Source organism: Amblyomma mixtum, chromosome 10, assembly GCF_055824585.1.
Source record: "Amblyomma mixtum isolate Tamu chromosome 10, ASM5582458v1, whole genome shotgun sequence".
Taxonomy (NCBI): Eukaryota; Metazoa; Arthropoda; class Arachnida; order Ixodida; family Ixodidae; genus Amblyomma; species Amblyomma mixtum.
In genome coordinates this window covers 181,232,690-181,304,778 of record NC_143021.1, presented here as the reverse complement: position 1 = coordinate 181,304,778, position 72,089 = coordinate 181,232,690, and the positions used below count along the sequence as shown (strand labels likewise).

The 72,089-nt window shown below is 47.4% G+C and overlaps 1 protein-coding gene across 1 annotated transcript; it reads left to right on the top strand.

The window, feature by feature from the left end:
- The first annotated feature begins 33,443 nt into the window (after window positions 1–33,443).
- LOC149327897 (endothelin-converting enzyme 1-like) lies at window positions 33,444–55,812 on the top strand. The gene is made up of 5 exons (XM_089563938.1): window positions 33,444–34,163; window positions 43,706–44,841; window positions 50,647–50,849; window positions 53,803–54,170; window positions 55,452–55,812. The coding sequence occupies exons 1-5, from the start codon at window positions 33,444–33,446 to the stop codon at window positions 55,749–55,751; spliced, it is 2,727 nt and encodes a 908-aa protein (XP_089420064.1). The 3' UTR covers window positions 55,752–55,812.
- Window positions 55,813–72,089: the final 16,277 nt, after the last annotated feature.

The window sequence follows — 72,089 nt, the reverse complement described above, 5'->3', positions numbered from 1 at the left end:
GTTAAAATATATTCATAATTCTAGAAACCGTGAGAAGCCGTTTGTTGGCGGTTCTTGAGCGACAATCAATTGGCTCAGAATGCTTGAAAATATCTAAGAAGTTTGGAAGCTTCGGAAGGGAGGACGTCCTGCTAGCACTGTAATATCACAAGGTAATCATCCACGAATCTAAAGATTTTTTTCAAATTGCTGCCCTGAAGGGACCTGTGCAGCGCTGTCTTGCACGGCTAAGTAAAGATCATTCAGGATAGGTGCAATTGATGAACCGATACAAATGTCATTGTTTTGAATTGAAAGCAAACCGTTCCTTTTCGCGGATGTCGATCTTAAGTACTACACAGTAGCTCGAGGAAGCCGGCAGTTGAGAGCCAACTCGACTTCTGAAATTTTTTAGCTCCATGCTGGTCTATACAGATCTTGATGCAATTGAACAAGTCCTCATGAGAGATGGCATAATATAAGTCCTTTATGTCGATCGAAAATCCTATCACTGTCTTTTCGGAGTTATCTTTTAGAAAATCAACCACAGGTCCTACATTTTTCACCAGAAATGGGTCGTCGACTGTCAGCAACTGAAGTTGTTTTTGTGAAACTGATGCAACTGACTTCTGCAACATAAATCCTGCAACCACAAACTGTATGGTAACATTTTAGCCGAGACGTGCCGATTACGGAAGGCTGCTTACGCGCAGACCCAGTTATCCTGAGTGGCTGAGGCCTTGTTAAAAGCCAAATAAGAAAAAAGAATAAGATATTAGGATAAGAACGCAGTCATTCCCTGCGCACACAGGGTTTCACACAACTTAAGAAAGTTAGGAAAAGAGTAGGAATAGATGTTTTGTTTTCAGCTCCGGATCGTTTGCCAAGCCACTGCAAGCGCATTAATCAAACGGGTCGGTAAGGTCTCCTCCGGCTCAACCTGTTGTCATCCTAACTGATTCAAAATCTGCCCTTCAGAAGCTAGAGCGTGGGCTCCCTACTGACACCTTGTCTATAAGCTCTCTACGCTTGTTAGAGAATCTGCACAAAAGAGGCTTTACTCTATATTTCCGAAGGTTGCCCTCTCACATAGGAGTCAGAGGCAGTGAGATGGCAGACAGTCTCGCCCATAAAGCACTGTCACGAAATTCATGAAACAAGTCCGTCCAGCTGCAAAACGTTTCTTCATAAAAAGGGTGCTCGATTATTTCAGTACCCTGTGGAGTGCGCCCCACAAACCATGTGTGACCATTATTGATTGGATAACGTTTATTGTCAGCACTGAGCCCTAGTGGGCATTATACTAGGTGGCTTCGAGCCCATGGCTCTTGGCGACCTTGTGAGCCAACTCAGTGGCCCGGACTTGCGTCAACGGGTCTGAGCTGGCCAGTATAGCCTCCCACCGCTCTAGAGAAGGGACTGGTAGTAGGTCCGCCGGTGGCGGCGCCTTTTCGCAGCTCCATAAAATGTGGTCATATCCGGCTATCTCGCCGCATTGTTTGCAAGTAGCGTTGTATTGTGTTGGATGCATGTGTGCTAGTCTCGACGGGCTAAAGAAGGCTCGCGTCTGGAGCCGACGCCACGTTACCTCCTGGCTTTTGTCAAGCTTTTTGTCTGGTGGCGGATAGATCCTCCTTTCCAGTTTAAACTGATTGGTGTATTCGTGAAATGATATGAATTCATCTCTCGTGAAATTTGGGGACTCAACCCGGCTCACTGCTCGGCTGACATAACCTCGAGCTATACTGTGAGCCAACTCGTTACCCTGTTCCCCGAGTGTGCCGGCACCCGTATTAGTTCCACCTCTCTTTGGGTCTGAGAAGATGCCCGGAAAGTCTACTACAGCTAATTCGAACGAGGAATGCTCGTACTCCTGCCTGGATGCATAAGATGGGCATGGCATCGTCTCCGCTATGTTCTATATGTGTTATGTGCGGGTATATAGAACATTATATTACGTACTGCCCAGAGTGCAGCGCGGAAAGATATGTGATGCTAGCTTCCTTCAAGAGGACAGAAGCCCTTCACAGCACAGTTCAGGATATCCTCTACCCGAGTGGAAACCAGACATGAAAAAGAGAGGCTCCACGCCTTCTTTTAACATCCCTGCAGGACACTGATCTTGACTCGAAATGGTGACAGCAGGGACGGTCTATGGTCTTCTGTGATTTAATGTGTGCGCAGATGGTGCCTTCTGGGGTGGTCTATGTTATTCTGTGAGTCAGTGTGTGCATGGATGTGGCTCTGCAATGGACTATGTTCTACCGTGACTGAATATATATATAGATGGTGACTTCTGGAGTGGATCATGTTGTGCTGTGAGTGAATGTGCGCATAAATGATGACTGCGGGAGTGGCCTATGTTGTATTATAAGCGACTGTGTGCATAGCGGGGCAGATCTGACCGGTTTAGAACATTATTAACATATAAGTGACGCTACGGTGGAGCAATTGCAGGCGGAATAATCAAGGCTAATTCCACCTGTAGCATGCAACAACTCAACTAAACTCAACTAAGCACTGAGGATGCACCATAAATCATCGCGACCGGTTCGTTTTCTGTGCTCAGGGCGTCGTGTATTCTATCCCCTTGTTTTGCTGCCCCGCATACGGACGCGAAACAGGAAGATGCCTTAAAAAGAGTTAGAGCATAAATACGACGTGACGCAACAAATTTCAGGCAATCTGGGCATTCACTGCCAAGAGAGTTGCATCAGCACCCCCTCCATAGCTCGTATAAAGAATTGCGCTTCTTATAGGTAGCTGGATGACCCGAGTTCTCCTGTGTTATTTCTGGGGGTGATGGCTGTTTTTCAGTCTCGGTTGCTCTTCTTATTTCATTGATACTGCTCTATATATTTACCGAAGAGTCTGAAAAAATTAACCTTCAGCTGTAGGTCAGCACTGCGTGTGCCTCGGCTAGTTTCTTGTTCTTGAGCAGCTTGCGCTGTTCTGCTTTGTTGTGAACCAATAGCCCGCGATTTGTCATTCAAGCTGATTGCGCAAAAAAATGAACTAAAAACTGACAGTGCAGTCGGTGGAAAAAGCAAAGAGCTAAAAAGCTGCTGTAGTGGAGGGCTTCCGAATATTTTGGATCACGTGGATATTTTTAACGTACACTGACACCGCACAGCGCACGGATTCTTTTCAGTTTTGACTCCAAGTAAACACTGCGTCCAAAGCTGCGGTTAAGCCAGCATCATCGGGCCCACCACCCGAGCGCCCTAATCAAAGAGCAATTTTGGTTGGCGGAAGGGATTCTTGTACCCGTTCAAGTGTGGCAAGAAAGGTACTTTGACGCTCTCACAAACGAGTCAGCGCAATGACCAATGGCTGTTCCAAGTAATTTTCCATCAAAATGCGGCGCAAGTAGATGTCATCTCGGTGCTGGCGGAGGGATGCATGTTTGCCTCGTAGTGCCTTACCAAACCTATTAACCCTAGCTATATCAGGCACGAATGACGAATTGGGTTTAACATGCTTTTTAAAACACAGATATCCACCTCCCTACCCCTGAAGGCGCTCATCTACTGAGCCGGAGTATCCGGGTTCCAACCGTACGGCGCCGGCCGCATTTTGATGCACGCGTGGCCTGTGTGCTGTGCGACGTCAATGCAAGTCAAAGATCCCCGTGTGATCGAAATTATTTCGGAGCCCACGACTTCGGCACCTCTTCCTTCCCTTCTTTAACTCCACCCTAACCCTCCCCTTACGGCGCGGTTCAGTTGTCCATCGAAATATGTCAGACAGTTACTGCGTCATTTCCTTTCCTCGAAGCCTACTAATTAGCCACTGCTCATGGATTCCCCATCGTTGTCGTCTGTGACGGCGTTGCCATACCCCACCACCTAACAACCATGTCTGATAGTACAAGAGCGAAATGCCACCTGCCACGGCGACAGCGGAAGAACGGACAACCCGAAGGTGGCTGCCACGGGAAGATCCCGGAGGTTGGCTAGCTGCGCAAGACGCCACCCTCCAGCTGTGGCAGGTGGCGTGTGAAGAGCTGCGTTCAAATTTCGCATTACCGACTATCATAGTGGGCCGTCAATTTTTGTGGTTTTATTCATTTACCGTTAACGGGGTATCACTTGTAGGGTTTCTATTGGCCCCCCGCATCAGCTGGTGTAATGAAGCGCGTGCATGGTGTAATGAAGCGAGTCTTATGTTGAGTTCCAATGGCAGATCGGGATCAAGTTTTTCTGCTCGGTTTGGATCAGTCGTATTCCAATGGTGAAATGGGAGCGCGAGTTGTATGTTCCAATGGCAGATCGGGATCAGGCGTAAATCTCGGATCGCTCCATGGAGAAGCGATACTTGATCCGCCGACATCGGCGGATTTGACCGGAACCTCGCGTGACGTTTTCTTTTCCGCCGCGTCTGCTTCTTGTCACGACAGGCAGCGGCCGCTTCGTTCCTGTCGTCGCTACATGGTTAGCCGGGCGAGCCCAACGTTACTAGGGCGAGCCGGGACAGCCGGGCACTTTCCAACAACAGTGAACGTCAATGATCTTGCTTCGCGCCGTACGGCACTACTTTTGCTTCATGGAAGGGACAATTCCGACTCGGGCACTGAAAGCTCAGAGTCCAGCAGTGAAGATTCGTCTTAAACGGACAGCGAGCGTGAGGCTTGCGGCCTGTATGCCTGCCGCCGGCGTCAGAAAAAATTACCAACGATTACGTTACTTCCTAATGCGAAATTTGAGCGCAGCAAATAAGCTGTTTCACCTTTTCGATAGATTGAGGCAAAGAAATCGAGCAACACATGTATGCGCTATCACAGAATTTTTTTTTTAGCAGACGGAGGACTTCCATCGGTCGTCTCGCTCATGGCTCAGAAAGAACTGGCAGATAATTTCGCAGTGGCGAACGACAGCGGCAATTTCGGCTCGGGCGGTGCACATATACAGATCCGCCGCCACCGATCTGGCTCTCTGATTGCCACCGCACAGGGCGAACGGCAGCGGCAATTTCGGCTCGGGCGGTGCACATATACAGATCCGCCGCCACCGATCTGGCTCTCTGATTGCCACCGCACAGGGGTTGCATTGGAGGAGGAGCGAAGAAAGGAATTAAGTTCGAGCCGGCGCTTTGACAACCGGAGACTCGCAGGAAGAGGGGTGAGGGGGGCGGCGTGTACACCCAGCGGCAAACGATGGGGGCAGAAGCGCGCGCAGCAAGCGGACAACACGATAAAGGGAGGAGGGAAGAGATAGCAGCGACTGACTGATGCCGCTGACGCCGATAGTGAGTCAACCCCAGCTGCGGATGGAAGGGGGGCGGAGCTGGTTACGAGGCCGACGCCGACGACAACGCCGACGACGACGCCGACGCGAAACCCAGGAACGGACGCCAAAGAGCTGCGCTCTAAAATGCGCTAATATCCTTTGTTCGCGTACATACTAAGCCCTGGAGTAGAGGAATGTCAAAAATGAATCATTTTTGAGGATCGTTGGCCAATACCGAGTTGCTGGTAGAAGTGATAACTGCGATACAAGCAAATTTCTTCCTGATGCCCAGTGCGGCTGGCCTGTTGTCTGCTAGCTCCGCTGTTGAAGGCGTCGCAGAAATCGATCATATCTTTGATTTATTATGAGACGAGGAACACAGTAAAACGGTGACGCGAGTAGCACCTTTACTACAGCGCTGGCCAGTTCCGAAGCGCCCTGAGCTGCGGCATCGATGTGAAACAGTTAGGCTTAGCGACGACTACGGCAGCCAGGCAGCAGCGCAGTTCGTCGCTCGGCGTGTTCGCGGGCGGCGTCGTTGCCGAAAGCTCGAGTGTCTCGCTGATTGGTTCAGCGGCTTGCGACTAGCAGTCGCAAGGCTGGAAAATCGAGCAGCGAGTGACTTGCCTGCGCGTCGTCTGCCACTTCTTTCGTGAACGGTATAGGACAGGCTCACTGGCGCTCCGAAGACCGCGGCCGCATACTCGCGTGTTCTCGGTAAGAGTGGATCATCCTGTACATACGCATTGGTTTTGTTTTAAGCATGAAATGCTTTTAGCTCCCGTTGTCGGGAGTGTGGTGACGTCGCGCCGAGACTGAGAGCCAACATCCGGGCACTTAATTCCACTCATCCGGGCACTGAAACGAGAGCATCCGGGCACCGTACGAGATTTAACGAGACTCTCTAAGAGAGAGGGGCCGCGCTTCCGCGCCGTCCCCAAGGATTGCGCTGCGGTCCCACACTCACGCATGTAAAAGACCGGCCGCTGGGCCTTCAGCTCATGAAGGTTCCCCCTTTGGCAGGCAGATGTACACACGCTCGCGGAGTATTTGGACGCGCTGCAGATACATTCTTGACAGGCCTGCGTCTCGTCGAGTCCGCGTACGCTTCTGCATCGTCCTGCATTTCATTGCCGCCACCGTCACAGCTGCTTAAGCCAAGCAATGGAGCCTGATGAAAGGATAGATGGGAAACGTCTTGCGGAAAGCGATCGCTTTGCGAGTGATACGCCACAACAGACTGCTCGCCCCTGCCGACAACGCCATGATTATGCGGCCGCTCCCGAAAGCTAAAAGGCCGCCACGGTTCGTGGCTGCCTACCTAAGCCCGCACTATTGCATGCGATCGCTTCGACTCAACAAGAAGAGTGTGGTGTGGTTTGGTGTGTCGAACACTGGACCCATTTCAAGATTTTGACTAGTACCATCTACAACCAATATGTTATGCCCGTAAACATTTCATGCTTACTCTACTCTCGGTTACGGGAGAGGCAGATATATTTTTACATTACGGCCTTCGTACTACCTCTTTTTTGTTTCGCCGAGACGGCGTCTGTCAACGCGAAGATTGCGCCTCGCGCAACTCCTGTCGCACTTGAACACGAAGCTAGCAGGGGGTCCCATAGAGTTTCTTACTATTATCTAGAGGGAAAGCTGGCGGCGCTGCACTTCAGCCACCATGGACGCTCAAGGCATCATGGGGCGGTGAGCACTTGTTGCGTCACATTCGTAATTTTTCGGGAATACGGAGTGGCACTACTGACATGTTTCATTCCGAAAACGCTGTTCGTGTGTGCGCAGACGACCTTCGCGCGAATGCAGTGTATAAAAACCATAGTAGTAAAACCGCAACGACACACAACGCCAATAAAAGGTTTCACTTGTCCAAAATGCCTTTAAAAAAACCTTTTGAAGTATTTAAGCAACCAAATTTTTTTTAAAACATATTTTTTTAAAAACGCGCCTGTTGAGCACGAAATATTAGTTTTTATAATGTTCAATACTTGGCCAATAGAAGAGCGAGTCGTCTCTTATTTTGGGCAAACTTTGCAATTAAAGCCTTTTCTGCTCGTTTGTTGCAATTTACAGACAGGATATTGAATGTTATGACATTCGTATTTATCGAACAGCTTTATTTTTGCATTATTTTTTGGCCAAACGTTGTACTTCTGCAGTCGGTAGCTCACCGCCCCATGATGCTTTGAGCGCCCATGGTGGCTGAAGTAGTCTCGAGGGGCCTCCATGCAAACTCCCATAGACGGCTTGCCAGCTTTCCCTCTAGGTAACAGTAAGAAACTGTATGGGGCGTCCGCTCCAGCGGCGCCCCTAGTTGCCGCGGCGCGCCGCTGCGGCGCTGCCGTCACGCTTGCCACTTGATGCTCCAAGTGCTCCCGAGGGAGCACTCGAACTGCAATCGCAAAATGGGAGGTGGCGAAGCTACGCGCTCCGACGCGCTCCGTACGCGATCCGACGGAGCGTTCCCGATCTGCCATTGGAATTCAGCATTAGAGCTCTGCTTCATATGCAACCAAGTTCGAGTAATCTGACGATTTTCTTGTAACGCATTCTTGAGACGTGCAGTGAATTTTTATTTTTCAATGTGGAAGTGCGAATTAGCAGCTTAGATACAACGGCAGACACCACAGGACGCAGTCAACACAAGAGCCTCCTGGCGAAGTACGTTGGTAATTTTATTGCAACATACGGAATGTCTGCAGGGCGACTTTTTATTGTCACTGTAAGCAGGTATTTGAAAATGAGCTCTGCAGAGCGACATTGATTTCGATTAAAGTTGTCGTGAATGTTTTACGCCAAGTGACGCTCTATTACAGAAAGGAGCATGCCCTGAGCGGCCAAGCCGGCTGTAGTCTACAAATTATTATTGCGAAACCAATGTGTGGCTCATCGGGAACGAAACGCCGGCTCAGCGTTCACCAGCTGCAGTGGTCGCAAGACTGCCAGATGGTGTCACCGTGGTATACACAGAAAAAAAAACGTTTCTTCCGAAAATGCAAGGGATTGAACCAAGGACTTTCAGATTGCGAGGCGAGCATACAACCACGGTACTGCTTGGCGAACAAAGGTGCTCATAAGATATGCGTTGCCTTACGAGTTTATGCTAATGAGTGGGCGTGTCATTACAATGGAAGAAAAATCATCACAACATAAATGGAATTAAAGAGATTAAAATACAAAACCGATGCTTTCACATTCATAGCGCAAAAGTAGGCTTAAGTACGCTCGCAATTTTTGCGACATAAATCCATCAGTATACAATCTGATTTTCAGGCGAATATCGAAGCAGTGATGCTGTGTCCAGTTCTAAAATGTCACTTATCAGCAAGACAATGCAGCAGAGCGAAAAGGTGAACAAAGGTTAAAACCTGCCAAATCTTGTGTTTATCTACCTGCATTAGTAACCAAGTGAATAATACTGGATGCCCGTGAGATTTTACGAAAATACATCTCGGGTGACGGCTAATCGCGGGCGCTTTATTATGTGGTAAGGCGCATGAGATTGTACAACAGTTGCAGGAGCATTGTCATGATATAAGCACGTCTATGTGAAGATTTCACTGCCTGTGTCCGGACAGGTGCTCCGTGACGGTCTCCTTATCTAAGCACGTGAATGAACACCGTGTACAGCGATAGCCCTCTGCGACAGTGTGCGATAGCATATGACGATTTAAAACCCCACGCACTGACGCTGCATAATCGCATATAACACACTTGAAGGGTCTTGCCCTAGTGTTAATTTGCTTGTACCGATTTAATTTTGAAGACTCTGCACATGTGAAAGGGCACAAATTGCACTTGTACGTTTTTTCGCCGGAGTGCGTACGCTTATGTATAGTGAGGTTGCTGGAGCTTGCAGCTGCAAAAGAGCGCATGTCCCAGTTGAAGGGTTTCTAGCCAGTATGCTTTCGCTTGTGCACAGTTAGAGTGGAAGAATGCGCAGTTGAAAAAGCGCACAGGTCGCACTTGTACGGTTTTTCGCCCGTGTGCGTACGCTTATGTATAGTGAGGTGGCTGGAGCTTGTAGCTGCAAAAGAGCACATGTCGCATTTGAAGGGTTTGTCGCCAGTATGCTTCCGCTTGTGCAAAGTTAGAGTGGAAGATCGCGCAGTTGAAAAAGCGCACAGGTCGCACATGTACGGTTTTTCGCCGGTGTGCGTACGCTTATGTATAGTGAGGTGGCTGGAGCTTGTAGCTGCAAATGAGCACATGTCGCATTTGAAGGGTTTGTCGCCAGTATGCTTCCGCTTGTGCACAGTTAGAGTGGAAGATTGCGCAGTTGAAAAAGCGCACAGGTCGCACTTGTACGGTTTTTCGCCGGTGTGCGTACGCATATGTATAGTGAGGTGGCTGGAGCTTGTAGCTGCAAAAGAGCACATGTCGCATTTAAAGGGTTTGTCGCCAGTATGCTTCCGCTTGTGCAAAGTTAGAGTGGAAGAATGCGCAGTTGAAAAAGCACACAGGTCGCACATGTACGGTTTTTCGCCCGTGTGCGTACGCTTATGTATAGTGAGGTTGCTGGAGCTTGTAGCTGCAAAAGAGCACATGTCGCATTTGAAGGGTTTGTCGCCAGTATGCTTCCGCTTGTGCACAGTTAGAGTGGAAGATTGCGCAGTTGAAAAAGCGCACAGGTCGCACTTGTACGGTTTTTCGCCAGTGTGCGTACGCTTGTGACGAGTTAAGATCGAAGATTCTGCAGTTCTAAAATGGCACATGTCGCACTTTAACGGTTTCTCACCAGTGTGCATAGTATAGTGTGTATTGACGCATCGAAACTCTGCAGCTGCAGAAGTACACGTGTCGCGATTAAACAGGCTTTCGCCAGTGTGAATAGTATCGTGTGGAGTGACACAACCAGGCTCTGCAGGTGTAGATGTGCACGTGTCACGATTGAACGCGCTTTCGCCAGTTTGCGTACTAAAATGTGGAGTGACATTTCTCCCGTCTGCAGCTGTAGAAGGACACATGTCGCGACTGAAGCTGCTCTCACCACTGTGCCAACTATATTGTGGAGTGAAATTTCTCGGCTCTGCAGCTGTAGCAGGACACGTTTCGCGACTGAAGCTGTTCTCGACACTGTGCGTACTATATTGTGGAGTGAAATTTCTCGGGTCTGCAGCAGTAGAAGGACATGTGTCGCGACTGAAGCTGCCCTCGCCACTGTGCGTAACATATTGTGGAGTGAAATTTCTTGGGTCTGCAGCTGTAGAAGGGCACGTGTCGCTATTGAATTTGCTGTCGCCACTGTGCGTTGGCTGGTGCCGAGTTAGTGTTGTAGAGTCTTTAGTTGCTAAGGGGCACATCTGAATCTGATGCGGTCGTCCTCTTGCGTGGCACCGCACCTCTCCCTTGCCATCGCACTTCGCTAACTCCGCTGGGTCCTCTGAGCATTTTAATGGCTCTCCTCCTGTCTCATCGGCAACAACATCGGCAACATCGGCAAGGTTCGCTGAACCGTAGGTGAAGGAGGGGCAGCTGAACACATCTTCTTTCAATGCAGGCGTCTGCTGCCCGAACGAATTCTCTTCCATGAGCGAATACGGCGCTTTGGGTCTGTTCTGGTAGTGTTCACCGCCTTCTCACGGTGGTCGTTGTGCAATGAGTCCCGAACTCAACATCCGTCGTGGTACGCAGGAGAGCACACCGCTTCTGCGAAAAAGGTTAGAAGAATGTGTGCCGTTAGGGAAATTTAGTTTTTTTTTCGACTTACTCATTCCTCAATATTTTATTTCATTTTTTCAAGCATACCAGTTGCTTTTTGGAAAAAAGAGTAATGCTCGATAATATTGATGTTAAAATAACAGCACGCGCCCATTTTAAGGAATCGCGCTACGTCAACGACATCTCAAGCAATAATTAGTGAATTCAAGGCAGCTTTCAACATAATGCCCGTAGTGTATCTATCGTCGTATGTGGATCTATGTGGGGTTTGTTGGAGCGTGCGTGTTAAGGCATCTCAAGCATGCCGGATTTTTATTTGCGTCGAATAATAATTTTCGCCATGATTGGTGCTCTGATAACACTGAGGAGGCGAAGAATTTCAGCAAACGCAACAAGTCAACATCTCAAGCAAGTGAACTGAACTGTTTTCCCTGTGTAACTTTGGCACAGCCGAATATAAAGGCTGCAAGAGCAGCTGGTCGATTGCGCCCGCCTCTACAGTACGTCACAGCAGACAGCAGCACAGCAATATAAATGCTCTGATACAAAGCACACAGAACAAAACAAGTCACTCAGCCCTACAGTCTTAGGTAGCAAACAAAAATACAGAAAAAGAAATGGGCACAGATGTGCGCAAAAACACAGGGAAGAAGAAAAAAAGCAAATTCAATACAGTTAGAGGAGCGCAATCGGTTTAAAAGTGAGTAGCGCGAAATTTCAGCAATATTCACATCAACTGTTTATTAGCAACTGTATTCCTTGTTTTATATATATTTTCATTATCATATTATTCTGTATTTATTAACACTATTCCCGATTTCCATATTTACTGTTTGTACCTTTGTTCTTTTTTTGTGAGGTTAGTTTTGTTTTCGAACTGGTTTTGCAGAGAATTATGTATATTTTTTACTAATAACATAGTTTTATGTATTGAGTGTATGCCTCTTAATCATGCACACTCCTCTGTAATGTACGTTTGAACCCTGAGGGTATCATAAGTAAACAAATAAGTACATAATCAGCGTTCAGCGTGATCAGAAATACGTGGCAATGTGTTTTTAATATCCGTTTTTAATAGAAAGTCTAGTGAGCGCCTCAGGTGGTTCGTATTAATGCGAAAGCATTTTTTGTGTTACGAGCGGTGCGTACAGCACCTCTCGGCAGGCCATGTCATCAGAGCGCGTCCGCGCGAACTGTCAGTAACCAATTATAGGGGTACTTAATAGTATGATTCAATTAAATAGTTTGTATTCATCAAGAATAACTAACTCACCAAAATGGTTCATCAAATGGGTAACCAACTCATTGACGTCATTCACTACTTCAATTAGTCAATCATTACAAACATTCTGCCGTAAAATATTTTAATTGACTTATTAATATTTCTAGAATTAATCATTGCTTGCTTTGGTCTATGGGCGTTTAACATCTTGGAGCGACTAAGGCTTTGAGAGGTTCTTTAACCACCTGATTCGTTTGGTTTGGTTTATTGGGGTTTAACGTCAAAAAGCGACTGAGGCTATGAGAGACGCCGTAGTGAAGGGCTCCGGAAATTTCGACCACCTGGGCTTCCTTAACGTGCACTGACATCGCACAGCACACGGGCCTCTAGAATTTCGCCTTCAAGAAATTCAGCCTCCGCCGCCGGGATCAAACCCGCGTCTTTCGGGTCAGCAGCCGGGCGCCCTAACCACTGAGCCACCGCGGTGGCTGTAAGCACGGAATTAAACAATGAGTTCAGTTGCATCCAATCAAATCGCCATTAACATAAGGGAACTCGATTATTAAATAATTGAACCAATTAATAATTTATATTTTTTAAACTATTGAATTACTTCACACATCCATCGGTAATGAATGAAACTGAACAATTGCTTAATCACTGAATAATGAGTACTTTGGCGTGCTTACTACACGCTCTGGCAACGAGTCCCACGCCTTCAGATGTGGTAGAGCCGATTGGCAGCAGTAAGAGAAATGCTTTCGCATTGCTGCACCTAAGAAGACTTAGAAGCACCTCTGGAATTGTTTTCAAGTAGGCCAGTTCTGTAAGCGTCAAGCAGTCGTAAGTGTTAAAGGCCAGATATTCTGGCTACGCATATTATTCTCAAAGAAATGCTTGGCTGTGTGGGCGAAAAAAGTGGTTTCATATTGCACGTAAAACTTCATACTGAAGCAGATATAGCTTTCCATTATAGTGGGCGAGGACAGGTGGTGCCTGCAAACGGGACTAAAGCTCCTTGAGCCCTACGATTTGCGGTGTTTGCCATTGAAACAGAACGTCTACTTTTCTCGCCTGCGTCAAAAAGCGACGGCAGTGCGACAATGGCCCTTTTACGAACCTTTGTGTATGGATAGGGTTGCAGCCTAAAAATACCTCCAAACACCTTCCTTGTCGGTTGGATTCGAGAAATATGAAATAGAGATTGTCGTTCCTTGGCAGGATCCCAAATTGTCCTTGCTGACAACGAGGACAAGTTTTGGTAGGCGAAGCGGAACCTTCCTGACTTCAGCCTAAGTTCGAAAAATATCTCTTGCCTCTATCAGTTGGTTCGCCTCCTCAGGTGTTCCTCGAAACTGCTCGCGGAGAGCATAGCGTCGTCGAAATAAACAACAGAGCTCGGCCACCACAGACCTAGACTCCTTGCCCGTGATCCGCAGAAAAAATTCACTTGCGATGCAAAGTCCAAATTACATTCTCTTGGAATCAAATACGCCGTATGGCGTGATTTTGAGAACCACCGACGATAAATACTTCGAGTTGCAGTAAGATCCGGGTGTCTTGGATACAGGGTAGTGGTGGTGCAAACCTTAGTTATGATGTTGAGCTACTGTCATTAACGCAGTACCAAAGATTGCCATCTCATCTTCACGAGAACAAAACACAACTCCGATGAGCCCTTAGACCGCTTGTTGACACCGTACCACATCATTTTTTCGACCTCATATCTGATAGCATCACGCTCTCGCGCTGTCACTTGATATGGCCACTGAGAGACAGGTCGCTCGCGTACTCGTGAGTTATGATGAGACGTTTCGTGACTCCGTGGTTTCTCCTCGGAATTTCATTCTGAATTTAGGGATCCTCTATGCGCCGTTAGGAGGTCTCTCAATTCATAAGAACGTTCTAGAGTGCTTGAGCTACTGCAGTCGTTGAATAAACGTCTAGAAGAGCGAATCCCTTGCTTTCCTCAGCACTATCGTCTAACAGTGCAATCATCGTTCTCTATCACAGCTTTAGAGATTCAATGCAAAGTTAGGAGCCAAAACCTCAGCTTCGCAATTTCCGAGACATACGTCGCCTGTTGCAATGTCAATCCTCGGTCCAGGAGGAACAGTCTCTTTCACTCTATGAAGATGCATTCTTTGCAATTCTCTGTAACCCCAGGAGCCACGGGGATTACGACGGTTGACCAGGGTGATAAGATATCTGCTTCGATGGAGGCAAAATTCTAAATGGCCGTGTACTGTGCGCTGCCAATGCACGTTTAGAACCACAGGTGGTCGAAATTTCCGGGGTCCTTCACTATGGTGTCCCTCATAGCCGGAGTCGCTTTGAGACGTTAAACCTCAATAAATCCTAAACCATCATCGAGTACACATGAGCAATGTTATTTTCAGTGTCGCCTGAGGGTTGCCTGGGTATCTAGATCAATTTTACTAAGGTCTTCGACCTCATAAATCATGATATTCTTTTTAGGTTACAAAGGTATGGTGTGCGGGGCCTAGCGCTAACCCTATTACAATCTTACTTATCTTAACCCAATATGTAGATATAAACACAGCATCTTCTCCTACCCTCCATATAACATGCGGAGTGCCCCAAGGAAGCATTCTTGGGCCTTTGTTATGTTTAGTTTATATAAATGACATCGTCTACAGCGCTAGTAATTTTCAGGACGTGTCATTGGTGGATGACAACTTCTTTGCCACAGGTACTTCCGAGGCCGACGTTGAACGCAAAACAAGCGAAGCCCTTAATAAACTGCACTCATGGGCAGATGCTAACTCCTTGAGCTTAAATCGGTCAAAAACACAAGTTTTGTTATACCGCCCTAAGAGAAAGAAAATATCTAGGCCTCTCAAAATAGCCCTAAACAGCCATCAATAGAGCTTGGGACTTCTGTAAAAACAATGGGAGTTATCTTTTTTCACAACCTAACTTGGAATGGGCATGTAGAACACATTTGTTCGAAAATTTCCTCAGCTCTAGTTATATTTGATCGCTTTAGACATATTTTTCCAGTAAGGGTAAAGATGGTGCTCTTCAACGCGTTAGTACTAACTCATATCCAATACTGCAGCTTGGTTTGGGTTTAACATGGGTAACAAATATTCATTGATTGCATTTGCCGCAGAAAAAAGCCGTCCGGTCCATAGCAAATGTGCCATTCCTTTTACCCAGAAGAAGTATATTTATAAAGTATGATATCCTTCCAGTCTTCGCATTATACTTTTACAGGCTTTTGTTATGCTCTCTTTTGTTATGGCTTTTGTTATGGCTCTTCACAACAAAGTGATAATCCCTTCACTGTACTTGGACAACTCAGAGAAAATAACAGCTGCCGTAACACTAGACAAAAAACTTGGAATCACTCCAACAACAAGAACTTACTCTATGAACCAGTCCTTAAGTTACAACCTTCACGTCTTGCTAAACAAACGAATCCATGACAATCTTGATATTACCAGAAATTCAAAACACAATATCCGTGACTACTGCCGAGACAATTTCAGTCTGTGAAAGAAGCAGAAGTCCAAAGTTGTCCAAAGTTTGGGACATCTATTTTGTATATTCTAGTTATTCATAACGTTTGCTTTGGGTACATGCGTGTATTGCGATTTTTGCATGTGTGTTCGCGCTTAGCGTAAATGTGGATCTGCATCGCATACCCATGGCATTACGAATTGATGTAACTGATGTGACCCTCACCTTCCTTCTGTACTGCCACTGTCTAAAGGAGTCGCGACCTTCAATCAAGCTGTTATAACAGCTTTTAGTCCCGGCTCCTCCTTTGTGAGAAAGCAAAATAAACTTGAACTTGAACAGACCTCTTAGTCCATCGAAAGGGAGATGTGCTTGGATCTTAGGTCATTGTATTTTTTTATGGTCTCTCTAGGAAGCCTGTGAACATGATAAGGTACTGAGAACACAGCCGCAGGACTAATACGCTCACAGAGCAAGCAACTACGTCCGTTCAGCAACACTCGAATAAAATTTGGTAATTAACTGCATAAGTTTTAGAAATCGATGAACTTTAATTGTTGAATGCAGTGTGAAACTTGCAGGTAAAGAATTCGAAATCCTTAAGGGCTAGCATTTGAAATGGTGACGCAAACGCTGATTAAAATCTATCATTCCAGCTTCTCCGGTACACACAGTACCTAGTGTGAGGGCACAGGATGATGTCATCGGAGGTACCCATACATTTCAAACCATAATCGCTTGCGTTGAAAGAAAAACCACCGCCGCTGAAAGCAAAGCCCACCGAGAGTTGTTTGCCAGCATCAAACGAAGCATGGCAAGATTTGGTATACGCCAGCGGCAATCTGAAATCTTTTTTTCCGTAACGTGACACTGAACTTGGCCGCATTGCTGGAGCGCTTTGAGAAGAAGCCTAATATTATCTGTTGATCACGTCACTATTTTAAATACAAGCGCAAAAGCACTTGACATACTTTACCAACACCCTATATAGATTTGAATCTTTGAATATCGGACAATTCTAAAAATAGTCCAGCTGCTCTTCAAAGCGTATGTGGACCCTCCCTGCAGTGTGGATTCAGGACTTGTCGTGAACGAACATGACTTTCATCCAGATAGCTGCAGAGAGTCCGCTGATGCAATGTCGCCTCTTTTTACTACCAGGTCGGTAACCTTGCGGCCATGAAATTCCATTTCAGTGTCGATGGTGTCCTTCTAAATGTACACTGGCCTCTGATTTGGGCCAGTGCTGCGTCGCGCATCGAAATATGGCTCGGGCATGTCGTCGTAGTGTTTCTGGTTTGTGCCATTTCATTCTTGCTTCACGTCACTTTCACGCTAAACTTTGTGTGCAGAGTCGTCGCTGTGGAATGAGGCGTCGTCATGAGTTTTCCTCGGTGAAAAGTCATGAAAACTCAGCCCTCGGGAGCCGCAAATCACGCAAGCGAACTCAAACGCTGTGACTGCCGCAAGACGTCGCAGGCGCAGTTCAGAGTTATAGTGACTGTAGTTGCAGAGCCCACAGATCCACTCTAGACAAATGTGATCGCTACAGTACTTAACAGTCTACCGTAAACGATAGCTACTAACGCAATTTACGGTTGTTGAACACAACCAGCCGCTGCTCTCAGCCGCACTAAACAAAAATCTGGCAAATGAACTTTCGAGGCAAGGCCCAAATGCTAGAGTTACTACCTCGCTCAACTGTGAAGCACTTGGTACGAAGACAGTGTAAAAACGACAACCACAGGGGAGTACAAGACACAAAAGAACGCTTACTATCAACTGATTTGTCATCAAGACGCATATATATAACCAGCCAGTCACATCGCACGTAACACTTTGCAGTGCGAGTTATCTTAGACTAACAGAAGAGAAAGGTTTAATCACCGCTTCAGCTGTTAACGCAGCTATTCACAGAGGCATTGCAAAAAGGAAAAAGAAGAATGAAAAAGAAAGAACAGCGCATGTCATACGACCAGGCAAGGAAGTAAAATCTGTTACAAAGATTTTTACAAAAACTGCCAAAAAACTGCCGAAAAAATCTATATGCCGCTGAGTATCGGCATATAGATGGATCGCTAATGCAGTGGTCCGCCTTCTTGTCGATATGCAAAGCTTCGAGCAAAAGTCTTGCTTTTATGGAAAAACTCCTGGCCAGAATCTTCGCTTCTTTGAAGTCGGATACGCAGTTGCATGCCGAAGCATGCTCCGCTAAGTCGGCGAGCTTATCTTTTTTTGTTGTATTTTGAGAATTCTCCCTTAAAATGCCATTATGGCAACGCCCTGTCTGCCCGACATAGCATCTTCCGCAGGACAAGGGGGTCAAGTAAACCACGCCTATGGCACATCTAACAAATGCTTCTTCATGTTGCTTTTTTGCAACCGCGCTCGCCCTCAGCACATATGCGGGGGCACAGCTTGGCCAACTTGTTTGGCGCAGAGAAAACAAGCGGAACATTGTGAGTGCTGGCCACTTTTTTCAGGTTATGTGACATCTTATGAATATAAGGCATCACCTCGGGTTTGCCTTTCGCGCGTTCAGAAGCAGCCGAATTTTGATGGAGACCATGTTTCTTTATCAGTTTTTCAGCAACGCCCGTTAAGACCGAGCAAGGGAATCCAGCAGAAAAAAAGCCTGCGTACCTGATAGTCAAAGCTAACGTCCATTTCATGCGGACAAGACTTCCGAAGCGCCGACTCCAAACAGAGTAACGCAACAGTTCTTTTTACGATCTTAGAATGCGACGAGTCATATGGTAACAGTTCTTTTTTTTCACGTGGGAAATACGACCAGCAAGTGTGTCTCTTTGAGACCCTCAGGCTCAAGTCTAAAAAACGTATCGCTCCATTCAGCCGGAAGTTCGTAAGTGAAAGTGAGGCCTTTACCATGCTCAATAAACGCGTTCTTTTGTGTCTTGTCTTCCCATGTGAATGTCGTTTTTGCGCTGTCTTCCTACCAAGTATGAATAGCCGACTAGCCCAGCACCATGTTTCATTGAATTTTGAAAGAGTAGCATGTAACTACGACAATTCGAGATAAAAGCCGCAGCGGTGGCTCAGTGGTTATGCGCTCGGCTGCTGACCCGAAAGACGCAGGTTCCATACCGACCGCCGCGGTCGAATTTCGATGTGGATAAAATTCTTCAGGTCGGTGTATTGCGCAATATCGCCTTGTCCCAAGTTGCCTTAGGACATCAACCGCATAGAACAATTCGAGATAAATATGGTCGCGCTTAGCGTCACAGTCATAAAGCCCCGTAACAAGGTTATGACGACACAAACATTACAAAATTTCACGGTATTATATCGATGCACTAATAATGACGCAGCCTCTTCTATTCACTTCGTGCTCTAGAATTCGACCAGCCGCAGCTAAAAATATACGCCTAGTTTGCATCACTCGAAATGGTTTGCTGAGTGACAGCTGATGCACCACTTCTTTAGTTGAAAGAATGCACATTTTCGGTGCTTTCCGCTTTTATTCCTGCAGCGGAATTTTCGAGAGTAGTGCGTGCAGAAAATGTGGTATTTGATGAAGACTGCCTGGATGTATCCAGAACGCGGGCTGCTAGTATATTGCACATAGGAAAGCGTACGACTTTCCGCGAAACCCGCACAATAAACACCAACCGAGCGATGTGCAAGGGAACAGATGTACTCACGTAGGGTCTGTCCAGAGTTGCGTCTCCGGCGTCCTAGTTGTGCTTGGTCGTTCAAGGTAAAGTGCACAGCGAGGTAGAATGGCTGCAGTTCGCTGCCTGTAAAGTGCGTAGCCAAGTTGTGAGAGCGAAACAGTTCACTTTTTGACTGCTGCGCCGTACCAAGGGCAAGGAACAAGAAGCAACACTGCAGTTCGCGTGTTAGGCCACACCTCGTTTTGCAATCGTAAAGTGGGTAGGAACAACTGGTACTCTTTCATAAAACGGAGCGAAAACGACAGGCATAGGAACAGATAGACGGAAGAAACACTGAGTCGACCAAACCATTTATTTCATATCACTTGGAATTGATATTGGCGCTAGAAACATAGCTATAACGCAACCCGGGCACAAAATAGAGGAGACGCACAATGCGTAAAAGACTCACACTGGGTCTCCCTAAAGCTGGGTTTTCGGCGTTCAGGTCCTCCTCAAGTCAAGTGTACAACTGCGTCACTAAGTAGCCAGTGCGGCTGCTACACACACCGTCGCCAATGTTAAATAGTTCTGTCGTTCTCTGTTGCACCCCGCACTGTTTGTCTGAGCACCACGCCCCATGTCTCTCTAGTTTCTATTTTGGCGCCACAAGTGGCAACCACGAGGAACAAGGCTGCAGAATGTGATGGCTTTTCTCTTTTTTTATCTATTACTGCCCGCCCCTTTTTGGTAGCAAAGTCACGAGCAGGTGTATGACGTGCACAAATACATGGTATATAACAGATAACAAACAACGAGAAAAGGAAGGAAATGGGCACACAGTCAAATTTCTGCGGAAGAAACCAGCCCACAAACAAAAATAAAAAAGCGCCGCAGTTACATGCAAGGCAGGAAGCATAAAAAAAAAGCGCTTCAAGAACGAAGCCAAGTACAGAAAACTTACTGGCGTCATCTTACTGCAGATAAAAATGCTTCCGGTAATGTATGATGGCGACATCGCAAGTAACCAATTCTAATAGGCTATCGTACTTGGAAAGAACATCTTGTACGCACTGGTTCTGCACTGATGGACAGCACTTGTTTTGTCATATTCGGTTATACTGAATATAAGCCTGAATTTTTTTGTATGATAATTGATGATGGTAAAAAACATTATCAAACGAAGCATTTTTCCACAGGATTCAAAGGTAGGCAAAGCCGAGCGGCTGAGAAGGTGATACCTGTACCTGTATTCAAGGCAAATGAATCACAGTGCTTTTTTTTATCCCCCCTTAACACTTCTAGAGTCCCCTTTTCCTATACGGATACCATTCCATGTCTACACGGCGTTGTGGACAAGTACCGTAGAGATAGCTAATACAATCTCATTAAACACTGCGAAACGGAGCGTCAAGGTGATAAAAAAAGATTATGGGGCTGATTAACGGAACTTAAATGGCCAATGCGGTAGAGGTGTTCTCTGGGTCCATCGCGCACGGATAGAAGTAGTATGAAGACGGCGACATCCAAAGCACAGAGGCACGTCAAGTGGAGATTGGCCCCAGAGATTGGCAGTTAAACACGCGGAATGTGCAGCTGCGACCAATTTTACTAGATTACTTTGGTTGCGGCGATGGTGTAGAGGTGTAATGCAGGGGCCACTGAAGTCGTTATATGAGTGGCATCGCCAGTTCGAAATCCATTCCCAGCCATGAAGTGTTCATTTTATCTGTTTATCACGTCCACGCCCCACCTGACACGCCCTCGCTAAGCTTGCCCTCTCAGATGGTGATGTCGATACTGCCGCAGCGTCCCAGCTCGTTCGGAGGTGACGGGTTTTGAAGTTTGGCTCTATCCTGTGATCGGTTTTTTGATGATACGGAACCCTAATGATGACACAACTCTCTCGACCAATTACTGAATTATCTGACAATGAACGCCAGTATTTTGCATCCACGTCAGCTTAAATAGTACCGCATAATTCAGAGAAGAAGTACCAAGCTGAACCAAAGCGTTTAGTACATGAAATGTGGGGTATGTACTGCTTACAAAAACAGAAAGCCCACCTGAACCCTTGGCTTATATGTTCGGCTGTTGATCCCATGGTCCAGGGATAAAATTGCGGCTGCAGCGCCCGCATTTAGTTCAAGCCAAAGTGCAACGACGCCAATTTACTGTGTGGTGCTGCCGCACGGTAAACATCCGTATGCAGCCAGAGTTATTCTGATACCTACACTAAGCCGCCCCTGTGAACCATCTGTTAACTCAGCCCCCTGTTGCACACGATAAAAAAGCACAACTATATCCAGAGTGCCCTGGCTAAGATGGACCAACATTTTTAAATTCAGACTGAAATGCAGCGAATCTTGTCAGCAATTATGTAGAGTACGCGCCATTCCATTTTTCATTTCGCCTACTTTAATAATTAGTCGAATAAAATTATTTAACTTCCCAAATATTACTTTAAACAACCAGTCATTACTAGAAAATTTGTCCAGCACCATCAGAATGGCCCAGCAAGGTTCTTGCGACTATGTGTCCTTACGTAACCTTTTTTTCCCGGGCAACAAAGAAAGCCTGCGAAATGTAATAAATACTACGTATTAGCATGCTCCCTGCGCCCCATTTAGCCGCCATATCAGCGCTCTCATACGCGGCTTGGTGAAGCGTGCGTGCTTTGAGCTTTTTGAGCTGCCTACGAAGCAGTTTCGCGCTGCACCTGGTTCCGAGATAAACGAAAGCGGATGCAAACAGTAGAGGAAAGGCTGCGCGAAGCCAGTATCCTTGGTGATAAATGCTGACTGATGCTGGCAGAATTAATGCTGAAGGAAGGTGTCTATATGATGTGTTTTCAATAGAACGGCGTGACAGTAACGAGCAGTGATGTATAATAACGTGCAGGAACGTAATCGTTAAATGAGGCGTTTCTCACGAGGGAAAAGCAAGACAAAATGAGGCATACCTATGACTTAGCGTTTGCTGTACTTTCTCGGCGGTAGGGTACATTTAATTTCATAGTACGTGGCTTCGCATGAAAGTCTGTAACAGGCAAGGGTTCCAAAAGAGCCCTAAGCAGCGATATTCGCCTAAAGAGTGCGCACGAATCACCTGAATTTTTTAGCAATCAACACAGGTACCTGAGCAAGGACCAAGATTATGAAATGCAGACTGAAATGCAGTGAATGGTGTAAGGAATTGTGTAAAGTACACGCTAGTATATTTATACCATTACATCACAGGTAACTGAGCAACACCAGGTTGCTGATGAGACTACCAGGTGTCTCGCTGCAGTGTTTCGCAATTTCAGCCTCCAGGGCTTGTGGCGTAGTTTTCAGGATGCAGTAGACATTATCCTCCCCATAACCCTACAGAAGTCGAAAAGATTGATGTGCGGTAACATTGCTGGCCAGGCCACTGTTTCACTCGTCCCGATCGACTGGTTCTTGAAAGCTCCGTCAAGCCAAGCTCATGCAAGTCTGCTGCTTTCAGCCGGGCAGGCCCATAGTGCTTGAACTAAGGGGTGACTAGAACTGCAAGAGGGAGACCCAACGAAAATCTTCGGCTGAGGCTCACTGGTGGATAAGTGCCGCTGAGCAATGAGCATGCCTTCATGAATTACGAGTCCAATTTTTCTTCTGTCAAAGATCCCATAACAAACTTTTAATGACCACTGGAACCGGATTTTTATTGTTCCAAACAGTGTGCGTTCATACCGCTCCTGTATTACAAGTTGTGAACTAACAGTTGACTGGCACTTCTGGAAAAGCTATGGACATTATTCCAAAGCACCTCGTCAATAAACTCTAGCATTTCGTCAGTCGTCATCAAGAACCCGTTCGCGAAGGCGTGCCAACTTGATAGGTCTCTGCGTTCTAAGTTTTGGAACTGGTGGAGATGATACGAGGGCGTTCCTGCCTGCAAAAGAATTGTCGACTCTTAAGACTGTCCAACTCAGCAGCCACATCTAGTACGCTGGCATGAAGGCCTGCTGTGACGAAAGCCAAAATTTCTGCTTGCATCTCTCCAATGATGGTCCCCTTTAAGTTCCGCGTCTTACTAAAGCTGCCATTCTCTATCGGTGTCATGTTATTCCTTATTATAGTCCTTCCAGTTAATCCGGCATTCCGACTGGAATTATCCCGGCCTTCAATGCCGGGATTGAACCCACATCCTCGGATTATTTCTATCGTCTTTACCTATGTGAGGTGTGTAGCATGTTTACAGCCTTTCCTAATTAACGTTTTTTGATGACTACAGTTTATGTCTATTCGCATTCATTTTCGAAACTTGCTGTGTGTTGAGTGATTGCTCAAAGGTTGCTAATACTTGTGTGTTCCTTTATTAATTTTTTTTCTTGACCTGTAAAACACTTGTGCCACAAATATATCTGTATGTCTGCAAATTTATAAGGGGGCAGGACCTGCGTCAAGCCGTTGCCACGGCTTTTTGTCCTGTCTCCTCCTCTGAAAAAAAAATTACCGACGATTACGTTACTTCCTAATGCGAAATTTGAGCGCAGCAAATAAGCTGTTTCACCTTTTCGATAGGGAGTCAACCCCAGCTGCGGAGTTGGTTTCAGGGACAACGCCGCCGATGCCGACACAACAATATGATACCCTCGCTTCCGCAGCGCTAAGAACCAGGTCTAGCCGTGGGAAGGTAGTCACGTATTCGTCGACGTGCCGGGGCCTACGTGAAATAACCGGCGCGTCGGCAACTGAAGAGCACCCTATCCGCCACACAAGAACAGGGGGGGGGGGGAACTTTCCTCCTCTTTCTGCACGGCGGCGACGGTGTTCTATGCAGTCACGTTATCTTGACTCTCTAGCGGCGTCAGCGGCATCCAGCGGTATCAGTCAGTCGCTGCTAGCGCTGGGGGGATGAAAGGGGGGCGGAGCTGGTTACGAGGCCGACGACAACGCCGACGACGACGCGAAACCCAGGAACGGACGCCAATGAGCTGCGCTCTAAAAAGAAATGAAAGGAACTGAATTTTAAAGCGCCCTATTCACCGAACCATTTCTGAGGGCGGAAGGGATGCTAGTACCACTGCAGATGCGACGAGAAGGTATTTTGATGCTAAGAGAAATTGGGCATCGCAATGACAAAAGGCTGTCCCAAATAATTTTCCACCAAAATGGTGAGCAAATTAGGCCCATGGGCTGGCGGAATGATACACGGCTTCTTCTTAACGCTTTAAAAAACGTATTATTCAGTGCAATGTGAGGCTCGCTCAAAGAATTACGCTCAACTTGCTATTTAAACCGCAGATCTTGGGCGGTCGTCTACTGAACCAGAGTGCCCGGGTTTGAACCCAACTATGGCGGCTGCATTTCAATAGAGGCGGCGCCCGCTTGCTGTGTGGTGTCTGCACTTCAAAGAACCCAAGTGGACAAAATTATTCCTGAAATCTCTACGGCAGCGCATCTTTCTCCGTTTATTCTTTCACTCCTTCCTTTATCCCTTCCCTTACGGCTCGGTTCCGATGTCCATCGAGATATGGAAGACAGTTGTTGCGCCATTTCCTCGCCACAAAACCAAACATTTGGCTCCTGTTCCAGGGTTCCTCATCATAGTCGTCAGAGTCGGCGTTCGCTTAACACACCACCTGACAACCATGGCAGGTAGTAGCAGAGCGAAACGACAGCTGCCACGGCGAGAGAGGAGGAATAAACAACCGGAAGGTGGCTGCCGCGGGAAGATCCCGGAAGGTGGCTAGCAGCGTAACACGCCACCTTCCAGCTGTGGCAGGTTGCGTGTGAAGAAGTGCGCTGGAACTTCGCATTACCGACTATGATAGTCGTCTGTCAATTTTTGTGGTTTTATTCAGTTAGCTTCCTCGGGGAATCGCTTGTTTGCTTTCAGCTTTCTCCCCGCCGGGTATGCATAGTGTACTGAAGCAAGTTCGAGAACTGCGCTCCATATCCAACCAATCTCTAGTGGTCAGAAGATGTTCTTGCAACACATTCTTTAGACATGCACTGAAATATCTTTTCTTTATTTGAGTGTCGAAGCGCAAAGAGCAGCTTAAATAGAAGAACAGACATGACATGATGAACACAATGCACAAGTCGCGTGGAGAACTGCTGTGGCAATTTTATTCCAACGTACAGAATGTCAGCAGCCCGACTTTCTCATCCCCTCTGTAAGCAAGTATTTTGGAACGAGCTCTTCGTAGCGACACTGATTTCGGCCTGCGTTTCTAATGGATGTTTTAACCAAGTGACGCTCCATTAGAAAAGGGGCGCACACTAAACGGCCACGCAGGCTTTATCTCCAGTTTATCAATGCGAGAGCATTATACGACTCATCACGAACGAAATGCGGCGTGGGCGCAGACCAGCTGCGCTGCTCCCAAAAATACCAGATGATGTCACCTTAACAACAATCAAAACCAAAATTTCTTCCCAATTTGCTGGAAATTGAACCCAGGTCTTTCAGATTGCGAGGCGAGCATTAATCACAGGCCGTAAAATCACGTTGCTTCCTGGCGAACTAAGGTGAATGGAGAATGTGTGTTGGCTCACCACTGTACGCTAATGAGTAGGCGTGTCATTCCAAACGAAGAGAAAATAATAACAAGGTAGCTAAAATTAAAAAGGAATTAAGATACGAAATCGATGCTTCCGCATTAATAGCACATATGTAGACTTAACTGCCCTCCGCAGTTTTAGAGACATACCTCGTTTAGTATGCAAACTTTGACTTTCAGAAAAATATCGACGGAGTGATGCTGTGTCCAGTTCTAAAATGTCACTTTTTAGCAAGACAATGCAGTCGCGCGCAACGCTGAATAAAGAATAAAATCTACAAAGTATTGCGATTACCTCTCTGCATTAGTAACCAAGTCATTAAAAGTGGATGTCCGTCATATTTCAAGAAATATACGTCTTGCATGGCGGCTAATCGTGGACGCTTATGTTTTTTAGGCGCATGGGATTGTGCACCAGTGGCTGGAACATACTCCAGACATCGGCATGTCTATTTGAAGATTTCACTGCCAGTGACCGGACAGGTGCTCTCTGAGGCTCTTCTCATCTGAACACATGAATGAGCACACGGTACAGTGATAGCCCTCTTCTCTAGCATGCGTCAAAGTATGGCGGTTTAAATTCCCTTTCTGAGACGCTGCATAAGGGCACATGTCACACTTGAAGGGTCTTTCCCTTGTGTTCGTGCGCTTGTGCCGAGCTAAGTCTGAAGAGTCTCTAGTTGAAAAGGGGTAGATATCGCACTTGAACCGTTTTTCGCCAGTGTGTATACGCTTGTGTCGAGCGAGGTTGCCGAAGCTAGCAGCTGCAAAAGGGCACAAGACGCAAATGAAGGGTTTCTCGCCGGTATGCTTTCGCTTGTGCACAGCTAGACAACCAGAGCGAGCAGTTGTATAAGGGAACATGACGCAAATGAAGGGTTTCCCGCCGGTATGTCGTCGCTTGTGCACAGCGAGACTGCTAGAGTGAGCAGTTGTAAAAGGGCACACGTCGCACGTGAGCAGTTTTTTCGTAATGTGCGTGCGCTTGTGCCGAGCTAAAATTCTAGAGTCTAAAGTTGTAAAAGTGCACAGGTCGCACTTTAAGGGTTTCTCATCACAGTGCATACTATCGTTTGAACTGACTTTTTTTTGATTCCGCACCTGTAGGACACGTGTCGCGATTGAAGTTGCTTTCGCCAGTGTGCATAGCATCATGTGGAGTGAGACTTCTAGACTCTGCAGGTGTAAAATTGCCCATATCGCGATTGAAGGGGCTTTCGCCAGTGTGCGTACTGTCATGTGGAGTGACACGTCTAGACTGCGGAGGTGTAAAAAGATACGTGTCGCGGTCCCTGGGGCTTTCGCAAGTGTGTGTACGCTCGTGCCGAGTTAACGTTGCAGAGTCTTCAGTTGTAAAACAGCACATGAGACACTCATACAGGCGTCCTCCTGTGTGGCACCGCATCTCTCGCTTACCATCGCACTTCGCGAACACCGCAGGGTCCTCGGAGCATTTAAATTGCTCTCCTCCTGTCTCAGTGTGCATGTGTCTAGTAACATCAACAAAGTTCGCTGAAACGTAGCCGCAGGAGGGGCAGCTGAACACATCTCCTTTCAATACTGGTGATTGTCGCCCGAACGAATTCTGTTCCATGAGTGAATACAGGTGCTAGGGTTCTTTGCTGCTTGTGTTCACCGCCCTTCCATGCTGGTCATTGTCCGCCAATTAGCCCAGAACGCACTTCCGTCGTGGTAGTCAGGAAAGCACGCCGCTTCTGCAAATAAAATTGACAGAATTTGTGGCGTTAGGGAAAACCAGTTTGTTTTTTTTTTGTCGCGCTTACTCCGTCCGCATTATTTTCATGCGATGGTTTAAAAATGCCAGGTTTTTGGCTGCATGAAGAACAATTCTCGCTAAGATTCATGCTAAAATAACACACCGTTCGCGCACATTTTTAGGAAACGCACCACCTCAATGACATCTCCAGTATTAAGGAGAGAATTCATGGAGCCTTTCAAAATAGTACCTATAGTGTATCAACCGTCGTGTGCTGTTAAGGCAGCTCTGGTACCACACATAAAGTGGGCAACGCTGCCCATGACATTGTGCTGTATAAACCACTTTATGTGGTGGCGTTTTACTTTGACGTCTTTTGTAACGCTCTAGCCCTTAAAGCTTGAAGCGGTCAGCTGTCCAAGTTTTGTGCTGAACGTTGGGTTTGATACTGTATTTTATGTGCTTTGATGCGATGAACTTCAAGCTATTTTCCTCCTGCACGTCAGCCCTAACGCAAAAAAAAAAATTGGCTGTGGCTTAGCTAAGATTAAGCCCGGATATCTCGAAGCGAAAAGCGAAAAGGGCACATCTTGCAGTTGAACGTTTTTTCCTCAGTGTGCGTACGTTTGCCTCGAGTTAAGGGTGAAGAGTGTGCAGCTGTAAGAATTTCTATATCGCACTCTGAAGGTTTCTCGTTGGGGAGCGTACTGTCATGTATTGTCCCACTTCTAGACCCTGCAGGTTTAGGACACGTGTCGCGATTGATGGGGCTTTCACCAGTGTGCGTATGCTTGTGCCGAGTTAATGTTATAGAGTCTTCAGTTGTGAAAGGGCACATGGGACACTCATACGGTCGTCCTCCTCTGTGGCACGGCACATTTCTACTACCATCACACTTCGCTAACTCCGCTAGGTCCTCGGAGCATCTAATTGGCTCTCCTGTCTCACGGTGCTTGTGTCTCGTAACCTCGGCAATGTTCGCTGAAACGTTGGCGCAGGAAGGTCAGCTGAACAAATCTGCTTTCAATGCAGGTGACTGCCGCTGAACTGAATTCTGTTCTATGAACGAAGACGACGCTAGGGGTCTCCCCTGATTGTGTTCTCCACTCTTTGACGATGGTCGTTGTGCGCCAATGAGCCCAGAACACACCTTCTCTCGTGGCAGTCAGGAAAGCACACCGCTTCTGCAAATAAAGTTAACAGAATGCGTCGCGTTAGGGAAAATCAGTTTTTATATTTCGACTTACTCAGTCTACAGTGTTTTCTTGCAGTATTTTAAGCATGCCATATTGTTGGCTGAAACGAAGAATAATTCTCGCAAATATTGATGCTAAACTAGCACTCAGGACACAGACATTTTAAGGAAATGCAGCACGTTAATGACATCTCAAGCATTCGAGAGTTGTCTCAAGCAAGATTTCAAATTAGCGCGCGTAGTGTATCTACTGCCGTATGCTCATGTAAAGCCTATGTTGAATCGCGTTAAGGCAGCTGTTATGTCACACTTTATCATAGACTTTATTTCGTGCGCTCGTTTTCTTTGTGGCAAGGGAAAAGGCGGTAGTGGTTCAGGGACATCAATTTGGCGCAGAAGCTTAATCTTAAGATATTTCGGGTGTTGCATAGAAGCCGGAGTTATGAATAGGCTTCAAATACGCTTTTAACCCACGAAAAAATTACCGCCTCTCATTACCTGCACAATGTATATAACATTCAGCATGTGAATTCCTGCCGTTCCGAGAAAAGTGCTCTGGCCACAGTTTGATTGAAAAACGTTGGCGAGCTCCAGTGGATCACCTCTGCGGCCCATCCTGGGGTTCGTTTCACTTCACGGAGAAATTCCACTGGGGCGCCGGAGGTTTCCCTTCCGACATCACCTCGCGTACGGCACGCCTGGTTTGAATGGAGCGGCTGTTTTGTAGGTTAGCTCTGCGTAGTGATGTGATAACAACGGGGACACAGCGCCAACAGCATTGGCGGAGGAGGTGTGAAAAGTTGTCTCCTTCTGTGCAGCTTGATCTAGCTTATTTCGTTTTTGTGACAACTACTCAAATGTCGATAGCTTATCAACCATGGCCATTTTGATACCTTGAGTCCATCAGAAAGAAATGTAGAGGCGGAAAAGCGACGGCCCAACACCGAGATGTAATCATGTCTCTATATAATTTCACCATTACAACTACAAAGGCCGGAATACCTTAGTAAGCCTGTTATCATCGCGTTTGCTGTTTTTCGCCTCTCCTTTCCTTCTTCGCATACAGAACCGGATGGTTACGCCTCGTGCAATTTAATATTTTTTCTACGTCAGGAGAAAAATGGTTACAGCACAATCATTACAGCCCGACTAGAAAGCAAATAAATCTCATATTTATTTTGTATGCCCTCAGTGACCTTCTGTCACTGAGCCCTTCACTACGGCGTCCATCATAGCGTGAGTCGCATTGGGACGTTAAACCCCAATCAACGAATCAACCTCTCACCCTCCTTCCTTTCAGCATTCTCGAAGCTTTGCTGGGCAGGGGTGCCGATGGAGATGTAAATAGAAAAATCACAGGGACACCCAACTACATCACGGGTCGCGCACGAATGCGATCGCATTCGAATCTGTATGTGCATTTGCTGTTCGGTTTGGTGATATAAGTTGCCCGAAGCCAGCCAGGTAACTTGATAACCGAGGACACAATTTTTCCCCCTATGATGCAGCTAACACTCTCAGATTAGAGAGCGTTCGGATGTGCGGTCTCAGTACAGGCAAAGAATTCCCGGTGATCTATATTGTTAATGCGAGAGCATTATATGGCTCTGTTGCGTAAGCAATAAGTGTCCGAAAATTTGTCTGCACGATTACGTCGCTCTCAAGATAAATGTGTGAAAGTTGAAAGTATGATCGTTACAGATAGTGCATGATAAAATGTTGCTTTGGGAAAAATTTGGTGTATGAGGTGTAATTAGGTGATCAATTAAACGCGAAAAAATACACTTAGACATCAAAATAACTATGGACGTCGATATGGTACATAGACGTCAGAACAACCACGAACGTCATAAAGCCTGTGGACTTTCCCTTTCGAATTGCTCAAGTGCGGGTCGCCGCAGTGATCCAGAACTTTTTCGTAGCCCTCCACTACTGCACCCCTTGCTGTCTTTTTACTTTCGTTGTCTTCTCCATCCTTTCACGGCTCTGTTCGTGTGCCTGCCGAGAAGCGTCCGCCGCTACCTTTGCCACCAGTCTAGACTGGCAGCTAATGGGGTCCTTATACAGCTATGGCTGAAAATTTACAAACTCTACTCCAAACTTTTCCATGACAAACGTTTCCATGGCGCGAAAAGTCCTCCTGAGGGACCTGCTGGTTGTTCCTGAGCCGTAACGACTGCATCAGTCGTCCCACCCCTTATAAGCCAGCTGCTATTCATAACGGCGGTCCTGTGCCGTAACTCGGTCTACAAATACCAGGGGCGTTTTGTTTGGGCGCACGAGTACCGCAACTTCTTCCTGCTGAGTCACTGCACCACTTGCTCAAGTCAAATGGCGTTTGGGGAATGTTGGCCCTAATAGAGACTGCAGCCTTTCCTGGCGTGTCAGTCTCTTCTCTTGCTCTTTTATCAGGGGTGGAAGGGCACTGGTACCCTTATATCTTGTGACTGGACACAACCGGCTATGTTCCTGTGTCAAGAACGCTATGCTTGAATGCAATGTCCCTCCGGCCGCCTTGCCCGTTGGAGCCTGCGTCTTCAAGAATTCGACATAACTGTAGTCTACAAATCTGGCCGCAAGCATTCCGACGCAGACTGCTTGTCGCGAGCCCCCGTCGACGCAGCCAGCGAAGAAGAAGACGACGACGCTTTCTTAGGACCGGTAAGCGCCAGCAGTTTCGTGGAGCAGCAGCGCTCGGATCCTGAATTGCAAAGCCTAGTTGATTACCTGAAAGGCAAGACCGCACCGCCTCCCCGAGGGTTCAAGCGCCAACTGTCGTGCTTCGTCGTTCACAATAATGTCCTCCTGAAGAAGAACTTCGCGTCGAACAGGACAGTACATCTTCTTGTCGTGCCCAAGAATCTTAGGCAAGAAATTATGCAGGCATGTCATGACGAGCCGACTGCGGGGCATCTCGGGATTGCTCGCACGTTGCACCGCATCCAGGAGAAGTACTATTGGCCGCGGCTAGCTACCGACGTTTCCCATCATGTGAAAACGTGCCGTGAGTGTCAGCGACGCAAAACGCCTCCGATTAGACCAGCCGGACTTCTGAACCCCATACCACCTCCAACTAAGCCCTTTCAGCTAATAGGAATGGACCTCCTCGGCCCCTTTCCGACTTCATCATCAGGTAACAAATGGATCATCGTGGCCACCGACTACATGACCCGATACGCCGAAGCAAAAGCGTTGCCTAATGGTACCGCAACGGAAGTCGCAAAATTTTTTTGTCGAACAAATTCTCCTGCGACACGGCGCCCCTGAAGTGCTCATCACAGACAGAGGGACGGCATTTACAGCGGAGCTGACGCAAGCCATTTTAAACTACAGCCAGACAAGCCATCGGAGGACAACTGCCTATCATCCACAAACCAACGGACTCACAGAGCGTCTGAACAAGACCATCGCAGACATGCTCTCCATGTACATCGACGCCGAACACAAGACGTGGGACTGCATTCTGCCCTACGTGATCTTCGCGTACAATACTGCCGTCCAGGAGACAACCAGGTTTACTCCATTCCAGCTGGTATACGGCAGGAAGCCCACGACAACACTCGACGCAATGCTCCCGCACGTTTCCGACGAAGACAACCTCGACGTCGCTGTCTACCTTCATCGCGCCGAGGAAGCCCAAAGACTTGCGCGGCTTCGCATTCAAGACCAGCAGCACACCGACGCCCGACGCTACAATCTGCGCCGACGAGACACGCATTACAAGCCAGGTGATCGGGTTTGGATATGGACGCCAGTTCGCCGCCGTGGATTGAGCGAAAAGTTGCTGCGACGCTACTTTGGCCCGTACAGGGTTCTCCGCCGCATCGGTGACCTCGACTATGAAGTCATCCCCGACGGCATGACAGCATCTCAGCGACGCCACCCACGCCCGGAAGTCGTACATGTCGTACGCCTGAAGCCATATTATGAACGCTAAAGGACTCGAAGTTTTATTTTCATTTTAAAGCATCGAGACGATGCTTCTTTGGAAGGGGGGTAATGCCACGTATCATTGTAGTGTTTGTTCGTTCACGCTCAAGGCTGCAGGAAAGGGCTGTTATCATTTTTGTTCGTGACGCGAGAAGCGACCAGTCTAATCTCGATTGATCGCAGCCATGAAAGGCTGCATCTAGGTTTTTCCAGATTACTGTAGATGATCTTGTCCTGCTATCTGGAAGTTTCCTTGCCGGCTTTAAATTGAGCGATGCCGCGAGCGGAGGACATTCATAGTTCGACGATTGACGAGCACGTTTGTTGCTTACGCCGCCGCCGAGTGATTCAGTTCTTTTGAGGGCGCAAGTCAGCCCAAATAAAGAGCTTCGTTTCCAAGTCTTGCTGGTGTATTCCTGACCGCTGGACTGCCGTCACTACAACGTGACAATATCTTCTTCTCCAGTCGCATCATCCAACAGCTCTTGCGACAGTGCAGCAAATCTGTTCTTACAACCACTAACAGTGCACTTTGATTCCGTCGCCCTGCGCCTTCTAACTCGAGCTTTCGTTTATCTGTCGGACACTTAAAATAAGCGATTTCATCGGGATCATGTTTGCATAAGCCGCATTCGAATTTCGCCGCTCCGGATTCTGCCACGTAGTCTGGTTTAACTCCATATGGACAGAATTCTTGTTGATGTCCTTCTCTGTAGCACCTGTAGCTGTGCACCGGTGTAGGTTTCTACGTTCTCTTGGAATTCTGTGTTTTTATTGTATTTTCACGCGTGGTCAAAAAAATGCGTGCGCACGTGAAGCGCTCGCACGTGACAAAGAAGAAGCATCCTTCCTGCAGCGTCGATCATGGACCTCGACCCTCCGGCCAAGGATGGCACGAAGACGCCAAAGTCCTCCAGAATCTCCAAGAAGGCGACAAAGAAAGCCCCCCAACACGCGAAAGACACAGAACAGGAGAAGGACTCATCCAGAGCCTCGCGTAAGAAGAGAAAAAGAGGCGCCGAGAGATCACCCGATCATCGCAGCGACACAAGAACCCACCAAGTCGCCGATGATGGTAAGCAGGCTTGTGACCAGGCAGGCAAGCATGAAGCGCTCGCCGAGACATCGGCGATTAGAGCTGCAGGCGTTTCTGGTACCACCAGAAATGATGAGCTGCCAACGTCGTCCCAGCTCCCGACTACTGAGCGCGGTGACGTCACCGCGAGCCGATTACAACCGCTCGGCCCCACGGAAACAGAGCGCACCATAGTGCCAGCTTCGAGCGAGGGACAAGCGATGCTCCCAACAGCAAGCGACGAGTCAGCTGCTGCTGCCACAGGCGGCGTTCCTGGTGACCTCGCCACCGTTCCAGCTGAGCAAGTCCAGAGCACTGACGCAGAACCGCAGCACACGACGCGCACCATACGCAAGGCGTCTGCAGACCAAGCCGGCGTCGAGGCTGTGGAAGCGACCAAGCCGAGCTGCCCTGCAGACCAGCCGAACGCGAGGTCTCAGAGCGCGCGGCCGCAGCCCACCGTGGAGCGCCCTCAAGATGGGAAGAAGCCTTCGGGGTTTCGGATTACGGTAACCAACGCACTGCGAAAAACGAAGGATAGGTTTTAACGAATTTCCATGAGTGATGACGTCTCTAGCGCTGTACTACTTTCATCACGGACCCCATTGGGCCCACCTAAAAGCACCGCAGGGAGTCTACTGCATTTCAAGTAGGAGATATTTTGCATTGTCGCAAGTTCGTGGGGAATTAAATATGTTCATGAGCTCATAGAATTTTTCAGTGAAAATTTCCATTTTAACCCTTCATCAAGGAGGCTCACAGGAAACCATAGTATTAAAATGAGTCAATTTAAACTTGCGCCAATAATATCCTTTTGAATCAGAGTGCGTATGTCCCACCATTGCTCCTGCTTTTCTAGTTCTGTTGTTTCCCACTCGCTGCTGCTTGCTGCCTGCTGATTGTGGCCTGAAGCTGCGTATTATCAAAATTTGGCTGGTCTTGTCCTGCAGTGCTGCATTGCCGTTTTGTGGCACGTTTTAATATTTTTGTGGAGGATGTAACTGAGAGTTGTTGCTAAGGAAAGGATAGAAACTATGTGTACTTGAAGGCACACTGCACACAGGAAAACAACAAACGCTGCTGAAAAGTTTCGTTCCCAGATGGGTAGTAACAGGCTGTAATGTCTACTGGTCATGGCAGCTACCGGGAATTTTGCACGTTTTTGACCACTACGGCTACAATCGGCGAGCTTTATATTGACAATAACTGATGCAGGCAGATCAGTTAATAATGCAATGCGGACAAACAGTGCGTATATCGTAAGATTTAAACGCACACCATAGGCAAAAAAGCACAAGGGACGCGCGTTCTCTGGAAAAAATTTGCTCCAGGTTTTCGCCGCTACCCAGTCGCCCGGTATTAAGGCGAAAGCCTTTAATGCCTCATACGGTCGTTAGCAGCCGTGTCGGCAGCCGTGTCGGCAGCCTTGTCGGCAGATGTGTCCGCGTTTTGAAGGGTGTTACCGAGATATGCGAGACAGTTATTGAGAAATTTCCTTTCCGCAAATACAATTTTTAGTTTCTTCATTACCGCCCGTCTTTCTTCTCTCACTCCCACTTCCTCCCTTCCTGTACGGTGCGGTTCGGGTGACCACCGAGATGACAGAGAATTTCCTTTCCTCAAAAAGCGTTGCGTTCAAAGGGCAAGGCATCGCACCGAACGTGTGGTGGCGTTCCTCCCTTCCTTTACGATGCCGTTCGAGTGTCCACCGATATGACAGAGAATTACTGCTCCATTTCCTTGCCTCAAAAAATCTCTGCCTCTCCCGTAAACGAGAGTAGAGTAAGCATGAAATGTTTACGGGCCTAATGTCATCTCGGTGGACACCCGAACCGCACCGTACAGGAAGGGAGGAACGCCACCACCCGTTCAGCGCGATGCCTTGCCATTTGAACGCAAGGTTTTTTGAGGAAAGGAAATGGCGCAGTAATTCTCTGCCATCTCGGTGGACACCCGAACCGCACCGTAAAGGAAGGGAGGAACGCCACCACCCGTTCGGCGCGATGCCTTGCCCTTTGAACGCAGCGCTTCTCCCCCGGGCCCCTGTGCGCCTGCGCGGCTTTGCTTCGATGCGCGAAGCCCCTGAGAGATCACTTATGAGAACGAAGTGTAACGTTGCACTTATGTGCTTTCTGCACGCGTTATTCTTAAATCGGAAATTATAATTCCGTGCATTATCAAACCCCCAGCTCCACTGATATCTTGATAAACGTTGAGAAGGCACTGGCAGCAGTTATTTTTTGCCTCGTTTGGAGACCAACCGGCGCTTGCATGCCGGTCGCGTAGGAGGGCTTAGATAGTCTCGTTAAATCTCGTTAAGTCTCGTACGGTGCCCGGATGTTCTCGTTTCAGAGCCCGGATGACTGGAATTCAGTGCCCGTATGACTGGATTTCAGTGCCCGGATGACTGGATTTCAGTGCCCGGATGACTGGAATTCAGTGCCCGGATGAGTGGATTTCAGTGCCCGGATGATGGCTCTCGGTCTCGGCGTGACGTCACCACACTGCCGACAACGGGGGCTAAAAGCATTCCATGCTTAAAAATCTCTGCCTCTCCCGTAAACGAGAGTAGAGTAAGCATGAAATGTTCACGGGCCTAATGTCATCTCGGTGGACACCCGAACCGCACCGTACAGGAAGGGAGGAACGCCACCACCCGTTCAGCGCAATGCCTTGCCATTTGAACGCAAGGTTTTTTGAGGAAAGGAAATGGCGCAGTAATTCTCTGCCATCTCGGTGGACACCCGAACCGCACCGTAGAGGAAGGGAGGAACGCCACCACCCGTTCGGCGCGATGCGTTGCCCTTTGAACGCAGCGCTTGTCCCCCGGATCACGTATGACAACGAAGTGTAACGTGGCATTTATGTGCTTTTTTCACGCGTTATTAGAAATCGGAAATTATAATTCCGTGCATTATCAAACCCACAGCTCCACTGATATCTTGATAAACATTGAGAAGGCACTGGCAGCAGTTATTTTTTGTCTCATTTGGAGACCAACCGGCGCTTGCATGCCGGTCGCGTAGGAGGGCTTAGAGAGTCTCGTTAAATCTCGTTAATTCTCGTACGGTGCCCGGATGTTCTCGTTTCAGAGCCCGGATGACTGGAATTCAGTGCCCGGATGAGTGGATTTCAGTGCCCGGATGAGTGGATTTCAGTGCCGGGATGAGTGGATTTCAGTGCCCGGATGAGTGGATTTCAGTGCCCGGATGACTGGAATTCAGTGCCCGGATGACTGGAATTCAGTGCCCGGATGAGTGGATTTCAGTGCCCGGATGAGTGGATTTCAGTGCCCGGATGATGGCTCTCGGTCTCGACGTGACGTCACCACACTGCCGACAACGGGAGCTAAAAGCATTTCATGCTTAAAAAGCATTGCGTTCAAATGGCAAGGCATCGAGCCGAACGGGTGGTGGTGTTCCTCCCTTCCTGTACGGTGCGGTTAGGGTGTCCACCGAGATGACAGAGAATTACAGCGTAATTTCCTTTTCTCAAAAAGCGTCGCGTTAAAAGGGCAAGGCAACGCGCCGAACGGGTGGTGGCGTTCCGTGGACTGCCTGGCAGCGCTACAACACGCTGTCGCGTTCCACTACTAAAGGCGAGCTTAAGCGTCATTAATTAGCAGTTAATTAGTATTAAGGCGAAAGCCTTTAATGCCTCATAATGTCGTTAGCAGACGCGTCGGCAGCCGTGTCGACAGACACGTCGGCAGAAGTGTCGACAGACGCGTCGGCAAATTCGTCCGCCTTTCGGCGTCACTGCTTAAAAGGCTCAAGGATCCAGCATGAATAAAGGCGCATCTAGTGAATGCATGGGCTTCATAAATAAAGTAAAAGTAGTAGTCAAGAAAAGGGGAAAAAAAGAAGAAACAAAAAACAAAATAAAAATAAGATGTGGAATTAAAGATAAAAACAATAAAATTAAGAAAAGAGCAAAAAATTAAATAAAAACTAAATATGAAAAATAAAAAGTAAATAAAAACAAACAGTGGCCAGGAAACGCTTTCGCCTTGCAGCACTTTAGAGAGACAAAGTGCCCCCTGATTTTTTTTAGTCATTAACCTGTAATTAGTCGCTAATTAGTAATTGGTCATTACTTCGTCATCAATTATGTGTGAAGTCATCCAGTGGTGACGTCACCAGTGTCATATAGGCAAAGTGGCGCGGAAAACGCTTTCGCCCCTACGCACTTTAGATAGACAAAGTGCCCCTGAATTTTTTTGTTTCTGCAGGCTACAGTATGAACGGTCCATCATACCATGAGACATTTTAGGCGAGTGGATTACTAGACAGCTCCGAATAAACTATTTGCCTGATATTCACGTTCCATAAAAGTTTTTGTGGAAATAAAAGGGGATAGTGGGGCAGAACGAGGCACGGAGCAAAACGCAACAGCTTGTTACTTACCACCCCGTCGGATTTAAATGAGCTAACATGCTACCTTGGTATTTATGCGTTATGACCCGCCGCATGAGCATCATAGAAAGGTGCTGAAAAGGCGCAGCATTTTGTCCTTTAGACTTGTCAGAACTGTGCAGCTAAATCAACCTGGTGTCCAAGGTTAGTGCAGGTTAGGAATTACCGTTGTTTATTGGTGTCATGTTATGCAAAGTTATAGAATTTTCGCGCCCGTGGTGACTGGGATAAAATCATTTTAGGAGCATGCTAGATGCTGAGCAAAACGCGATATTCTATCATGGTTCGGTTGGACTAAAGTAAATGTAATGGCTTTGTTGCTTTCTCTAAAAGCTGTGCGCGTGTTTTTCCGCTCTCTAGGAAAGTCTTAACGTACAAAAGAAAAAAAGTTAGGCAGTGGCTTAGCTCTGCTTAAGCCTGGATACGCAAGCGAAAAGCTGTAGTTAGGCTTGGTTTGACGTCATGGCTGTCGCAGTTCGCGCACAATGCACTGGGAGCACCACGATAACAGTGGGGGCGTTCGGCCGTTCACACACTGCCTGTGCGGAGGCGGAGGAGGAGACGGGAATCGGCGCGGTTAAAATTCAGGGGGCACTTTGGCTCTCTAAAGTGCTGCAAGGCGAAAGCGCTTCCTGGCGCAGTTTTTTTCGTATTTTTGTCATTTTTTGTTTTGTTTCTTTTTATTTTTTATTTTTCTTTTTTCTTTTTATTTTCATTTTCATTTCTTTCCTTATTTTTCTTTTGCATATTTTGTTTTTCAATTTATTTTGATATTTGTTTCATTTCTTATTGTTATTGTTTTTAATCTTCCTTTGCTCACTTTTATTTTTTACTTCTATTTTATTTTTTATTCATTTTATTTTATTTATGAAACCCATGTATTCACTACAAGCGCCTTTATTCATGCTCAAAACTTGAGCATTCGTTGCGGAGTAGTAGCGTCTCCGCTTCAAATGCCGAACGCCCTAGTTCGATTCCCATACACGACGCAGTTTCTTTCCAAGTGAAACCCATGCATTCACTAGATGCGGCTTTATTCACGCTCAAACATTGAACCTTCGTGACGGAGTGGTAGCGCCTCCGCTTCAAAGGCCGAAGGCCCTGGTTCGATTCCCATACACGACGCAGATTCTTTCCAAGTGAAACCCATGCATTCACTAGATGCGGCTTTATTCACGCTCAAACATTGAACCTTAGTGACGGAGTGGTAGCGCCTCCGCTTCAAAGGCCGAACGCCCTGGTTCGATTCCCATACACGACGCAGTTTCTTTCCAAGTGAAACCCATGCATTCACTAGATGCGGCTTTATTCACGCTCAAACATTGAACCTTAGTGACGGAGTGGTAGCGCCTCCGCTTCAAAGGCCGAACGCCCTGGTTCGATTCCCATACACGACGCAGTTTCTTTCCAAGTGAAACCCATGCATTCACTAGATGCGGCTTTATTCACGCTCAAACATTGAACCTTCGTGACGGAGTGGTAGCGCCTCCGCTTCAAATGCCGAACGCCCTGGTTCGATTCCCATACACGACGAAGTTTCTTTCCAAGTGAAACCCATGCATTCACTAGATTCGGCTTTATTCACGCTCAAACATTGAACCTTCGTGACGGAGTGGTAGCGCCTCCGCTTCAAAGGCCGAAGGCCCTGGTTCGATTCCCATACACGACGCAGTCTCTTTCCAAGTGAAACCCATGCATTCACTAGATGCGGCTTTATTCACGCTCAAACATTGAACCTCCGTGACGGAGTGGTAGCGCCTCCGCTTCAAATGCCGAACGCCCTGGTTCGATTCCCATACATGACGCAGTTTCTTTCCAAGTGAAACCCATGCATTCACTAGATGCGGCTTTATTCACGCTCGAACATTGAACCTTCGTGACGGAGTGGTAGCGCCTCCGCTTCAAATGCCGAACGCCCTGGTTCGATTCCCATACACGACGCAGTTTCTTTCCAAGTGAAACCCATGCATTCACTAGATGCGGCTTTATTCACGCTCAAACATTGAACCTTCGTGACGGAGTGGTAGCGCCTCCGCTTCAAATGCCGAACGCCCTGGTTCGATTCCCATACACGACGCAGTTTCTTTCCAAGTGAAACCCATGCATTCACTAGATGCGGCTTTATTCACGCGCAAACATTGAACCTTCGTGACGGAGTGGTAGCGCCTCCGCTTCAAAGGCCGAAGGCCCTGGTTCGATTCCCATACACGACGCAGTTTCTTTCCAAGTGAAACCCATGCATTCAGAAGATGCGGCTTTATTCACGCTCAAAGATTGAGCCTTAGTGACGGAGTGGTAGCGCCTCCGCTTCAAAGGCCGAACGCCCTGGTTCGATTCCCATACACGACGCAGTTTCTTTCCAAGTGAAACCCATGCATTCACTAGATGCGGCTTTATTCACGCTCAAACATTGAACCTTAGTGACGGAGTGGTAGCGCCTCCGCTTCAAAGGCCGAAGGCCCTGGTTCGATTCCCATACACGACGCAGTTTCTTTCCAAGTGAAACCCATGCATTCACTAGATGCGGCTTTATTCACGCTCAAACATTGAACCTTCGTGACGGAGTGGTAGCGCCTCCGCTTCAAATGCCGAATGCCCTGGTTCGATTCCCATACACGACGCAGTTTCTTTCCAAGTGAAACCCATGCATTCACTAGATGCGGCTTTATTCACGCTCAAACATTGAACCTTCGTGACGGAGTGGTAGCGCCTCCGCTTCTAATGCCGAACGCCCTGGTTCGATTCCCATACACGACGCAGTTTCTTTCCAAGTGAAACCCATGCATTCACTAGATGCGGCTTTATTCACGCTCAAACATTGAACCTTCGTGACCGAGTTGTAGCGCCTCCGCTTCAAATGCCGAACGCCCTTGTTCGATTCCCGTACACGACGCAGTTTCTTTCCAAGTGAAACCCATGCATTCACTAGATGCGGCTTTATTCACGCTCAAACATTGAACCTTCGTGACGGAGTGGTAGCGCCTCCGCTTCAAAGGCCGAAGGCCCTGGTTCGATTCCCATACACGACGCAGTTTCTTTCCAAGTGAAACCCATGCATTCACTAGATGCAGCTTTATTCACGCTCAAACATTGAACCTTAGTGACGGAGTGGTAGCGCCTCCGCTTCAAAGGCCGAAGGCCCTGGTTCGATTCCCAGCGTCTGCGCAGTTTCTTTTATTGCGAAAGCAATACTACTCGCACTTTCAAGCCTTCGCGTGATCCGGCCGCAGTTACCTTTGACCTTTAGCGGAGTGAATATGGGCGACCAATTCGCTGCTTCAGATAGCCCGGCTGCAGTTACGCCGTGCCGCGCACCTGTGGCGCTACTGCCGCTGTGACCTCATACCAGCTGTAGATTATGTTTTCTTTCTCTCAGTCGCAACAACATCAAAAACAAAATATAAAAAAAATTACCGCAGACGCTTTGAGTCGCCGCGCAGCGGCGGCCGGTAGCCACGCGTGACCTGTAGACGCGGCGCACGGCGTTCCTTCAGTTGGAGGCGCTGCGCTTTTGCTTTCGCAACCTATCAGGCTTAACCAAAGCTGAACCCCCGTCAATTTCTTTTTAAGTAGTGACGAGTAGGCGGCGACTGCTGCGGCCACCTGCGCCGGGTGTGACATCACTCCTTTCGCGCATGAGCAGAAGTGGCAAATCTGGGCTCCGGCTCACGCGAAGAGCGGTGTTGACTATCCTAGTAAAGCTTTCCGCTTGAAAACAATGAATGCCGACTAGCGCACCGAAAACGTCAAGAAACCTGTGCGGAGAGGCAAGCTCGGAGATATCGGGGCTCTACCCTGCGCGGTAAATTTTGGGTGGGGATGTTCAACAAGTGCCAAGCAGGGGTGTGAATCTTGCCTCTGGCAATGCTGGACAGACTCGTTTAAGATGTATTTAGCATCCCAATGTGCGAGGGCTAAGGCGATGGAGGCCTCCTCTGTCACCTCAGGAGAGCCCGATGGAAGACTGTGACTTAGGGAGGGGGTTAGGGTTGGACTGTAGCCACCTGTTACAGCGTCATGCGTTGTGCCTGCGGCGTCTGGTGTCCTGAGCTTGTCCGTAATACTTGTAAAGGTTATTAGGAAGGGGTTGAACACCGAGAAGTGTATGGATGTAGTAAATTTAAATAGGGTTCGTTGTGCTTTTCAGGGGGCCTCAGGCCTCTCCAAAAGTGGTGATTCGGCGGTGATGAAGAAGGAGACTGCTGATGATAAAGATCATGAAACAAAGAATTATATTTACAGAATTTACAAGGGTAAAGAAACTGAAAGTTAAAGAATCTAAGTCACGCAGACAAATCAACAACTGCAAGTTAAATAAAAAACAACCTCCAACAAAGAAATAACTTACAGTAAATTACTTATCGACTAAATGCATTAGTTAAAACCTAGGTGCTGTGAAAGATGCGGCCAAGAACAGAGGTTCCACCTAGACTGATGTCCAAAGCTTTCGCGCCCCATTTTAAGGGTTCCAGGAATAAGGAAGCTAGGGCGACAGTCTATCTCTCGAGTAGGCTCTAAAAGATTGCCTATAGCAGTTAATGGAGCCAAATTCCTATGCTTTCGTTGCAGGGAAGAATAGTATGGTGATTTTACTCAGTCGGTCTTGTGCACTGTTATATTTTACGTCATAGAGTGGGGCAAAATGCGACATTTTAATGTTTTAAGTTTAATTACATCTGACTGTGTTCCTATTAAGCAGTACCCTTCATCTTTGGTGAACGTGATGCCGGGGTGCTAGGGAATGAGTCGGAAATATGTTTTTTCACGTCTGAGAAAAAATAGGCGACCGTTTCCATATTTATGCCCCGTTTTGCCCCACTCCTCCCAAGTAGTCAGTCGCCTGAAGCATTATAACCAAAAAAATCCTTTGTTTGCTACACTCCTGAATCATTCGCAATGTCCACGTGACTCAGCAAAAGGCCCCGGCCAAAACAAGATGTGCCCTTGCTTTAAGCAGTGTGTTGAGCCGAGAATCTTAATAGAACACCAATGAAAAATGGTTGCAATGATGGGCAATAAAAATTCAAATCCAGGCGTATTTACTTTTACGAATCATGAATTGGTTACCGCATCCTCAATTAAGTCTTTATGAAACCTCAGTCATATCGGGTTCGATCCTGGCCGCGGCGTCAAATTTGATTTGAGGCAAAATTCTAGTGCCCCGTGTACTGTGCGATGCCAGTGCACGTTAAAGAATGCCAGGTGGTCGAAATTTCCGCAGCCCTTCACTACGGCGTCCCTCATAACCTTCGTCGCTTTAGGGTGTTAAACCCCCGTAAACCATAAAATGCATTCTATATGACTCAGGTTTAAGAAAGTCTTCATTGAGGATGCGGTAAAGGATTCATGATTGTTAGAAATGAGTAGGCCTGGATTTAAGCTTTTATTGCTCATCATTGCAACCTTTTTTCATTTGTGTTATATTAAAATTTTCGGCTCTGTAAACTGCTTAGGCAAGGGCACATTTCGTTTTGGCCGGGACCTTTTGCTTGGTCAGATGGACATGAAAAGCAGGAGTGTAGCAGACAAAGGATTACTTTATACACATTCATGTGCTTTCTGATATATCGCACATACAAAACTCGAGCCCGAAGTAGCGGCGACCTAGTTCATTTTTCTGTGGTGCACCCTGTCAGATCCCTGAGGTCCCCAAGAGGCGCGTCTGCATCAAATGTTGCGCCGCGACATCCTGCCTATTACTAGCCGTCTTCGCCACTGTGCTTCTGGCATTTCGAGGCCCCTCCCATGGACGCCAATACAAGACCTGCGACACGCTGGCATGCGCCGCCTACTCGAAGCGGCTGCAAGAGTCCATAAACGTCTCTGTGAACCCTTGCGACAGCTTCACACATTATGTATGCGATGGCTGGAACAGTCGCTACGAAGCCAGCGTCAACGACCTTGCGCTCCTGTCCGCTCTCACTCGAATGTACCACATTGTTCGAGATATGAACGTACCCAAGAGCGGTCAAAATATGATGCAACGCGCCGCAGCGTTCTACCTCAGTTGCGAATGCGTTGGAAGAGGCCGCTGCAACGAACTACTACACGTCGCGCTGGCGCTGGAGGGAGCGAACATCGTGTGGCCTCTCAAGGCGCACCGTCCAGATTTCCTACACTCCCTGCTGCACGTGTCCATGAAACTTCGTTGGGCAGGTATCCTTACTTTCGAGGTAATCAATACTAAGCGAAAAAAGTACCTGCTGCTGCGACCACCGCTAGCTTTCTTCATATTAGGCCGCAGGGCAAAAGAGCAACTTCGTTCCCCTGGCAGCAGGGAGCATTATTTCGAGGTATTGAAAACAAAATTCAATGCCGCAAGTAGCACCGCCATTCAAGGTGACCTAGTGACATTTGAAGAAACACGAAATGTCGAAATAAAGATATGGGACGAGCTCTGGAAGAACGCTGCCGCACATCCCACGTTCAAGATGAAAAAGGAGTTATTCTACAATTCCGTCCCAAACCTCACGCTGGAGCGGTGGAAGCGAGCTTTGAACGACTACGGAGTGTGGTTGCGTGACGATGAAGATATCGGGTTCCTGAGCGAGTCAGTGCCCTTTCTTCGTGCCTTCCTCAGTTTGTGGAACAAGTACGGGGAGGAACAGATGCACCTTCTGATGTCCTGGTGTACGGTTCAGGTGGCGGCGTGGTTTGCTAACCAGGAGCTGCTAGTCAACTTCTACGGCACCGAGCAGAAGGTGCAGCTATTACACCGCGCGTTCTGCTTCAGCAAAACTTTCATCGTCACCGGCGACAGCCTGCTTCACAGGTGCGTTGTAGTGTACAATACTTTGATACTTCGGTTCCTGACTGCAGCGATAGTTCGCGGCTTTTCTCTATCAGCGACCATACCTCGGCAAAATCACGAGTGCTCACTCAGTCTCACTCACAAAACTTTGGTCAACCTAAGCGCTCACTGAGCCTCACTGTCATAAAAGCCTCGGCACATTCCAACTCATGAACTCACTCATTTACGATTACAACTCACTTGGGATCACTCAAACTCACCTCCCTTCAGGTGTCAAGAACTCATAACGAGCCACGCCTCACGCAGACTCACGACTTATGAAGGCTCACTCAATCTTTTCAACTCACGACTCATTTGGTCTCACTGGCTCATTTCGACTCGCGACTCATCTGGGCTCACTCATTTCGACTCATGACTCATGTGGAGTCACTCATTTCGACTCACGACTCATCTGGGCTCATTTAAGTGCAATAGGTATTACGAGTGAACACTAAACGCGACCGGACTGACCACTCTTCATAAAATCTCAATGTCAGCATGCATCACCACGACTCGGATCATGATCTGAATGTGAGCTCAGACTTACCTCGACTCAGATCATAATCTGAACATGAGCCCGGACTCACCTCGACTCAGATCATGATGTGAATGTGAGTCCGAACCCACAGCTCAGATCATGATCTGAACGTTCGTCTCGACTCACTCACGGCTCAGGTCAAAATCTGAACATGAGTCCGGAATCACTTATGACTCAGATCATGATCTGAACGTGAGTCTAGACTCACTCACGAATCGGATCGTGGCTTTAAATAGCATGAGTGAGCCCGGGTGAGTCCACTCATTAGAGTTCACCCACCTACGTCGGCGACCCACAATCAATTTCTTGCATAAGCCGGTTCCAAGACGCGTGCAAGCATGATGATCGGTTTTTCGTCAGGATTCCGGAGCAAGCTTCATTTTTCTTCTTTACAACCTAACTGAGACAGACAGACAGAGACAGACAGACAGAGACAGAGACAGAGACAGAGACAGAGACAGAGACAGAGACAGAGACAGAGACAGAGACAGAGACAGAGACAGAGACAGAGACAGACAGACAGACAGACAGACAGACAGACAGACAGACAGACAGACAGACAGACAGACAGAGATATGTTTTAGTGCACTGTGGTTCGTACCTCGGGATGGTCTCCGAAGTTGTTCTTCTCTCCAGCAACGTGCGGAATAAGATGCAGCCGGTTACTGCCAGACAAGATCGACGATTTTATTTACAAAGCAGGTTATCAGGAGTCTCCCCCCTAGAAGCACACTGAAGCCACGTTTTATACATTTTCAATTCCCCAGGTACCTATCTGGGGGAAACTTGGTTGTTCGAACATCGCCAATCACATTTCTTGACGAAACCCGCCCACAAAAGGCGGAACATCACCCTCTCGCCACCGTGACAAAAAGGCGGGACATTCACACTCTCGCCGGTCCTCCCACGCACAGATGGTCGATTTGTGTATTTTGTTCACCCATCGTTCCGTGGAATTAGGAGTCCTTTGGCGGCAACTAAGGTGATATACACATTCTCGCTGTCAAGTCGGAGCCGTTCCAACCGTGATGGACTCCCTTTCGTTGTCGGTCCGCTGTCGGTTTTGAGCGAACTTGAGAACCCAAACAGACGCGTTTCCGCCGACAGCCGATTTAGGGGCCTCCGTCCCCTGGTTGCGCCGCCACGCTTTCCCCCCGCCGCAGCCGCCGACAAGGGCTGCCGCAAAGGTTAGCCAGCAGTGTCTCTCGGCCGTGAAGGAGGGGGCGACGGCCGTTTCTCGACCTCGAAGGAGAGGGTAAGGAGCCACCGGCGGGCGCACGTGTACGCGACCAAAACAATTCCCAGAACGGGACACCGGAAGCAAACGCGTACACAAATACACACACGCACTCAGCGTGCTGAAACCGGCCGTTATTCACGTAGCCCAGTCCCGCTGGCGCCACTGTCGTCGCTGCAGACGGCGCGTCGAGCCCGACAGACAGACAGACAGACAGACAGACAGACAGACAGACAGACAGACAGACAGACAGACAGACAGACAGACAGACAGACAGACAGACAGACAGACAGACAGACAGACAGACAGACAGACAGACAGACAGACAGACAGACAGACAGACAGACAGACAGACAGACAGACAGACAGACAGACAGACAGACAGACAGACAGACAGACAGACAGACAGACAGACAGACAGACAGACAGACAGACAGACAGACAGACAGACAGACAGACAGACAGACAGACAGACAGACAGACAGACAGACAGACAGACAGACAGACAGACAGACAGACAGACAGACAGACAGACAGACAGACAGACAGACAGACAGACAGACAGACAGACAGACAGACAGACAGACAGACAGACAGACAGACAGACAGACAGACAGACAGACAGACAGACAGACAGACAGACAGACAGACAGACAGACAGACAGACAGACAGACAGACAGACAGACAGACAGACAGACAGACAGACAGACAGACAGACAGACAGACAGACAGACAGACAGACAGACAGACAGACAGACAGACAGACAGACAGACAGACAGACAGACAGACAGACAGACAGACAGACAGACAGACAGACAGACAGACAGACAGACAGACAGACAGACAGACAGACAGACAGACAGACAGACAGACAGACAGACAGACAGACAGACAGACAGACAGACAGACAGACAGACAGACAGACAGACAGACAGACAGACAGACAGACAGACAGACAGACAGACAGACAGACAGACAGACAGACAGACAGACAGACAGACAGACAGACAGACAGACAGACAGACAGACAGACAGACAGACAGACAGACAGACAGACAGACAGACAGACAGACAGACAGACAGACAGACAGACAGACAGACAGACAGACAGACAGACAGACAGACAGACAGACAGACAGACAGACAGACAGACAGACAGACAGACAGACAGACAGACAGACAGACAGACAGACAGACAGACAGACAGACAGACAGACAGACAGACAGACAGACAGACAGACAGACAGACAGACAGACAGACAGACAGACAGACAGACAGACAGACAGACAAATTTGCTGCAAGTGAGTAATTCGTATGGAAGAAGCTAGTTCGCTTAGCTAAAAAAAGGAACAGTGTCTATATTAACAACTGTCTGCAGTCGTTTGGCGTACAAGCTGCCTCCAAAATAATTAGGAGGTTTTTCATCCCCCCTAGCCTTTCTGTATAGACCAGATTTTTTTACCCTCGCACACAGGCGTCGGACGCGCGCCTACTCTCGACGCCAGTCGCCATCTGTCGGCGCGCGCGGCCCGAGGGACTGCGGGTCGCGCCGGCGCCGCGCATAGAACGCATGTTTACGTGTTCGCTTCTGCCGTTTTGTGCTCCATCAGCTAACGTATGAGGAGGGTGTCTGCTGTGCGTCACTACTCACATTTGCCCTCTTCCAGACAGTGCTGCGGTTATCTTGTGCGCAGTTACTCGTTAACGTGATATCCGAGGGTAGTCGACCAGGTAGTGTACGGACTAGAAACCGGCACTTCGAAGCAGATTTCTGCGCTGTCGTGTCGTTTGTTGTCGCCTTTTACGTGCGATATCATCTATGATAATATTATGCATTAGAATGTAGATCTATTGACTTGACTCAGTGGAGTAGTAACTGGATAGGCGAGCTGCAGACTGAAGGTTGTCCCGACGGAGCGCGTGTTTTCGATCACCAGTACGTGTTCAGCATCCTTGCGCTGAGCTTGCTCTTGTTCCCATTCAGAACATTTCATGCACAGGATTGTAAGCACGACCGCTACCGATTTCAGCTGCTTTTTCCGCACACATGTCAGAGGTATCTGGGGGTTAAAGGTTTATCTATAGTATCTTTCTGCTGTTGGTATCTACCTTAGCTTGGTTTGGTTTATTAAGGTTTTACGTTCCAAAGCGACTCAGGCTATGAGGGACGCCGTAGTGAAGGGCTCCGGAAATTTCGACCACCTGGGGTTCTTTAACGTGCACTGACGTCGCACAGTACACGGGCCTCTAGAATTTCGCCTCCTTCGAAATTCGGCCGCCGCGGCCGGGATCGAACCCGCGTCTTTTGGGCCAGAGCAGAGAGCCGTAACCACTGAGCCACTGCAGCGGTGTGGTATCTGCATTATTCATAGGAAAATATGCGCGATTTCATTACATTTTCCGCACTTAGCCAAACGCCTACGCAACGCTCTCACACGCGGCGAGAGCTCCTGAATAACATAACGCGACTTCGGACCTCAGAATTAGTGAAAGCTGGATTAGCTGCTCATATCTATTCAAGCTTTTATAAATTAAGCGAAAGTACGTTTTTATGCACCAGGTTGCATAAACCATGACAAAATTTGTTTTCTGTTGGCGCTGCGACTCAGTTGAGCTCACAGCGGTAATTTGTTCATAAACTGGCGCGGCGACAAGAAAGCCGTTTGTGGAAGGGGGGGGGGGGGCTTTATGGCCGGCAGGAAGGAATAAGAGTGCATGGGAATTGGAACTGCATACTAGCCGCACACCTAATTCTTGATATTGAATAAAAAGTTTCTTTGCGGTGGAGCACCAAGACGGAATTCGATATAAGCACGAGCGCGTTCTAAGCGCCGGCACAATTCACCTGAATGTCAAACTAAATGTCATTAAAACGCGTCAATGTTATCGCTTTGATAACGTAAATACTTCCTGCAACACAGCCACGCAGCGGAAGTATGCTCGACAATGTTTTTTTAGCGCCCGAAGCGCGGCTATATGCAGGCGCGGCCGCGGAACTGCCGCAGCCCCGCAGTCCCCAAAGAAACGCCCGCACCGCGGCGCGCCAGTCGGTGCAAAATGGCCGCGCCCAGGAGAGGCTCAAAAATCTGGTCTATAGCTGTGCAATCGTTGGGTTCGAAGACGACGCAGTAAAGACACTAAAATTAAGCGTAGTTCACACTCATCTGTCAACAGAGAACCGTCAGGAAGAGTTTCAGAGAAGCACTGGGTGCTTTGCACTGTAGAGCCGTTGAAAGCGCTGCCTGTGGAGACACACTTATTTTCCGGTCTTAAAATGACTCAAACAAGCAGCCTGAGATAAAAACACGAAAAAATAGAAATAGCACTGCTCGTCTTGTGTTCGTTTGTTTCTTCCAAATACGAGGGAAAAATAGGTCATGAAGCAGCTAGCAAATTAATTAACGGCAAGTTACTTTCATTATATCGCTTTTTTTGCATTGCAACTTAAGAGACTGAAATGAGCGCAACCCTGCCCATTCAAGATTTTAACGGCGCGTGATATAACCTTGTGTTATGTGCTTGTGTTATTCACAATATAATGTAGAGGACGACCGCACTTCGTCGATTTGAGCGCATTCGTGGATATGTGAGGAACTTGTTGGGATGAGCGAGGGGCGAAACATGGCGGACGGGCTTTTCGTGCTTAGCTTCTCGTGCTCATTGAAGAAGATTTGATTTCCGGCTCTTGTAGAGCTGTAACTTCGCTCGCTGCGTAAACTATTCCCCACCCTTGTCTCCTTACACTTGAGCGAAAGTAGCTTGTCTAGTCTCAATTCCCTGACTCAGCTCTTAACATTTGCGCTGTGTGTCACGGTCAACGGTCAAGAATGTACTGCCGTAGTGCCCTCCCTCATGTGTATATGTCCGCTTTGCGCTGAGCGGGTTGTCATGACGATTTAAGAAATGAGAAAGAAATAAACAGCGGGCTGCTTCCTGAACCCCACGATTCTTCAGCTTCATTTTAACATAACGCCACGAGATGAAAGTGACACATAGTGCACATTTACAGATTCTGCGACGCCACTCTCCCTGGGGATCTTCGGCCTCAAGCGCAGGCGCTGATTTGGGACGTCCGTCAGTCTCTGCATGGGCAGCTTCTCCGCTGGAAGCATTATGATGAGAACGTGACTGTGGTCCACGACTGGAACTCCACCTCTCTTGCACTGCAGTACTTCGACAAACCAGCCGGAGAGGACTACGACGGCGAATCAGGTACGTATACGCGCGGATAGGCACCCTGTTAAACACTTCTCCGAAAACAGTTCCCGTTAGTCCTAGAGTTTCCCTGCGGACACTCAAGTTGGAGTATATGTCACAGGAAGTGAATCAGTTCATTAAACCCCAAAGTTCTAACTTTCTCTGATAGCCCGGTGGCTGCAAGATTTGTTCCTGTTCCTAAATCCAATGACACTTGAAATGGGTGCAAATACAGGGTCTGTTCTGAAAGTAGTAGGACTGGTTTTTTCCTGGGTGAACGGTCGGATGAGAGGTGTTTTGCGCGTGCAGGATCGTTGAAGGGGGATATTGGGAATGCTGGGTAAAATGGGCAGTCGGCTCTCGGCCGTTGAAGAGAGGAGGTCGCTTGTGCTGTGAACCCCTGTCAAAACGTCTCGTCACGCAGAATCGTCGAGCGTTTACTGGATCAGCGACACGCGATCAAATTTTGAGTAAATCTTTGTAAAACGGGCAGCGAGACTCACAAAATGATTAAGGAGGCCTACAGTGACGCTTCCATGGGTAGATCAGGTGTTGTTTGAGTGGCACAAGCTGTTCCAAGAAGGTAAGGAAAGAGTGGAGGAAGGCGACCGCTCCAGACGCCCTTGGACCAGTAAGACCAACGAAAATGTGTAGCGAGTGAAACATTTACTTAACAAACAGTGATCATAGAATGAGTATCAGAATGATTGCTGATGACTTGAGCATTCCTCAAACCCACGTTAAAGAACCCCAGGTGGTCGAAATTTCCGGAGCCCTCCACTACGGCGTCTCCATAGCCTTAGTCGCTTTGGGACGTTAAACCCCATAAACCAAACCAAACCAAACCAAACCAAACCAAGTTTTTGAGATCGTGACAGAAAACTTATCCATGAGGATAGCGTGCGCGAAGTTGGTGCCGGGAGTGTTGTCAGAGGAGGAAAAGGCAAACCGGTAGGATCTTCTTCATCATGTGAATGAGGACCCCGATTTTTTGCCCAGCACAAGGCGGCAACGATGCCTCAGCCCCCTACAGCCTCGACTTGGCCCCGCCAGACTTTTTTCTATTCCTGAGAATAAAATCGACGCTTAAGGGGGAACATCACGGATCGGTAGAGGTGGTTCAGCAGGCCGTGACAAGGGAGCTAAATAGCATTCCGGTCCAGGCGTTCCTGGATTCGTACGAAAACTGTAAAACTCATTGGCAGCAGCGTGTAGGTTCGGAAGGGTGCTACCTTGAAAAATTGTAATGGTTTGTACTATTCCCTTGAATAAATTTTGTTTAAAAAAATGAATCCTACTACTTTCAGAACAGACCATGTATGTCGCCCCATTTCACCTACCTGGGCTCAATCGAATATCAATGAAAATATCCTGAAGCTCCTCGTAACAATCATTGGCAAAAACAATCTAATTGTTTCTAAAATGCGGCTTTAGGAAAAGGCTACGAACTACAACCCAATGATAGACGAAACTGTCTTGGACGTCCAAGACGTCCATAGGACATACAGGGGAGTTTTAGTGCCCACTGGGAACGTACTTGATGAAAACCATTCATGGCCTCACATTCGCTCTTGACAAACACAGCCACGGTGACGTCTTATTCCTTCTTTATTCAAACTCTTTTGGTGCCAAAGCACTGATGCGCACACCAAAGCCACCATGAATTTTTCAACCGACCTTACGGACTTCAGCCGTTGCCTGGGAACAGCGACGCCAAGTTAAGTTTTTTGCGCGTGAAATAAAAAAAAAGATTTAATGAATTTAGCCCTGACGGGGGTTTGAACCTGTGCTGGCGCGAAGAGTTCAACTTCGCTGGTCAGTGCAACAAAGCACAATGATACCGCCTCAATTGATCACACCTCGTGCTACTCTGCAACACACCCGCTCTATGCATTGCACATCGTGGTCTTCATCAGCTTCGATTTGCGGCGCGAACCGATCAGATAAGCTGAACCTCGACCAGAGCTTAACCAGAGTCGAATACCGTCGACAGAGGTGCCGACGACCCAGCAAAGTAAAACCATCAGCCAATCAGGCTAAACACATGCTTCGCACGTCCGCTCGGTTTAACTACGTTAAAAGCGTACCATTTTTTTTTATCACGTGCAATTCCAAGGCCACGAATCAGGCCTTTTTATATAAAAGTAACGTCTGGTGTGCAGTATGGAGTGAAGAAATGCGTGTGGAGCCATCGTAGTTCTGGTTACATCAACGACCTGACGTCAAACCTCAACGAAACAGTGCGAATGATAGCAGGGGCTGCATTATTTAGGAAAACGCTTGAAGATCATGTAATTCTCAACCATAAATGAAAGATGACGTCTAGTTTCGATAAATAAATTTTTATGACCACATCGAGAAAAATTGGCAGTTGGCTTCCGTCATGTGTATGTACCGTCAGGGACAAAAGTGCTATACTCCACGCGGCGGGATACGGAGCAGCGGAAAATGGAGGCATTCGGAAAATGGAGGCATTTTGACGAGCTAAAGCACGAAACACTGAAACGAGCCAAGCGACATGCCTGCTGATGATAAAGGTCTCGCATTGGCTATCTCGATTCCAGATGCCACCTGCAGATGGCGTTGCAACGCAGTTTTTCGTTGCTCCCGCTCCCGCCGCGTGGAGTCTACCACTTCTGTCCCTTATAGTACATATTGTATGTACGCGCACTGTAGATGCGCTCTGACACTTTCACCTGTGCCTGTTCCCACTTTACTCACCGCTATCGCCGAGCGCCTCACCTGCGTTCGACGATAACAGTGAACAACGTATCTAAATATGAACGCTTTCCTAAATCATTCACTTTCCAGCCCACGCAGATGATATTCTCATTGGTCACCACGTGATTGCTTGAGGATTATGTTTTGCGACTTACTGCAACTGAGGGCTACGCTGGACCTGCTGGCTTCTAGGAAGTCACATGTGGACGTAGTACGATTGTACACCGTTTCCGTTGCCGGATTACAGAGCCCAAGGATGTCGACCAGGAAGGCTTAGTGGACATGGGCGGCTCGCTGGTGGCCAACTGGCAACTCGCCGCTCGAGCTTCGTTCCGGAACCGTTCTTCCCGGCGTCTGTTCAAGGTCATCCAGGAGCTGGGACTGTATGTACTCCGCGCTGATGGGTGGGAACGCGACGTGTCCCTGCTGCCGCACGCCTTCAGCTTTCCGTACTTCGATCATGGTGCCACTCACGCGCTCAACTACGCCGGGATCGGCAGTCGCTTGGCGGAAGCGCTCAGTGAGCTCTTCCTCTGGGCCTACTTAACGTCTCGTCAGGCATTAGGTGCTTTCAAGGACCACTTTCGTTGTATGGAGAACGCCACATCAAATAAGGTGAGAGTACAACCAAGCCATTATGAGTTGTTAGCATACTACCCGAGTATTATGTGTACAGTCTTGGACGCCTCACTACCGCCTCCTTGGCGACAGAGGGGCATAATGCTGTTGCACCGAAACAATCTACAACTACAACGACATGCTGTAGCTGAATCGGCGGTTTTCGCACTGACCGCAAGGTGGTGCTCGAGCAATGCTCTGGAGTGGTGAATACTGCGTTCTTCACACTGCCCTTGCTTTATTAATCTTCTCTTAACGGACCAGTTTTTTTACTCTTAAGCGTCAAAGCCTTGTTATAATAAAACGAACTGATCAACAGTATTGAACACGAAGTGTTGCCTTCTGCGTGTCTCTATGGTTTTTGAGCGAAAAATAACTTATGATGTCAGATAAAGACAGACGTCTGGCATCGAGCACATAGCTACAGACGCGTCATTACGCACTTATATTTTGCGATACAAACTTAAAACGCTCGCATCTGAAGCTCGAAGCTTCGCTTTTCTAGCTAACGTGTGCATATTCGGTAGCACTATAGAAAAAGCACGATGCTAGCCAGACAAATAGAAAAAGCACGATAGCAGAGCAGATCAACTTCAGCATTGGTACATCTTGCTAATAAAATCAATCTAAATTATTTCCCGCAAATAGTCTCTATACAGGGTGTCAGTCCTGTCGAGAGGAACTTTCTAGCAATCGTTTCTGGCAAATCAACAATGACAGAATATCTCTCGCGACATTCGCCTCAGGGACAGCAGGGACGTACGCAGCCAGTTTCGAAAGTTTGTTACGCACTCTACGCCGCCAAGAAAGCGTGCGCGTCAGCACACCGACGTCCAGCTCTGCGGCTGCAGTGTCTTCCTCTAAATCGCACATCACTGCGCACTTCTCATGTCGGCCCAGACCCAATGGACACTGAAACCCCCTTGGACCTCCACAGGACGTCTAAGGGAGTTTGGGTGTTCATCGCGGAGTTTAATTCTCAAAAAATTAACGGGTCAGTATTCGCAAGCCAGGAAAGATATATGAAGTCGGAATCAACGAAGGTGATCAGTTTAGCATATGCACTGCGATAGAGTGCTCTGACGCAGTTTATATTTGCAAAAGACTGTCTATACCGTAATGTCAAAAGCACAGACTGGTGGTCGCGTTGGCGTTGCATCGCACACCACGTGTCTATCTTCGTCCGTGTGCGCATGCACATTGGCTGCACCGCAATATCGGCGGCCGTATCATTCCGAGCCTCATCAAAGTTTTCGGTTTGTATATTCACTCTCGCAGATCGACCGGAATTCTTTCGCGCCTTACCTGGAGCCCCTCTCCCTGAAGACTGCTCTGCACGCGTACCGAGCGCGCAACGCCGCGACAGACGTTCGTGTCCGCGGCCTCGAGTTCCTGAGCCCAGAGCAGCTCTTCTTCGTCGCCGCGTGTTACGCGCGCTGCGCGAGGACCAGCGGGCCTCCGGGCGTCGCCGACGGGCAGTGCGACAAGGGGTTTCGGCACGTCGCCGAGTTTGCTGATGCGTTCGGATGCGCGCCAGGCACGCGCATGAACCCCTCGCACCGGTGCGACATTTTGTGACCCCTTCGTGCGGCTTTTTGACACTCGTGTTGTTGTGATTTGAGTGAATAATGGGGAAAACGTTACTGAATGTCCGTCAAGAAAACCGAGTCGGCTACTACTAGTAAAACAATTGTGGGACGAATTGTAAATGGTGCCACTGTTAACGCTAAAGACAGTTTTTACGTAGATATATCGGATAGCAATCGCCACCGTAGCGTTATATGCAAGCAGTCAAACGCCACAAATTTTCGGAAATCTTTCGGAAGGGAATTGGACTTCGTGAGGGCATTATACCAACGTCAGGAAGGCTAAGGTCTCATTTTTTTTCCTTGGTAAATTCTGGACAAAGCCTGACACTGAAGCAATTGGATTCATCAATTGCTAATTGCTAATCAATGCTAATCAATTGCGAGTTGGTACATCATCATGCACCAACTCGCCGCTCAGGCCATTCTTCTCAATTGGATTTCATTTGAATGGCATCCAGTCTTTCCATTACTCCGCGTAACGAAGAAGAAATGCAGCGGATTGAAAGTTTTTCGATTAATAATTATTAATACATCATCCTTCACTCAAATCTTTATTTTTGTCTTAAGCCTCCGTTTTCCTATCTATGGGGATATTTAAAAAGGGTGTTACAAGAAAGGAAACGCCTGGTGACACGTGCGTATGACCAGCGAGGGGGGGGGGGGGGTAGATTGCTGCTGCCACGCACGGAAGTACGTCATAACCAAGTGACAACATATTTTAACAAAAGGGCGCATAAAATCGACATACACTTTTAGAATATTCAGTTACAGCTTAAATACTCACCTGTAATACAACTGTTAAATTTCGTTTTTATATTTAGTTGAAATGTTTCTAAAGCGCATGAGTTAAGGCAGAGTTGAGGCGAGGCGGCGGCCATGGCTTGAGGAGGAGTTCCCACACAAAACGAATTTTGTCCAGACCGTTGGCTCGAAGGCATTTAGTTCTCCCATATGGAGATACTCGATGCCGAGCAAGCGTACGACAGCGTACCCCATGCCGTGCTTTTACCCACGTTTTTACCTCCCTGTCGGATGTGGGGCCTCCGAAGCTTCTGCTGGACAGCCTTCTACGTCTCTCTGAGGAAAACACGGTCTTCGCGCACTTCGGGTCCTCGATCGGCCCCATCGCAGTGAATAAAGGTCGGCGCCAAGGTTGTCTGCCGTCCCCACTCGTATATTCTCTATGGCGAGCATCGAGCGAGAGCTGCTTGGGTAGCAGATTGGTTTCCGCCTCAGCTGGCATGGATGACGACCGCCGCGGACGATCTAGTGCTGCCTGTGGAATACTCCCGAAGGGTTTCAAACTTCTGCTAAACAACTGCCAGAATGTGGTTACTCGTCCGAACCAGCGGCTCAGTTCCAAGATGACTGTGGTTTTCTGTTTGGGTGGAACCAACACGGCGTATTCAAAATTAACATTCGGAAATAAGGCCTTCGCCCCGAGTTTATAGTTCCGATGTCTGGGAGTGGAGATATTCGCTGAAAAATCCGTTACGGCCTTCACAAGGCTACCGATAGGCTGCCTTTACCTTCCGTGGCGCCGATTTGATTAGCCAGTGGAGAGTATGCTATGCTGAATGTGTGGGCAAGCAGACAAAACTGCGGAACACTTGGCTCTCTGCTGCCAAGGCCTTTCTAGTCCACCACGGATGACAAATTCTACAAGCATTTGGGTCTCCATTTCCCACCCATATAGAGGAACTGAATCGCGATCACAGCAGCAAGCGTAATATCCGAGCCCCAATGGAAACCATCGAGAAGCACCTTGCTGGGTGGTGGGTACTGTGTTCCGACATTAGTAAGAGCACCTCTAAAAACACTGGTTGGGGGTGGCAGCAGTCACTGAAATGGCCACCAACATTACGGTGTGCTGCTGTCGTTTCTTTTCTAATGCGTGTGCGTGTGTGCGTGCGTGCGTGCGTGCGTGCGTGTGTGCGTGCGTGCGTGTGTGCGTGTGTGCGTGTGTGCGTGTGTGCGTGTGCGTGTGTTGTGCGCGCGCGCGCGCGCGTTCGCACTATGCATGGGTTTGTGTACTCTGGCTCTGCACTATACCAGCTGTGCTCGTCTGATTCAAAGTGCAAGGCCACAGTCATCAGCCTTTCTCGGCCAGCTGGGCTCTCCACTGTACCACAAGGTTGAAAGAATTTTCATGCAGGATCTCAGAAGATTTGGCGTGCATAGCATTTTCATGGAGTGCAATTTCTAACTACGTACAGGGCTTCGATGGCGCACTGCGCTCGATGCCACTGTGATGCTTCAAGCTTTTTGAAAGCAAAGCATTCTTCGCCTTCCCTTATATATAACCAGCGAGAGCGACGCGCTATCTGGCCCGGTGAGGCGCTTTTTGCGCAAAGACTGTGGGCCCCCAGATTGTCGCAGAGGTGCCCCACTGGTCGCATTTAAATCTCGGGGCGATCTGGAACCGAATTTCTAGTTCAAACTTGCGTCAGGCACAGGTCAGGAGTCGAACTGTCAACCAACAGATACGCGTGTGTCTAAGGGAGCGTGCCGACCTTGCCAGTCAGGGTCCTTTTCGCTGGTATATTCGGGCCCGGAAGTACCCAAGGCGCCTTGCCGGTATAATGCTATCACGTTCTCCGCACGTAGTTTAATATAAATGGTGATTAGCTTCCTGCTAGAAGTTACCATAACCGAAAGGGCGACAAGAAAGAGAGAGTTCTCACTGCTCCCTGAAACGTCATTTGTAGCCCTAGATTGTTCCACGGTAGCCTGAAGTTTAAAGCAAATATGTTTACGCGGACAGCCCATGGGTTAGAATTTTAGTATACTTAGGACGGATTAATTGCGTCTTCACAAAAGTACACTTTAAATACATTGCCAACACGAAAATGCGTATTCCCGAAACTCGATTTCGATCATTAGATTGCAGAAAAACCATGATCTGGGCTAATTGTTACATCTTCAAAACTTCACCAGCGCTGCGACGAGGAACAAAAACAGAGATGGAAGGACAGGGACAAGCTCTACTAACAACTGAAAGTTTATTTGAAAAAACACAGGTTATATTCGCTCAAATTACAAACCGAAGCGCCTGCACTTCCCGGGAAAAAAGCACACAAAATAAAGTTAGGAATCCAGATACGAAACTTCGCACTCGTGGTTGGTTACAGGTGTGCTAACGCACGTGTCGCTGGTCTTGTCAATGTGATAGGCTTCACACAACTGCCTAGTCAACTGATCTTGATGTCTAAACATAATCTTAGCCTTGTTAAGAAGAGGAAAGCATGCTTTTTATTACACCTTGAACATACCGGGTTTGTTCAGATGACAATCTTTGTAATGAAGGGACCGATTTGATTAAGGAGCACCATTCGAAGACGATTTATGCTGGCGTAAGCGCGGGTTTATGCATTTCCCGGTTTGCCCAATATAATTCGTGCCGCATTTAAAAGATATGTCATAGAGCACTCTTTCTGCTCATGGCACAAAAGGAGATTCATGTTCTCCTTGGCATGCATTTTTTCTTTTCCCTCTTTTTTGCTGCTGTTCCCGGGCTCTTTTGTCAACAATAGCAAAAACCTTGTCTAGGTTATTAGGGACCGAAAGGAGCACTTTAACCCCATATCTAGTACCAACCTCCTTAAGCCAGTGGGATAACTGATGGATGTAGGGTATTACCGCTTACTTCATTCTGTCATTACCGGAATCACCATGTGGTTCATCTCAACCAAGTGACTTCATCTTCTTCACGATTCTGTTGCTAGCAAGCGCTATCACATCATTCGGGAAGCCCGCTAACCTTAGGCTATGAGCCTGCTGTTCGAAACTGCTGCCTAAAGTATGAACACATGCTTTCGTAAGTGCAGATCCTAAACAAGACACTGCTATGCCGCATTTTACTACATACGAATGTCCAGACTAATAATTTAGCAAAGGTTTTCCGACCATTGTAGGAAGGACCAACAAACATGATTCACCTTTTTATTCAATCTAATATCCAAGAATTGCAGCTGATTTTCTTCCGGTAATTCAAAAGTCAATTTCAGAGTAAACCCGCTGTTTTCAAAAGTCATTAAAATGGCATCCACGTGCGCCTTGAAGTCATGGGTTTCAACAAAAACGAGATAATCGTCTACATATCAGAAGATTTGTTTTACATGTTTGTCTAGGTTATCTTAATGCACCTATCCCCATTAAGAAAGATTTTACTAAGAACTGGTACCACTTTTGAGCCAATGCACACCCCTGCTTTTTGAACAAATAGCCTGCCTTCCCATTCAACAAATGTGGATTTGAGATAAAATGACACTAGCTCCTAAAACGAGCCCACAGATACACCACACTTTGAAATGAATGCTTCTTCATCATCAGCCTCTGCTCTACATTTCTTATCACACTGAAGGAGCCTATCATGTGGAGCCTATCTTGTCCCTGTCCTTCCTTCACTGTCTTTGTTCCTCGTCACAGCGCTGGTGAAGTTGTAAGCATTAGATTGTTCAACGGCAACTTGAAGTTTGCTGCGAATATGGTAATGCGGACTGCCAATTTGCAAGAATTTAAGTATTCTTTTACGAATTATTTACGTATTTACGGAAGTGCACTTCAAGTACATTGACATCATGCAAATACCATTTCCTGAAACGCGATTTCGACAAGCGATCTGGAGCTGAGAATAAAACATCTATTCCTACTTTTTTTTCCTATCCTTCTTAAGTAGTGTGAAATCTTGTGTGCGTAGGGAACGACTGCGAGTTTATCCTTATATATTCTTTTTCTTCTTTGTCTCTCAAAAAGGCCTCAGCAACTGAAGACAAGAGGGCCAACGGGTAACCAGCCTGCAGTAATCGGCGCTTCCGGGCTAAGAAGCTATCTTCCAGTTTGGGGTTGCATGATTTTGTTGAATGCATTGTTAACGCATGAAGTGATGATGCTGCGCTTAACTAGCTTCGAGTGCGCTCAATAAAAAGAGGTAAGAGGTTTGTTGGCCAGAGGCACAAAGGCCCAGCAGACGTGATTTGGGTTAAAACATATTCCTAAATCTAAAAACCGTGTGAAGCCTTTTCTTGGTAGTTCTTGAGCGAAAACCAATGGGTCAGAATGCTTGAAAGATTACTAAAAACTTTGGAAACTTCGGAAGGGAGGACGTCCTGCTAGCATTGCAATATCACAAAGTAATCATCCACGAATCTAAAGATTTCTTTCGCATTGTGGCACTGAAGGGACCTGTGTAGCGCTCTGTCTTGCATGGCTAAGTAAAGAACACTGAGGATAGGTGCAACTTATGACTGATACAAATGCCATAGTTTTGAACGAAAAGCTAACCGTTCCATTCTGCGGATGTCGATCTTAAGAACCGATATAGTCATTAAGCCTGCAGACAAAGGATTTAGCATAGTTATCCTGCCGGCCGAAAAATACAAAAAAGGTTTTAGGCAACTCAACAACCCTTGTCATTATAGGAAATTAGATTCACATCCCACTTCAAAGTTCTGCAAATTGATTCTGAACAAACTGGCAAACTTATTATCAAGGGAACTAATCACGCAGTCCGACTACCACTTCTTAAATCCGCTAAACAAACAGGCAGGACGCTTTTACCTACTTCCCAAAATCCATAAGGTTTCCGCAGAAGACTTGTTTACCGCAGATATCCCCGGCAGACCTATCGTTTCAAACAATAACACGCCCACAGAGAACTTATCAATTTTCCTGAACAACTATCTTGCAGATATTACCACCCTCCTCCCTTCCTCTGTTGAGGATACACCGCACTTTCTCCGCATAATAGAGTCTCTGAATGACGCTTCCATTATCCCAGCAGATAGCATACTTGTCACACTTGACGTCGCCACTTTGTACACAAATATTCCCATAAATGAAGGTATCGACGCACTCTCCAAAATTCTAACTCAAAGTCCTCACCCGCACGAAACTGAAGTGTACCTCAAGCTGCTTGAATTGGTACTAACACTCAACTACTTTGAATTCGATTCTTCTTACTACCTTCAAGTATTTGGAACAAGCATGGACACTCCCTTCGCAGCCACCTATTCGAACATTTTTATGGGGCTACTAGAGTCTAAACTTAAAATTCATTTCTAAAAAAAACCACTTATATACCTGCGTTACATAGACGACATTTTCATGATATGGGAGCATGGGGCTGAGACCCTGAAGACATTCGTCACACATTTCAATTCATGCCACTCCAGCATTCAATTCACCTTAAACTCCTCGAAAACGCAAGTCAATTTCCTTGACACCACTGTCCATTTAGAAAATAGCAAGCTCAAAACCACACTTTACAGGAAGCCTACTGACCGACAACAATACTTAGATTTCACTAGCCATCATCCAAGACACTGCAAACAAGGTATATTCCTAGGACAGGCAACGAGACTAAGAAGAATATGTAGCGACGACGACGACTACCTGAAACACCTCCACTCGCTAAAAAACACACTAATAAGCAGAAACCATCCACAGACAACCCTTAATAATGCGTTCCAACCAGCAACCACTTTGAAACGAGATGTAGTTCTTAAAAAACGAACAAAAGCAAACAGTCAACGGCCTCCTGCATTTATAACGAAATACTCAAACGCGCTTCCAAACATAAACAATATCCTGGGGAAATACCACCCCATTTTAACTGGTAACGACCGTCTCAAGAAAATATTTCCCGGCGCACCAAGGGTAACATACACACGCAACACAAACCTGAAGGACATCCTGGTGCATGCTAGGCTCGGTAAAAAACCACCACCGACAGTAACTTCATGCTCTCGACCTAGATGCAAGACATGCAAACAAAGGGGCACTACGGTTAAAAGTACGGCAAGCGATTTCAGTTTCGATATAAAGACCAGTTTTGACTGCACATCGTCCAATATTATCTACATGCTCCAGTGCTCCTTCTGCCAGAAACAATATATCGGAGAAACCGGGCAAACAATGAATGCTAGATTAAACGGGCACCGGGCTGACACAACACGGAATGAACAGAAGGCACTGTCGACCCAGTTTAACCAACGCCATCACAAATTCGACGAACTCAAATTGTTCATTCTTCAGTACGGCTTCAAATCGACTAGGGACAGAAAATACAGAGAAGCATTCCTAATCCACAAATTTAAAACACTGCAACCAACAGGGATTAACATGTCCAGAGGAAACCTAAAATCTCTCAGGTACATTCCAGGGTTAGCATAATTTTAAATTAACAAATGTCTTGCACGTGGTCTGACCATTTCCTAGAACCTCGCATAAGTATATTATCGCTCTTTACACCCTTCCCACGTCATATCTTCCACCACATTTCCGGCCTTCTCGCCCTCTCCCTTTGTTCGCCTTTTTTCTTCTCCTAATCCCCTACTATCAGTTCTCGGAAACCATGACATTCCTGTTACCCCCTCTGCCCCACCTTTTGGCTTTCTCTGAACTCAAGCCATTCCCCCCCCCCCTGCGTTGTCCTTCCTTGGAAATGCCCCCCCCCCCATCCTTTCTTTCTCCTTCCAGTGCCAGCCTATTTTGTTTGCCTTGTTCTCATTTCCCTGTACCACCCTGACTAGCCCTCTTATCTGAGTTTTCCAGGTCCACCCAGCGCCTCACCCCGTCGCAGCCCCTTCAAAGCCTTTGTTCATTACACACCCCCCGGATATAAGTTTTTTCCACTATTGCAGCTTAGCGAATCAAGATTCACCTCCCTCCCCTTCCTGACACGCATCCCCTCTCACACCACTTACCTTCCCCACCCCCGGGGCCTTCCTTCTCGGAGCGAAGGCCCTATTTATTCCCTGCCAATGATGAACGCTTTGCCCAGACGAAGACAAGTCCCCTTGTCCAAACGTTGGCTCAAGCAACCTGAGGTTTTCCCCTCCCTTGTTCATTTTGTGATCGCCAAGGACCATCTACCACACCCTCTCTATACCAAGTACTACACAGTAGCTCAAGGAAACCGGCAGTTGTGATGCAACTCGAATTCTGGAATTTTACAGCTCCATGCTGGTCTATACAGTTCTTGATGCAATTGACCAAGTCGTCATGAGGGATGGCATAATATAAGTCCTTTACGGTGATAGAAGATCCTGTAAATGTCATTTCACAGTCATCTTATAGGAAATCAACCGCAGGTCCTACATTTTTTACCAAAAATGGGTTGTCAACTGCTAGTAGCTTAAGTTGTTTTTGTAAAAATGAAGCAACAGACTTCTGCAACAGAAATCCTGAAACCAAAAACTGTAAGATAGCTTTTTAGCCTATACACGCCAATTACTGCAGGCTGCTTACCCGCTGACCCTCTTGCCCTCAGTGGCTGAGGCCTTGTTGCGAGCCAAAGAAGAAAAAAGAATAAGACATAAAGACAAGGTCGCAGTCATTCCCTACACACACGGGATTACACACAACTTAAGAAAGATAGGAAAAAAAATCTGAATAAATCTTTCCTTTTCAACTCCGCATCGCTTGCCAAGCCTCTGCAAGCGCGTTAATCAAGTGGGTCGTTAGCACTCAGGATGCATCATAAATAATCGCGACCGGTTCGTTTCCTGTGCTCAGGGCGTCGTGTGTTCAATGCCCTTGTCCCGAGGCCATGGATACGTAGGCCAAACCGGCAGATGCCTTAATAAGGGATTGTCCGAGCACAAATACAGTGTAACACAACAAATCTCAGGTGATCTCGGCATTCACTTCCAAGATTGTAAATGCGCTCCTGAGCTGGGCACAACACCTGCGCTGCGCAGGTGCGATGAAAAAACCACGCGAGAAATCACTGAAGTCGTAAAAATCGCGCATCGTAAAGAGACTTGTGTCAGCACCCCCTCCATAGCCCTTAAAGATAAAGAACTGCGATTCTTATCGGTAGCTGGATGATCTGAGTTCTTTGTTATTTCTGGTGGCGATGACTTTTTCAGACTCTGTTGTTGTTCTTATTTTCTTGATGCTGCTGCACATTTTTACCGAAGTGTGTGAAAAAATAAACCTTTTTGTAGGTCGGCGCTGTGTGTGTCTCGACACCTTTCTTGTCCCTTAGTAGCTCGCTGTTCAGCCTTGTTATGAACCAACTAGCCCGCAATGTGTCATTCAAGCTTATAAGGTATCGTAACGTGCGCAATAAAAAATGAACTAAAAACTATTTTTCTGTATTTCACTCTAACAAGCAATGCAGTCGGTGGGAAAAGCAGGGAGATAAACCACTGCCATAGTGGAGGGCTTCCGATTATTTTCGATCACGTAGATATCTTTAACGTACACTGACATCGCACAGCGCACGGATTCTTTTCAGCTTCGACCCCAAGTAAACATTGCCTCCAAAGCCGGGATTAGACCAGCATCCTCGGGCCCACCACCCGAGCGCACTATTCACTGAGTCATTTTGGATGGCGGATGAGATCCTGGCACAGCTGCAAGTTCGGCAAGAAAGATATTTTGACGCTATGATAAACCCGTCAGCGCAATGACCAACGGCTGTCCCAAGTTATTTTCCATCAAAATGCTGCGAAAATAGATGTCATCTTGGTGCTGGCGGAGTGGTGTATGTTTGTTTCGAAGCGCTTTACAAAACCTATTAACCCTAGCTATATCAGGAACGCATAACGAATAAGGTTCGACTTGCTTTTTTAAACCACAGACATCCCCCTCCCTGCCCACTCCCACTGAACGCGCTCGTCTAATCAGCCGCAGTACACGGGTTGCAACCGCACCGCGCCGGCCGATTTCGATGCAGACGAGGCCTGTGTGCTGTGCGATGACAGTGCACGTTAAGGATCCCCATGTGGTTGAAATTAATCTGGTGCCCTCCACTTCGGCACTTTTTTCTTCCTTTTTTTAACTCCATCCTAACTTTCCCCTCACGGCGCGGTTCAGGTGTCCACCGGTATATGCGAGACAGTTACTGCGTCATTTCCTTTCCTCGAAACCAACTAATTATCCTCTGTTCAATGATTCGTCATCGTAGTCGTCCGTGTCGGCGTTGCCATACAACACCACATGACAACCATGGTAGGTAGTAAAAGAGCGAAACGCCACCTGCCACGACGAGAGTGGAGGAACGGACAACCGGAAGGTGGCTGTCACGGGAAGATCCCGGAGGGTGGCTAGCAGCGCAAGACGCCACCCTCCAGCGGTGGCAGGTGGCGTGTGGAGAGCTGCGTTGAAATTTCGCATTACCGACTATCGTAGTCGCCCGTCAATTTCTGTAGTTTTATTCATTTAGCTTCAACGGGGAATCACTTGTAGGCTTTCTACTGGCCCCTCGCATGAGCTGGTGTAGTGGGGCACATGCATGGTGTAATGAAGCGAGTCTGAGAAGTCTGCATCATATGGAACCAAGTTCGAGTATTCTGACGATTTTCTTGGAACACAATCTTGAGACATTTAGTAAATTTTCATTTTTCAATGTCGAAGTGCAAATGAGCAGCTTAGATTCAACGGCAGACACCACAGGACGCAGTCAACACGAGAGCCCCCTGGAGAAGTGCTGTGGTAATTTTATTGCAACATGCAGAATGTCTGCCGCCCGACTTTCTCTTTGTCACTCTAAGCAAGAATTTGGAAACGAGCTCTGCGTAGCGAAATTGATTTCGATTAAAGTTGTCATGAATGTTTTACGCCAAGTGACGCTTTATTACAGAAAGGAGCATACCCTCAGAGGCCAAGCCGGCTCTAGTCTGCAGTTTATCATTGCGAAACCAATATGTGGCTCATCGGGAACGAAACGCCGGGTCAGCGTCCGCCAGCTGCAGTGGTCGCAAGACTGTCAGATGACATCACCGTGGTATACACAGAAAAACAACATTTCTTCCGGAAATGCAAGGGGATTTAATCAAGGACTTTCAGATTGCGAGGCTAGCATACAACCACAAGCCATTAAAACACGTTGCTGCTTGGCGAAAAAAGGTGAACGTAAGATATGCGTTGTCTTATGAGTTTATGCTAATGAGTGGGCGTGTCATTAAAATGGAAGAAAAATCATCACAAAATAAATGAAATTAAAGAGATCAAAATACAAAACCTATGCTTTCGCATCCCTAGCACAAAAGTAGGCTCAATTACGCTCGCAATTTTTGCGACATAAATCCGTCAGTATACAATCTTTCATTTTCAGACAAATATCGAAGCAGTGATGCTGTGTCCAGTTCTAAAATGTGACTTATCAGCAAGACTATAGAGCAGCGCGCAAAGGTGAACAAAGATTAAAACCTGCGAAATCGTGTGTTTATCTCCCTGCATTAGTAACGAAGTGATTAATACTGGATGTCCGTCAGATTTTAAGAAAAATTGACATCTCGCGTGACGGCTAATCGTGGGCGCTTAATTATCTGGTAAGGAGCATGAGATTGTACACCAGTTGCAGGAGCATCATCATGATATCAGCACGTCTATCTGAAGATTTCATTGCCTGTCTCCGGACAGGTGCTCTCTTAGGCTCTCCTTATCTATAGACGTGAATGAGCACCGGGTACAGCGATAGCCCTCTGCGATAGTGTGCGTTAGCATATGACGATTTAAAACCCCTCGCACTGACGCTGCATAATCGCATATATCACACTTGAAGAGCCTTTCCCTAGTGTTAATTTGCTTGTAGCGATTTAATTTTGAAAACACTGCACAGGTGAAAGGGCATAAATCGCACTTCTACGTTTTTTCGCCGGAGTGTGTACGCTTATGTACAGTGAGGTTGCTGGAGCTTGCAGCTGGAAAAGTGCTCAGGTCGCAGTTGAAGGGTTTCTAGCCAGTATGCTTTCGCTTGTGCACAGTTAGAGTGGAAGAATGCGCAGTTGAAAAAGCGCACAGGTCGCACTTGTACGGTTTTTCGCCGGTGTGCGTACGCTTATGTTTAGTGACGGTGCTGGAGCTAGTAGCTGCAAAAGAGCACATGTCGCATTTGAAGGGTTTCTCGCCAGTATGCTTCCGCTTGTGTACAGTTAGAGTGGAAGAATGCGCAGTTGAAAAAGCGCACAGGTCGCACTTGTACGGTTTGTCGCCGGTGTGCGTACGCTTATGTATAGTGACGGTGCTGGAGCTTGCAGCTGCAAAAGAGCACATGTCGCATTTGAAGCGTTTGTCGCCAGTATGCTTCCGCTTGTGCTTGGCGACAATGTCAGAGCGCGCAGCTGTAAAAGCGCACGAGTCACACTTCAACAGTTTTTCGCCAGTGTGCGTACGCTTGTGACGAGTTAAGATCGAAGAGTCTGCAGTTCTAAAAAGGCACATGTCGCACTTTAACGGTTTCTCACCAGTGTGCATAGTATCGTGTGGAGTGACACAATCAGGCTCTGCAGGTGTAAATTTACACGTGTCACGATTGAACGCGCTTTCGCCAGTTTGCGTACTAAAATGTGGAGTGACATTCCTCCAGTCTGCAGCTGTAGAAGGACACATGTCGCGACTGAAGCTGCTCTCACCACTGTGCGTACTATATTGTTGAGTAAAATTTCTCGGGTCTTCAGCTGTAGCAGGACAGGTTTCGTGACTGAAGCTGCTCTCGACACTGTGCGTACTATATTGTGGAGTGAAATTTCTCGGGTCTGCAGCTGTAGCAGGACACGTGTCGCGACTGAAGCTGCTCTCGACACTGTGCGTACTATATTGTGCACTGAAATGTCTCGGGTCTGCAGCTGTAGCAGGACACGTGTCGTGACTGAGGCTGCTCTCGACACTTTGCGTACTATATTGTGGAGTGAAATTTCTCGGGTCTACAGCTGTAGATGGACACATGTCGCGATTGAACCTGCTCTCGACACTGTGCGTACTATATTGTGTAGTGAAATTTCTCGGGTCTACAGCTGTAGATGGACACTTGTCGTGACTGAAGCTGCTCTCGACACTTTGCGTGCTATATTGTGGAGTGAAATTTCTCGGGTCTACAGCTGTAGAAGGAAACATGCCGTGACTGAAGCTGCTCTCGACACTATGCGTACTGTATTGTGGAGTGAAATTTCTCGGGTCTACAGCTGTAGCAGGACACTTGTCGTGACTGAAGCTGCTGTCGACACTTTGCGTGCTATATTGTGGAGTGAAATTTGTCTTGTCTACAGCTGTAGAAGGAAACATGTCGTGACTGAAGCTGCTCTCGACACTTTGCGTACTATATTGTGGAGTGAAATTTCTCGGGTCTACAGCTGTAGAAGGAAACATGTCGCGACTGAAGCTGCTCTCGACACTGTGCGTACATATTGTGGAGAGAAATTTCTCGCGTCTACAGCTGTAGAAAGAAACATGTCGTGACTGAAACTGCCCTCGCCACTGTGTGTACTATTATGTGGTGTGACATTTCTCGCGTCTACAGCTGTAGAAGGACACGTGTCGCTATTGAAGTTGCTGTCGCCGCTGTGCGTTGGCTTGTGCCGAGTTAGTGTTGTAGAGCCTTCAATTGCTAAGGGGCACATCGGAATCTGATGCGGTCGTCCTCTTGCGTGGCACCGCACCTCTCCCTTGCCATCGCACTTCGCTATCTCCGCTGGGTCCTCGTAGCATTTTAATCGCTCTCCTCCTGTCTCATCGGCAACAACATCAGCAATATCGGCAAGGTTCGCTGAACCGTAGGTGTAGGAGGGTCAGCTGAACACATCTCCTTTCAATCCAGGTGTCTGCTGCCCGAACGAATTCTCTTCCATGAGCGAATACGGCGCTTTGGGTCTGTTCTGGTAGTGTTCACCGCCTTCTCACGGTGGTCCTTGTCTTGCAATGAGCCCCGAACACAACATCCATCGTGGTATTCAGGAGAGCACACCGCTTCTGCGAAAAACGTTAATAGAATGTGTGCCGTTAGGGAAATCTAGTTTTTTGTTTTCGACTTACTCATTCCGCAATATTTTATTTCATTTGTTCAAGCATACCAGTTGCTTTTTGGAAAAAAGAGTAATGCTCGATAATATTGATGTTAAAATAACACATAGGACAAGCACATTTTAAGGAATCACGCTACATCAACGACATCTCAAGCAATAATTAGTGAATTCAAGGCAGCTTTCAACATAGTGCCCGTAGTGTATCTATCGTCGTATGTGGATCTATGTGGGGTTTGTTGGAGCGTGCGTGCTAAGACAGCTCAAGCATGCCAGTTTTTTGTTTGCGTCGAAGAATAATTTTCGCCATGATTGGTGCTCTGATAACACTGAGGAGGCGAAGAATTTCAGCCAACGCAACAAGTCAACATCTGAAGCAAGTGAATTGAACTGTTTTCCCTGTGTTGCTTTGGCAGTGCCGAATATAAAGGCTGCAAGAGCAGCTGGTCGAGTGGGCCCGCCTCTACAGTTACGTGGCAGCAGACAGCAGCGCAGAAATATAAATGCTCTGATACAAAGCACACAGAACAAAACAAGACAACAGCCCTACAGTCTTAGGTAGCAAACAAAAATACAGAAAAAGAAATGGGCACAGATGTGTGCAAAAACACACGGGAGAAGAAAAAAAGCAGATTCAATACAGTTAGAGGAGTGCGATCGGTTTAAAAGCGAGTAGCGCGAAATTTCAGCAATATTCACATCAATTGTTTATTAGCAACTGTATTCCTTGTTTTATATATATATTTTCGTTCTCATATTATTCTGTATTTATTAACACTATTCCCGATTTCGATATTTACTGTTTGTACCTTTGTTCTTTTTTTGTGAGGTTAGTTTTGTTTTCGAACTCGTTTTGCACAGAATTATGTATATTTTTTTACTAATAACATAGTTTTATGTATAGAGTGTATGCCTCTTAATCATTCACACTCCTCTGTAATATACGTTTGAACCCTGAGGGTATCATAAATAAACAAATAAATACATAATCAGCGTTGAGCGTGATCAGAAATACGTGGCAATGTGTTTTTAATATCCGTTTTTAATAGAAAGTCTAGTGAGCGCCGCAGGTGGTTGGTATAAATGCGAAAGCATTTTTTGTGTTACGAGCGGTGCGTACAGCACCTCTCGGCAGGGCATGTCATCAGAGCGCGTCCGCGCGAACTGTCAGTAATCAAGTATAGGGGTACTTAATAGTATGATTCAATTAAATAGTTTTGTATATATCAAGAATAACTAATTCACCAAAATGGTTTGTCAAATGGGTAACTAACTCATTGACGTCATTTACTACTTCAATTAGGCAATCACTACAAACATTCTTCGGTAAAATATTTTAACTGACGTATTAATATTTCTAGAATTTATTATTGCTTGCTTTGGTCTATGGGCGTTTAACGTCTTGGAGCGACTAAGGTTTTGAGAGGTTCTTTAACCACCTGATTGGTTTGGTTTGGTTTATTGGGGTTTAACGTCAAAAAGCGACTGAGGCTATGAGAGACGCCGTAGTGAAGGGCTCCGGAAATTTCGACCACCTGGGGTTCTTTAACGTGCACTGACATCGCACAGCACATGGGCCTCTAGAATTTCGCCTTCAAGAAATTCAGCCTCCGCCGCCGGGATCGAACCCGCGTCTTTCGGGTCAGCAGCCGGGCGCCCTAACCACGGAGACACCGCGGTGGCTGTAAGCACGGAATTAATTAAACAATGAATTTAGTTGCATCCAATCAAATCGCCATTAACATTAGTGAACTGGATTATTAAATAATTGAACTAATTAATGATTTAATTTTTTCAACTATTGAATTTTTTCACACATCCATCGGTAATGAATGAAACTGAACAATTGCTTAATCACTGAATAATGAGTACTTTGGCGTGCTTACTACACGCTCTGCCATCGAGTCCCACGCCTTCAGATGTGGTAGAGCCGATTGGCAGCAGTAAGAGAAATGCTTTCGCATTACTGCACCTAAGAAGACTTAGAAGGGCCTCTGGAAATTTTTCCAAGTAGGCCAGTTCTGTAAGCGTAAAGCATTCGTAAGGATTAAAGGCCAGATATTCTGGCTACGCATATTATTCTCATAGAAAAGCTTGGCTGTGTGGGCGAAAAATGCGGTTTCATGTTGCAGATAATACCTCATACTGGAGCAGATATATCTCTCCATTAATGTGGGCGAGGACTGGTGGTGCCTGCAAACGGGAATAAAGCTCCTTGAGCCCTACGATTTGCGGTGTTTGCCATTGAAACAGAACGTCTACTTTTCTCGCCTGCGTCAAGAAGCGACGGCAGTGCGACAATGGCCCTTTACGAACCATTGTGTATGGATAGGGTTGCAGCCTAAAGATACCTCCAAACGGCTTCCTTGTCGGTTGGATTCGAGAAATATGAAATAGGAATTGTCGTTCCTTGGCCGGATCCCAACTTTGCCCTTGCTGACAACGAGGAACAAGTTGAGGTAGGCGGAGCGGAGCCTTCCCTTCCTGACTTTAGCCTAAGTGCGAAAAATATGTCTGCGTCTATCACTTGCTTCAGCCTCTTTAGGTGTTCCTCGAAACTCCTCGCGAAGAGCATAGCG

What these genes read in the sequence shown, in the direction of transcription:
- LOC149327897 (XM_089563938.1), top strand. Translation starts at nt 33,444, where the DNA reads ATGGACCTCGACCCTCCGGCCAAGGATGGCACGAAGACGCCAAAGTCC. An exon ending in CTTCGGGGTTTCGGATTACG is followed by an intron (nt 34,164 to 43,705) that starts GTAACCAACGCA and finishes GCACCCTGTCAG; the next exon opens with ATCCCTGAGGTCCCCAAGAG. An exon ending in GGACTACGACGGCGAATCAG is followed by an intron (nt 50,850 to 53,802) that starts GTACGTATACGC and finishes GCCGGATTACAG; the next exon opens with AGCCCAAGGATGTCGACCAG.